The following is a 56,112-nucleotide window of genomic DNA, read 5'->3' as shown; positions in this document are numbered from 1 at the left end:
ACTTGACGGTTCACTGCTCTGTGGGTGAGCTCATCATCAGTTACGATTTTAACACTTTTATGGTCAGAATGCCGAGTGCATGTGTGCAGTGGTTTGTGTGTTTAGGAAGTGTGCAGTTCACTCTCTCTACATAAGCTTCCGGGTAAAAATACAACAGCTAATTTATATCTGTGGTTATCAGTTGTGAAAAGCTTATAATGTGAGTCAGGGGAAAGGTTCCAAACCCACAATATCTTCCCCTATCTATGTAATTTTTCTTTATCTGCATTCGGTAATGACACACTTTTGCTCATGTGATATAAATTCCAAGAAGTCATACAACTATGTGCCAAGTTCGATCCCCTCCCATTGTCTTTTGTCAAGGGATCATGTGATTTAACTGAGCATATTCAAAAACATTGTCCTTGTCTACACATAGCCCAGAGAGTGTGACAATATGAATGTTTTATAATAGAAGCGAACTGCCAGCTGTGAAGGAATTTCATGAACTTGACGTCTATTTGGGATTCCAGAAATGACTGTGGCTTGTTTAAAAAGGTTATGGCACATCAGCACCATGTGGTTTTGATTTAGCTGTAATTTTGAACTTAGCATATAAAATAATATGTGCAATGGGATTTCTAATCATATTTGAGGGTAATTCTGAGTGGAAATAAACCTTAGAAGGGATGAACAATGAAAAATAGTGAAAGCAAATAAAATACATCATTACAGGATTAAAAAGTCAGGCTTAAGAAAGTATGACTTAGGAGTGGTATTGCCGATTCATCACAGAGAGTATTTTCTCCTCTGAATGACAGCAGAGTGTCAGAAAGAGTATGCATTAAAGTCCAAAGGCTAAGTTCTGTCCAGATGACTGACGGACTCCATGGAGTATTGAGACTGTGTTAGCAAAGGACATTCACTTGATCTGCAGAGGGCTGTTCCAAGGAGCGCTCAGCCAAGACCCCGGGCTCAACACCCTGCTGTACTTTGAAATGGGATCTTTATTGTCCATAAAGTTTAAGCCAAGTATGAAGAATTGCTCCTCCCAAACAAAACACATGCAGACACACACGCACAGACACACGCATATGACAGATATGTAGGGAGAGAGATAGAGGTGGGCCTGAGTAAAACTATGTTTCAACTACTTCTAAGTTAAATGTAGTTGTTTTGTGATAAGGTATCTTGTGTTATTCCTCTTTGATTCTACAGATTGCTTTACGTGTCGCTGTAGGGATTCCCTGGCTGACACAGCACTCAGTCAGTGCTCTCCTCCTTCTTCTTCTTCTCCTCCTTCTTCTTCCTCTTTAAATCTGACTTAAACATTGAACATATATCAGCTTTACAGGGCTCTTATTCACTGAATGTGAATTGAACTGATTACCCTTACATACTGTATCCTCTGTTTTTGGTTTTTTGGGTTTGTTTTGGGTTTTTCTTTGGTCTGTTTGTTTGTCTTTGTTTTGTTTTGTTTTTTGTTGTTGTTGTTGTTGTTGTTGTGATGATGATAAACTATAGTTTCACGATTGTAACTCACCTGCAGATTAGATAAAAACTGTTTTGTTCCTCCTTTGAAGCAGGAGAGTGTACAAAGGGAGAGAATGAAAGGGACTGGAGTGTATGATACCAAAGGGATTACTTACCTGGGTGCATGCCTGCTACAGGGGCATGACATGTATGATACCAGATGGATTGCTTACCTGGGTGCATGCCTGCTACAGGGGCATGACATGTATGATACCAGATGGATTGCTTACCTGGGTGCATGCCTGCTACAGGAGCATGACATGTATGATACCAGAGGGATTACTTACCTGGGTGCATGCCTGCTACAGGGGCATGACATGTATGATACCAGAGGGATTACTTACCTGGGTGCATGCCTGCTACAGGGGCATGACATGTATGATACCAGAGGGATTGCTTACCTGGGTGCATGCCTGCTACAGGAGCATGACATGTATGATACCAGAGGGATTGCTTACCTGGGTGCATGCCTGCTACAGGGGCATGACATGTATGATACCAGAGGGATTGCTTACCTGGGTGCATGCCTGCTACAGGAGCATGACATGTATGATACCAGAGGGATTGCTTACCTGGGTGCATGCCTGCTACAGGAGCATGACATGTATGATACCAGAGGGATTGCTTACCTGGGTGCATGCCTGCTACAGGAGCATGACATGTATGATACCAGAGGGATTGCTTACCTGGGTGCATGCCTGCTACAGGAGCATGACATGTATGATACCAGAGGGATTGCTTACCTGGGTGCATGCCTGCTACAGGGCTTTATTTTTGCTCAGATGATGATGGTTGTATTGGCATACAATTCTGAACTGGTGACTTATATAAAGCAGGGGTTGTGCTTGAACCCTCTGAACATCTCCAAGGGATTATCTGTATTTGAGTTGCAACATATGTTTGAAGTGAAGGGGTTTTTGTTGTTGTGGTCATTTTTGCTTTTTATTTGTTTGTTTGTTTACTCATAAATGATTGATGCTTTATGGTGGTGTAAACTGATACTTGTTAATATCAATCTATACATGTAAGCAGCTCTTAGAGCATGAATTATATAATATCTACATAACATTATATCCAACATGAGTCCATATGCTGTGCTGGGTTAGTTAATCAGTTAATGATTTCTAAAATAAGGAGATTTAGGAGAGCCCTCACCTAACTGGTGAATGAAGAACTCTCAGAACACTCCACTGTCTCTCATGTTCCATTCTGTGTATCAGGGAACATTATGTTTTCCCACTTTCATATCACACAACAAAGAATAAAACACATGGCTTTGGGAAATTATTATAAGACATTGTTCTGATAACTGTTTAACTCATGTACATGTTTAGGTATGATAAATCTCATATTCAGATGTTCTGGATAAGTCCTGACTGTCGAGCAGTCAACATAAAATATAACTGTTTTATTTCCAGTGTGTGCAGTGAAATGCTTCAGAAATGTACAGTGTGAGATACACAATGGAACTTCGGTATGCTGTGGTTAATTTTCCATGATAATTTTCTTATCATGGAAAAATCTTGTAAAAAAAAAAACCAAAAAAAACTCCACTTGTGTACCAGGCTGATAGAAACCTTATTTTAAATTTGTGTCAGGTGGGTGCCGTGGGCCAGGTTTATTTTAACAAAATCAGTTTAGTCTTTTGCTCAACATCGTCTAATTATTTCATTGCATGTTGCTTCTTCGCTAAAAACAAGCGATTTTTTTAATTAAAAAAAAAAAGAAAAGAAAAGAAAAAACCTCTTCTGCCTGAAGCGACGTCACACCAAGTGGATGATGAACGCATTTCTTCGTGAAGGAAAGTAAGTCCCCAGATGAAGGCTGAGGGGAAAAGCCGAGGAGCATGTACGCATTGAGTTGGATTGTTCTTGACATTTACCTGTGTCTGGTAGAACCTTTTTTACCACTCATTTCTCGTGCCTGAAAGTAGTGAATAAGAGAGAGCGGTTGCGATTATGCAGTGGTGTTTATATATTCTGTAATAATTTGAAAGTGTTACGTTGAATTTCCTTGCAGTATCTGCAGTGTGTGTTTTTTGTAAATCTTGACCGTAGTCTGGCAACATTCCTCCGCTTCGGGCTGTTCGGCTCTGCAGGACAGAAATCGCCGTGCTATTGGAATTTGAAAGTTTTTCGTAAGGACTTGCTGTGTAATCCCTTGAACATTTCATCCGGTCATGTCGGTTTGAAATTGCTCGCCAAAGAAAAAGCACTGAACAGGCTGACAAATCTACATACGGATGCTGCAACTACCCAAATTGGATAACCGGAATACAGTGATGTTCTGAGGAGTTCAAAGGATTGTCTACGCATTTGGTGGAGGTGCTGAATCTATTCACAGAACATTACATTTATGCAAAGACACGCTTTTATCAGGTTTAGACAGGAAGTTTTCATTACCGCTCTTTCTGCTTAGTGTTGAACATAACCACTCTCATCAGGATGATTCCACTGTCTCGACCGCAACTTGCTGTCTTCTTTATTCTTCTTTGTCCGGTCAACATTATCGGACTATGGTGGTAAGTTAACCGCACGGCAACTGGTAATTGTAGTAACGACAAAGATTTGTGTTCTCTGAAGACAACTTTCAAGCTGATTAATTTACGTACTCTGTACTCTAAGCTGCAGACGTGAAACAGCTGAAAATATGACACATTCATTTTCATATCATGATAGCATTATTCGCGTGCTTGGAGTTAGCCTCTGGTCACACAAATTGTCTATTGCCATGACAGTCATTTTACGGAAATCCCTTGGTGAACTATCTCAAGGTTGATTTCTAAATTAAAAATAACCGATGGCGTTAGTTTAACTGTGATTTCATAGCCAAACTCTAAACAAAAACGTCGTGAAGATATTCTAAGAATTTAATGCACTACAATGCTAATTTATGACAATATAGAGTTACACAGCTAAACAAGACCATAATTGTTCAGATGTAAATAAAAGGGCCTACTGAATTAATTTGATCATTCAGCCTGTGATTTTACAATGGTTATCAAGATTTGAACATATGGGTGTTATCATCAGTAGTTATCTTTCATATAGCGGATTCTCTAAGGCTTTGGGAAAACCGCCGAGGGTTAAGTTAGCGGCTCCTTTAGATGTACTCACTGCAGGGTCAGAGTTGGAATTTTAGGTGGACCTTGAGGCAGAGGATGTTCTCAGGTCAGGTCTTTGACTTGTTTTAAACTGACAAACTCTAGATTGCTTGATAAACAGCAAGAGACTCCCAGCAACACGCAGTTAAAAATAATGACATCAAACTAGTATACATTTTCACCTCATTCATTTCTAGATCATGGTCAACACACGACTGGGCTTTAAATCTGTCCTCTGAGGTGCGGGCACACACACACGCACACACCTCAGGGCCATACAGTTGGAAGGACAAAGATGCTTTCTCATGGGAGTTGAGCAAACCTATTCTGTCTTCATATTCTTTGGTGAATCTGGCTCTGACAGACAAAATGCCTTTGGTGTGACTTAGAGATGAAATGGTGAGAGATAACTCTGTTCTCTGAGCCCTGAGCAGACTCTGCCGGGGGGACTCTCCTCCCCCTAGTCTCTCTGGGGTCAGTGACTGGCTGACAGCCAAGAGTCTGCCCACAGGTGTGCCTGTGCACGTGTTTGACTGACTCCCAGCTGGACAGTGGATGTTTGCCCCTTTGGCAGACGAGTCACTAAAACCACCATGCTATCTAGTCACTAAAAGCACCATGCTATCTAGTCACTAAAAGCACCATGCTATCTAGTCACTAAAAGCACCATGCTATCTGCATCAGCCACTACAGTGTTCTGCTGATTTTACAGCAATATGTCTCCCATGGAGAACAGAGAAGTTTCCAACCAGGGACCCAGAGAGATCAGATCAGATGAAGATTAGATGACACGGCTTGGCAGTGGCTTGGCCTTACAGTGTTTCAGCACAGGGATCATGGCCTTCGTTACTTGGACAGCTTTCAATATTCGGTATGACTCTGTGTCTTTGCTTATTCTGTGAAGAGCATGTAATGGACAGCAGTGATGCATTGGGTCCATGCAGCACAGAGGTTTGGGTGGTGTAATTTAGTGTTGCATTCACAGGGAAGAGTCTGTTGTGATTCTAAGCCATGGAGCATAAACATGAGCCCAGGCCCCTCTGCTGTGTTCCAGCCTTGTTGACCGACGACAGAAAGTATACTGTTGAGGATGAAATTCACTATTTTTTTAAAACTTAGAAAAAAGGGACTTTTAGTTCATGACCATGTCATTCATAGTGTAACCTGAGGTCTGCAGCAGATAGAGGCAGCTCATCTAAAGCAGATCAGATACGTTCTCTTAATCACTGAGAAGTTCTCTTAATCACTGTTTCATTCTCCATTTTTGTCTCTCTTATCTTTATGATGAATTGGGTTTGCCTTTGTTTTGTTTTTTTCGGTTCCTGATTACAGAGAGATGGTAAATCCTTGTTAATGTTATGATTAGACTCAGTCTTTGTTTCATCTCATCCAGGAACCTTGTCCAAGATGATAAATGGACGAGAAGAATAGACTTTGAGTAGAGATGGAGTGATAGTTTATCCGGGGCTTATGGTTCTTTTCTTTAGGCCAGAAACAGAACCTCATTCTGTGTAGGCACATCCACACTGATAGCATTTCGTATTCAGAATCAGAGCTGCTTCAAATAAGAGCTGAAAACAATACAGCCACTTATCTTTGTCTACATATTATGCAAGTCATATTCTAATCATTGCTTTGTTCCTAGGCAGCCTTCTAGCTCGTACAGTGTTGCGGCTGCTCTGTAAAACAAGGCTATGCCTCTCCCTCTGACAATGATACAACACTTGGGAAGGAGTAACAGTCCAACATGGTCGGCTTTTTTACGAGCCTACACCTCCCGATGTAAAAACGTGAGTCCATTATCTGAGAGAGGCTTTCGGAGCCGATGTCAAAGCTGGGATTTTGGCAGGGAGAATTGCCTGGGTTTGGAGCCTTTGGCACTCCAGGTAATCAGTCGCTGTCATAAGGAGATGAGCAGTTACTAATCTCTGTATCTGCACATTGGAAACATGAGTGTGCGCTGGAGTAGGACCTATACAAGGGCTCTGTAATGCCTGCCTATGAGGTGGTCCTCCTCTCCTTGTCTCTATGGAAACCTTGTCAATATATTGTCAATAAGTGGCAGAAGGCAGTTAATATCCACAAGTCATAAGTTATACAGCTGCACGGACTCATTGTGTAGACACAGCACTTAAATCCCGCACAAAGTGACCAAAAGTGTGATTTGGAACAATATACCTGTACTTTCCATGTAGAAAAGACTCATTTTTATAAATCCTACTGAGACCTCTCATATTGTCACCCTTAGTTATGCAGAATGTCTTGCCATTTATATCTTTTCTGCTCTTTAGTGCTCCATTAAGTGTGTGTTCAAATGAAATATTTTTCTAATCAAGATGTGATGCATCACTTCTGAAGCCAAGACATGTTACATCTCTTATCAGGCCGCCATGGTAGGGCTTGGCAAGAGTGTTTGGTTGACTTCTTAAAACAAACTCACAGAGCAGATGAATGTTATTAGTGCTGAAGATTAGCCTTGACAGAGGTGAATGGAAGGCAATGAGGTATTGTTTCAAAGCTCTGCTCCTATACACGACTTCATAATGATAAAAACTGACTTAAGCTACGTGGTTCAGTTCAGCTCCAGTCAGATACACTCACTTATTAAATGGGAAGAAGTGGAGAGCAGGATCCTTCTGCTATTACATCATAGTAACTGTCACAAGAAGAGCTGGCAACAGACCTGAGGCCTTTACTCCCATTAGGAGATGAAATAAACAATTTACTCAAGTATAAACATCCATCTGCCAACACTTCTAAAGAAACCCCACGGTTATGATGCTCCTCTTCTGTCTTTATAAATGATCTGTTTACATTTAGTGGGTTAATGCGATTACCAATGACATTTTTGTGTTTCTTTTGCTAGTAATTGTCTTTTTTCTGTATATTTTCCCAATTAATAAATGACAAAATATTCCAAATTAGGAAAGTCACACCCAGTCCCATGTCAGTCATACCAAAGAGTTAACCTTAGAGCTGGTTAATCAAACCTAGTCCTGTACCTAACTTGACCTTAGACCTGGATAACAAAATGTGAGCTTTGTAAGTATGCCAAACTGCATGTAGGTGTTTGGTGTGCTGTTATTGTGTTCAGAGAGACAGTTGTAGTAGTTCAGAGAGACAGTTGTAGTAGTTCAGAGAGACTAGTTGTGTATGAAGCTGTGTGCTGTTGCAGGTGATTCATGTTGTGCAGAGACACTGTGAGCCATGTGAGGAATATTCTGTGGTTTTGTGTGCAGGGCTGTGGGGAGCCCTCTGGTCGTGGACCCGAACAGTATCTGTAGGAAGACGAAGCGTCTGGCGGGGAAGCAGGCAGAACTCTGCCAGACACAGCCAGAGACCGTCAGTGAGGTCGCCAAAGGCGCCAGGCTGGGCGTACGGGAATGCCAGTACCAGTTTCGCTTTCGCCGCTGGAACTGCACCAGCCAGAACAAGTCCTTTGGCAAAATCCTGCAACAAGGTTAGTGTGTTTCTACAAAGACATGGGAATCTTTTTTTCCACTGTGGCTACAAGAGTTACAGTGATCTCAGTATCTTGATTTTGACTTCATGTTGTCTCACCACGGCCTTGATCTCCTCACTTTAAGTTCACACACCAGTGCCCTCGTTTCAACTCCAAGTTTGAACCTGACTGCACAGAGCAGCTGTTTTCTCTGACAGAGACGGATTCTCACTTGAGTGGTCCTCTCCTGCATCAAATTGCTCCCTCAAAATTATCCTCCACATTACGTGGCATAATCTCTGGTCTCCCTCAACTCCTAGCCCTTTGAACTGCACAATAAAATGAATGTAGACCTACAGTTCTGAGCAATTATTCAGCTGTTTTCAGGGCTGTCCCCTCCTGTTCCTTCATCTTTATTACTGCCTCTACAGAGACATTACTGGGTGTGTTTAGTCAGCCCTGGGTGTGTACTGGGTCAGTACTGGGTCTGTTTAGACAGTACTGGGTGTGTAATGTGTCTGTAGACATATTAGTGTGTCTGTAGAGACATTAGTGTGTCTGTAGACATATTAGTGTGTCTGTAAACATATTACTGTGTATGTAGAGACATTAGTGTGTCTGTAGACATATTAGTGTGTCTGTAGAGACATTAGTGTGTCTGTAGAGACATTAGTGTGTCTGTAGAGACATATTAGTGTGTCTGTAGAGACATTAGTGTGTCTGTAAACATATTAGTGTGTATGTAGAGACATTAGTGTGTCTGTAGAGACATTAGTGTGTCTGTAAACATATTAGTGTGTATGTAGAGACATTAGTGTGTCTGTAGACATATTAGTGTGTATGTAGAGACATTAGTGTGTCTGTAGAGACATTAGTGTGTCTGTAAACATATTAGTGTGTATGTAGAGACATTAGTGTGTCTGTAGACATATTAGTGTGTATGTAGAGACATTAGTGTGTCTGTAGACATATTAGTGTGTATGTAGAGACATTAGTGTGTCTGTAGAGACATTAGTGTGTCTGTAGACATATTAGTGTGTCTGTAGAGACATTAGTGTGTCTGTAGAGACATTAGTGTGTCTGTAAACATATTAGTGTGTATGTAGAGACATTAGTGTGTCTGTAGACATATTAGTGTGTATGTAGAGACATTAGTGTGTCTGTAGACATATTAGTGTGTATGTAGAGACATTAGTGTGTCTGTAGAGACATTAGTGTGTCTGTAGACATATTAGTGTGTCTGTAGAGACATTAGTGTGTCTGTAGAGACATTAGTGTGTATGTAGAGACATTAGTGTGTCTGTAGACATATTAGTGTGTATGTAGAGACATTAGTGTGTCTGTAGAGACATTAGTGTGTCTGTAAACATATTAGTATGTCTGTAGAGACATTAGTGTGTCTGTAGACATATTAGTGTGTATGTAGAGACATTAGTGTGTCTGTAGACATATTAGTATGTCTGTAGAGACATTAGTGTGTCTGTAAACATATTAGTGTGTCTGTAGACATATTAGTGTGTCTGTAGACATATTAGTGTGTCTGTAGAGACATTAGTGTGTCTGTAGACATATTAGTGTGTCTGTAGAGACATTAGTGTGTCTGTAGAGACATTAGTGTGTATGTAGAGACATTAGTGTGTCTGTAGACATATTAGTGTGTCTGTAGAGACATTAGTGTGTCTGTAAACATATTAGCGTGTCTGTAGACATATTAGTGTGTCTGTAGACACATTAGTGTGTCTGTAGACATATTAGTGTGTCTGTAGAGACATTAGTGTGTCTGTAAACATATTAGTGTGTCTGTAGACATATTAGTGTGTCTGTAGAGACATTAGTGTGTCTGTAAACATATTAGTGTGTCTGTAGAGACATTAGTGTTTCTGTAGAGACATTAGTGTGTCTGTACACATATTAGTATGTCTGTAGACATATTAGTGTGTCTAGTTAGACAGTACTGGGTCTGGCTTTATTTGAGCACTGGTCAACTGTAGTTTGGTCAGAGAAGGGTCAGGTATACCCAATATCTGTCTAATCATGTCTGAGAAAGTGCCTCCGAAATTCATCAAGAGCACAGTGAATAAGATGAACAACCAAAAGAAAAAAAGAAACAGAATAATCAAACAGTCAGTTGGCAGTAAAAGTCTCTTTACATGGTTGGCAGTAAAAGTCTCTTTACATGGTTGGCAGTAAATGTCTCTTTGCATGGTTGGCAGTAAAAGTCTCTTTGCATGGTTGGCAGTAAAAGTCTCTTTACATGGTTGGCAGTAAAAGTCTCTTTACATGGTTGGCAGTAAAAGTCTCTTTACATGGTTGGCAGTAAAAGTCTCTTTACATGGTTGGCAGTAAAAGTCTCTTTACATGGTTGGCAGTAAAAGTCTCTTTACATGGTTGGCAGTAAAAGTCTCTTTACATGGTTGGCAGTAAAAGTCTCTTTACATGGTTGGCAGTAAAAGTCTCTTTACATGGTTGGCAGTAAAAGTCTCTTTACATGGTTGGTAGTAAATGTCTCTTTACATGGCAATGAAATGATTAAAGGTAGTTGGATGTATTGTACTGCTTTAATGTGGAAGTTTGGACGGACAGGTAAAAGACATTTGAACAACATTAGGAGGTGTAATGTAGGTGACTGTTCATTGGCTAGACACTGGCATTGGACTGTTTTTTGTTTGTTTGTTTTTATTATTATTATGATTATTATTATTATTATTATGATTATGATTATTATTATTGTCACCAGCAGAGGGCAGAGTTTCTGTTTGCTCCAGTCAGTGCTCCTCCACATTGCTATAACTAAGATATGACCATCAGTTTAGTCTTCTCTGGCCTTTGGTAATATTATTGCTGTGTTACTGCTCGTGAAAACAGGTTTGTGAGTGAAGTGGTGCAGGGATGGAGTTGCATTCATTATTTGGCTTCCTGTGGAGACGTGTTTCCACATGGATTGCAACATGATTGCTCTCAGTGTCTGCACCAGGCAGCACAGACAGAATAGGAGGAGACTGCCTCACAAACTGAAAATTCATCACAAATTCCTCTCTGTCTATAAGTGAGACTTAAGTGCTCCTCTGGTCTGAAGGATTTGCAACAATTACCCCAGTGTCGTTTTAATGACCGTGTATCAGTAAGGAGATCTCTGTAAAGACAGGTTCACTTCCGCCTCTGCATAACGGCTGCACAAAGTGGCTCACATATTTTTCCCCTGTGAAAAAATAACTGGGGGCTATTTTCTCCCTCTGTTTAAACATATAAACCAATGCTGTTGTTGTCTTGGCCCAAGGAGGGGCCCAAGGAGGAGGGGCTCTTAATGACAGAGTTCTCTGGTTACCCTGTCTGCTGCTTAAACACGTTGTCTCTGAGTTGTAATGAAGTAATTAGATTTGTTTAGAGACAACATGTGGTTCCAGTGAGAAAATTATGATAATAATTTCACATATCTGTAATTTCTTGTGTTGCGTCAAGTACATGTCTCTTTGTTGCTGGGTCTGAGCTGCCTGTCAGTCATAGTTTACTGGTCTAGTGTTGTCAGTCATAGTTTACTGGTCTAGTATTGTCAGTCATAGTTTACTTGTCTAGTGTCGTCAGTCATAATGTACTGGTCTAGTGTTGTCAGTCATAGTGTACTGGTCTAGTGTTGTCAGTCATGGTGTACTGGTCTAGTTTTATTAGTCATAGTTTACTGGTCTAGTGTCGTCAGTCATAGTTTACTTGTCTAGTGTCGTCAGTCATAATGTACTGGTCTAGTGTTGTCAGTCATAGTGTACTGGTCTAGTGTTGTCAGTCATGGTGTACTGGTCTAGTTTTATTAGTCATAGTTTACTGGTCTAGTGTCGTCAGTCATAGTTTACTGGTCTAGTGTCGTCAGTCATAATGTACTGGTCTAGTGTTGTCAGTCATAGTTTACTGGTCTAGTGTTGTCAGTCATAGTTTACTGGTCTAGTGTCGTCAGTCATAATGTACTGGTCTAGTGTTGTCAGTCATAGTTTACTGGTCTAGTGTTGTCAGTCATAGTTTACTGGTCTAGTGTTGTCAGTCATAGTTTACTGGTCTAGTGTCGTCAGTCATAGTTTACTGGTCTAGTGTCGTCAGTCATAGTTTACTGGTCTAGTGTCGTCAGCCATAGTTTACTGGTCTAGTGTTGTCAGTCATAGTTTACTGGTCTAGTGTTGTCAGTCATAGTTTACTGGTCTAGTGTTGTCAGTCATGGTGTACTGGTCTAGTGTCGTCAGTCATAGTGTACTGGTCTAGTGTTATCAGTCATAGTGTACTGGTCTAGTGTCGTCAGTCATAGTGTACTGGTCTAGTGTCATCAGTCATAGTGTACTGGTCTAGTGTTGTCAGTCATAGTTTACTGGTCTAGTGTCGTCAGTCATAATGTACTGGTCTAGTGTTGTCAGTCATAGTTTACTGGTCTAGTGTTGTCAGTCATAGTTTACTGGTATAGTGTTGTCAGTCATAGTTTACTGGTCTAGTGTCGTCAGTCATAGTTTACTGGTCTAGTGTTGTCAGTCATAGTTTACTGGTCTAGTGTCGTCAGTCATAGTGTACTGGTCTAGTGTTATCAGTCATAGTTTACTGGTCTAGTGTCGTCAGTCATAATGTACTGGTCTAGTGTTATCAGTCATAGTTTACTGGTCTAGTGTCGTCAGTCATAGTTTACTGGTCTAGTGTCGTCAGTCATAGTTTACTGGTCTAGTGTCGTCAGTCATAATGTACTGGTCTAGTGTTGTCAGTCATAGTTTACTGGTCTAGTGTTGTCAGTCATAGTTTACTGGTCTAGTGTCGTCAGTCATAGTGTACTGGTCTAGTGTTATCAGTCATAGTTTACTGGTCTAGTGTTGTCAGTCATAGTTTACTGGTCTAGTGTCGTCAGTCATAGTTTACTTGTCTAGTGTCGTCAGTCATAATGTACTGGTCTAGTGTCGTCAGTCATAGTGTACTGGTCTAGTGTCGTCAGTCATAGTTTACTGGTCTAGTGTCGTCAGTCATAGTGTACTGGTCTAGTGTTATCAGTCATAGTTTACTGGTCTAGTGTTGTCAGTCATAGTTTACTGGTCTAGTGTCGTCAGTCATAGTTTACTTGTCTAGTGTCGTCAGTCATAATGTACTGGTCTAGTGTCGTCAGTCATAGTGTACTGGTCTAGTGTTGTCAGGAGCCTTTAGGAATTAAGGTTTGTGCCAAACTGAAGCATTTTGTAAACAACTGTGAACTCGCATATCATGATTTTATCATAATTTTGATCCCTTACATTCATATTCAGATATATGTGATTCCTGTTTGAGTCTGTACAGTTTTGAGCTGTATGGTCATGAATATTGATAGCATTACTCGCTGTTTGCTTTCAGAGTTTTGCTAATATAAACTATCCCAGTTCCTATCTGACCAGCTCAGAGTACATGATTTATACTCCTACTACAGGTCATACATTTGCACAGCAGATGTGTTTGGTATCTGACCTTACAGCAGTTATTACTAGGCTTGTCTGTGCTGAGCTAAAAGGAGTGTGTGTGTGTGTGTGTGTGTGTGTGTAAGTCACTATGGAGCTGTTGGAGGGCAGAAAAACTGTTGTCCCAGACACTAAGTTGATCGTGTGTCTTGTTTTCCCTGTGTATATGTCACCTGCAGATTTTGTCCGTGTGAACTGGGGAAACTTTGTATGTGGTGTGTGCCGTATGTGTTATTTCCAACCTCACTACTGGGAGACATTATGGTTCACTGCCCACAGGTGTGTGTGTGTGTGCGCGCGTGTGTGTGTGTCTGTGTGTTTGGGGGTTCAACAGTTTAACTGTGGTAAAGCTATTAAGATGTCAGCATGCAGAGACTGTAACCTGGAATGTGTATTTACTGGAGCAAAAGTGTGATGAGTATTTGAGGATTACTCATACTCCCCTAGTGTGGCTCAGCTTGATTCAATTGGATCTCAGGTATGTAACAAGAAATGCACAATGAACGAGCTCAGCCTTTCCCGTGTGATAGCAACACATGGAGGCAAAATCAATCAATCAAAATGATTCACGCCCCTCTGCGTGTGTGTGTCTCTCTCTCTAACATGTGGTAGAGAGGACCAGCATTCACCCCTTCCCTCATGCATCATTTGCTTAAAGATTGAGTATTAAAAAAATATTTGCTAATTCGGGCAGAAGCCCCCTCTGGCAGAAGTTCTCTAACAGACAGGCCCGGGCACAGGCAGCTGCTGAAATTTGTTTGGAATTTGTATCTCAGAGGAAAGTGTAACAGTGACTCTCAGGGCTCTCTCATGATCCCCTGTCTCTGTGAGTTCTATCACAAAGACTTTGTGTGTACGCTAATTAAGGATTATTCATGGCGACACTGTCCCTGTGCGAGACGTCAGGTGTTTTTGCAAAATGTTTCTTTGGCATTTTTATCTCAGGAGAGGAACACGACCTCTTACCTCTGTAAACAACAGTAAAAAAAATGTAAAAAGCCACAGCTTTGAAGCCAACTGACTTGTAAAGGCTATTCACTGGGTTGGCCCTGGGTTATACCCCCCTCTCTCTTTCTCCTTGTCTCACACACATACACACACACGCACACAGACACACACACGCACACAGACACACACACATGCACACAGTCACACACGCACACAGACGCACACACATGCACACAGACACACACACACACACACAGACACACACACACATAGATGCACATAGGCGCACATACACTCACACACATACACTCACACACACACATGCACGCCCGCAGACATACACACATGCACACAGACACAAACACTCTCACACACACACACACACACACACACAGATACATGCTACCCAGCATGGAGACATCAGTGGGTGTGCGGACACACAGCTGGGATTAATATCAGAGTGCTGGTGTGCAGCCCCTCGCACGGCACCAATTCCATTTCACTAAACTTTAATGAATCCCATTCACTGAATCATGTGATACAGAATTGGCAAAGGTTTGAGTAGTGACTGCACGCTCTTGTCTTCCAGCTCCAGAAAATAAAAGTCATTCATTTTAACTTCATCACAATGAGCTGTTTAGTGCCTCCTCTCTCCTCTCCTCTCCTCTCCTCTCCACTCCTTCCCTCTCCTCTCCTCTCCACTCTTCTCCTCTCCACTCTTCTCCTCTCCTCTCCTCTCCACTCTTCTCCTCTCCACTCCACTCCTCTCCACTCCACTCCTCTCTTCTCCTCTCCTCTCCACTCTTCTCCTCTCCTCTCCTCTCCTCTCCACTCCACTCCTCTCCACTCTTCTCCTCTCCACTCTTCTCCACTCCTCTCCTCTCCACTCCACTCCTCTCCACTCCTTCCCTCTCCTCTCCTCTCCACTCTTCTCCTCTCCTCTCCTCTCCACTCCACTCCACTCCTCTCCTCTCCTCTCCACTCCACTCCTCTCCACTCCTCTCCTTTCCTCTCCTCTCCTCTCCTCTCCACTCTTCTCCTCTCCTCTCCACTCTTCTCCACTCCACTCTCTCCTCTCCTCTCCACTCCACTCCTCTCCACTCCACTCTTCTCCACTCCACTCTTCTCCTCTCCTCTCCACTCCTCTCCTTTCCTCTCCACTCTTCTCCACTCCACTCTTCTCCTCTCCTCTCCACTCTTCTCCACTCCACTCTCTCCTCTCCACTCCTCTCCACTCCACTCTTCTCCACTCCTCTCCTTTCCTCTCCTCTCCTCTCCTCTCCACTCTTCTCCTCTCCTCTCCACTCTTCTCCACTCCACTCTCTCCTCTCCTCTCCTCTCCACTCCACTCCTCTCCACTCCTCTCCTTTCCTCTCCTCTCCTCTCCTCTCCACTCTTCTCCTCTCCTCTCCACTCTTCTCCACTCCACTCTCTCCTCTCCTCTCCACTCCACTCCTCTCCACTCCACTCTTCTCCACTCCACTCTTCTCCTCTCCTCTCCACTCCTCTCCTTTCCTCTCCACTCTTCTCCACTCCACTCTTCTCCTCTCCTCTCCTCTCCTCTCCTCTCCACTCTTCTCCACTCTTCTCCTCTCCTCTCCACTCCTCTTCTTCTTTCTCTGTGTTGACTGTAACGAAACAGTTTTGTTTAGATGTACTGTAAAAAGACTGCTGTTGTGTCTTAGGTCAGGGGGTCGTCCAAATCCAAGCTGAATGTAATGTTGGATGTCTGCCGGCTGTAGAGCCTGGTCTGAGAGCCTCTCTACACCGACAGCCCCTCAACTGTGGAATATGTGAAACACCAGGGTCTCAGTGCCTAGAGTGCCCCCTCCCCACTGTTAGCACAAGTTACACAGTGGCCTCCTCTCACATGTCTGCTTTCTTTCTCTCTGTATGTATGTGTTTGTGTACACTCTTAATCTGCTATGTGTATGTGTACACTTTTAATCTGCCAGATATTCGAAAGACTCGTTTGTGTACGCTTTTAATCTGCTGTATGTATGTGTTTGTGTACACTTTTAATCTGCTGTGTGTATGTGTGTGTTTGTGTACACTTTTAATCTGCCAGATATTCGAGAGACCGCGTTTGTGTACGCCATCACAGCGGCAGGTGTGACTCACGCAGTTACACAGGCCTGCAGTATGGGAGAGCTCCTCCAGTGCGGCTGTGAGGCCACTCGTAGTCGAGCACCTCCACGTCCTCCCGCTGCCTCCCCTGGTGAAGGTGTGAAGTGGGAGTGGGGCGGCTGTGGAGACGATGTGGAGTTTGGGTACGAGAAGTCCAAGCAGTTCATGGACGCCAAGAGGAAGAAGGGGAAAAGCGACATTAGAACACTGATCGACCTCCATAACAACGAAGCTGGCAGACTGGTACAGCCACGAAACTCATTTGTGTTCTAGCTCTCCAAACCCACTCAATCATTCTCTGTTACCCTCATGTTCTAATGGCGAACATGGCAGATTTGGACAAGAGATGGAAACATTGCTGCAGGTTGTTTTTGCATGCCCAGTGAATGCTTGAGATGACTGGTTTTTGTATTTAAACAGAGGCGTTACATGCACAGCCATGTTTTGTGTTGCCAGCTCAGATCTTCAAAGATAGTGAAGCCTAAATGAAGAGATAAAAGTCTGTGTATGGGCTGCCTACGAACCGTTCAGCCTCAGTTCAACTTGGCATAGACTGAAAATTATACAGCAGATTGAGATAAAGATGGTTAAGCACCCTGATTACTTAAAGTATTCCTTCCTGGCTCTCAAATACAAGAAGAAACATTATTAAATTACAAGTAAAACATCAACAAATAGAAAAAGTAATGTAGGCTACATTGTCTTATGTATTGTGATAGGCAAGAGTGACTGAAGCAGCACTGTAACTATTAGTTAATTACATTCATTATGATGAAACAAGAAATCAAGTGAATGCCACACATTTTGTTTTTAACTTTTTTAACTCTTAAAGCTGAGAACCTTAAGTCTCATAAAAAGTCAGTTTTGTGGATCTCTGTCTTGTCTGGCTTTTAAGGAGCATGGTTAATTTGGTCAATAAGGTAAGTGCCTAAGAATCACATTTAGCAAAGCCAGTATTTCAGTGCTGGACTCGTCAGATTAGGGTCAGGATGGAGCGACAGGGTTAGGGGTGGAAAGAGGTAGGGAAATTTGGCTCTCTTTTTAAAGGACAGTTTTTACAGTTTTGTAATTCTTTACAGGATTTACGGGGTGTAAATTCCCTCTGGATAACATCTGCTTTCATCTCACCAATCTCTCTCTCTCTTGTGTCTGAACTCCAGGCAGTGAAGAACCATATGAGAACTGAGTGCAAATGTCATGGACTATCTGGCTCCTGCACTCTGAGAACCTGCTGGAAAAAGATGCCACACTTCCGCGAGGTGGGCGACCGGCTGCTCGAGAGGTTTAACGGAGCATCCAAAGTGATGGGCGGTAACGACGGCAAGACGCTCGTTCCTGTCGGTCAGAACATCAAACCGCCAGACAAAGAAGATCTGATCTACTCGGCCGAGTCTCCAGATTTCTGTCTGCCAAACAGGAAGACGGGCTCTCTGGGGACGCGCGGCCGCGTGTGCAACAGTACCGCCATGGACGTGAGCGGCTGCGACCTGCTTTGTTGTGAACGCGGTTACAGAGATGAAACCGTGGTCTTTGAGGAGAACTGCCTGTGTCGCTTCCATTGGTGCTGTGTGGTGCAGTGCAAGAAGTGCTCTGTCCGGAGAGAGTTAAGCCTCTGTCTTTAGGCCTGACCTGAACCACTGGAGCACTCATGCTGAAACCAAACCTCCAGAGGAGGCCTGTGACATTTCCTCTGCGGAGAGACTCTGGACCATCTGGAAACATGGGAGAATGTGCAGCATTCTGGCACAGGATGGGCATTGCTCAAATACAAAGCCTCAAGCCTTAAAATAAGCCAGAATGAATAAAATACTGTAACTACCGAGGTTAGTCTTACAGGTCCCATACTTATGCAAACTGTAAGAGGGATACCTGAAGAGGACCTCACTTACTTTATCTTCAAACTGTAAGAGAGATACCTGAAGAGGACCTCACTTTCTTTATCTTCAAACTGTAAGAGAGATACCTGAAGAGGACCTCATTTACTTTATCTTCAAAGTGAAGAGGTGATAGATTTGAGTTTTGATAGATATTTGCTGATTCAGCATAATCATATGTGAAGTAGCCATGATCAGTGGATGAGTTAGTGACGTCTTCAGTTAAGGGAATAGACTCATTCAGAACAAACGCACAGGAGCTCGGCAGCCGGGCCCAACAGTGACAGTCTATGGACGTGACTTTGCTGTTGTGCATATGCAGAGGGTGAGCACTGTAACATACTGTCTTCTGTTATAACTGGATAGCTCTTTCTCTGCCGTGCATGTGGACTGGCTGACAGAGATGAGACACATGATAAAAAAGGGATGTTCTACGTTCAGGGCAGCTTGTGCATCCTGACAATGAGGAAAGAAAACTCTTTATTTATATGCATTCAGTTCTCTGACTACTCAGAGTGATGAGGAACATGTCTTTCTTGTCAAAAGCACTTTGAATAGAGGAGTTTTGTAGAATGTGTGTATACATTTCATTTTCTTTTTTTTTTCCTCTTACTTTTTTTTCAGTGAATCATATAATTGTACTGGAGAAAGGTCATGTCAAGCAACAAACAGAGACATTTCCTCAGATTACTTATTTTCACACATTTTGTCCTTTTTTGTCTTTGGTAATTTAATATATGGGGCTTTCAGTCATTGTGTGTATGTGTGTGTGTGTGTGTGTGTGTGTGTGTGTGTGTGTGTAAGTAGGCCAGTCTTTTCCATGGCTTTCGAGGAGAGCAGCTATTTTCAGACACATGTTATCTTCCACAGGCTGTAGGATTGGGACATGAGGAGAACAGAAGTACAGCTTGCCTGTTTGTTAGTTAGAAATAAAGTTCGATTTCTGCTTGTATTACACTGAAATAAGACCCGTACATAAAGATACCATTTGATTTTCAATGACTTTTTCAAGCTGCTTTGCTAAGTTAGTGTTGGTGATGCCTAACTTTCACAGACCTACTGGACAAGCAGCAAACTGGTTAGAACTGCATGGGAGGGCGTGATTAAAGTGCATGGGAACTGCATGGGAAGGCGTGATTAAACTGCATGGGAACTGCATGGGAAGGCGTGATTACAGAATGACGTTTGTCAGAATTTATTTCCACTTCATTGCATTTTATGACTAGCTGGTTTCTTGCTTGGGGCTTTGTGAACATGATAGTTGCTATGGCATTGGCTCCAAAGTGCATTAATATTAGCCCTCATTTTAGAGCACTCATCTTCTCTCTTTCTCTGTGAGTCAGCTGACAGATTGTCACGTTTTCCCCTCTGACATTCTGCACCAAAAGGAAGCAGGTCAATTTCAAATTAAAACCTTAATCAGTAACATTCTTTACTGGAATCGCGGGAGGCGGATTGTCACAACATGTGTAAAATTCCTTTATTTCATTGAGATGTGTGGTGAAACTGAAGCTGTTTCCAGAAAGATTTTTCTTGTTCACGAGCATGTCCTGTGGTTGTTGTTCAAGTGCCTTTTATCCGTTTGTGTGCACTATATGTGATCTATCAGATCCAGCCAAATCAGTGCCAGTCAAGCAAACATGTGGTGAGATGTTTGAACTGTCAGGTTTATTTAATGGTACTTCAAGACAAACAAATGTTTTCACAGAAAACTATAATAAAATGCCACACTGTGTATTTTTATATTTGAGTTCACTCCTGTCTGACAATTCACTTTGCCGTTGTCACTTTTTGACTTTTCATTTGATTTTTGAAAGATTTTGAGGTCCTTTTTTTGGCTCTGGGAAGGGAAGACTAAAGAGATCAGTGAACTAATGGTAAGGACATACTGTCAGTTTCATTCCTTATGTATCTCAGTTATGTATGTAGAAAACTGGGGCTACACTGACAATGTGAGTTTCTATACTTACTGTAGAAGTCCAAATAAAAGTCAATTGTTTTATACTCATACTGTCTGCTGTCTAGTTTTGGTTTTGCTTTATGTGCACTTTTAAGATATTGGCTTTAATGTTTAGGATAATAATGAACATACATGATATTACTTAAGGCATAAAATAGTCTTTCAGATACAGGAGTGTCTTTAAGATATTGAACAGGAGGAGGCCGTGTGTTCACGAGGAGGTTGTGTGTTCAGCAGTAGTTCAACCAAATGTAAAGACTAACCAATGTTACAGTAATTGGGATTTTTAAAAAGAATACTTAATTAAACTACTGTCATTTTCCTATTCCTTGGTCAATGCTGTCATTCTGACAGTAGACTGGCTAAGCTTAAGAAATGGTCTTACTTTGACTTGCAAATCAGGAAAATAATGTATTTTTTAAACTTCTGCCACAAGTACATCCGTGTGCCACTCAGGAGGAACAGGGTGTTGTTTTGAGTTATTTATACTGCTGGAAAAGACTCTCTCTGTATTAGTTTGAGCCCTGCAAGTCGGCACAAGTTCATATTTTTCCAGGAATTCGGTCGGCCGAGCCAACAATGTAGAAGGCAGAGGTAGAGCTTACAGACAGAAAGCGCTAGAAGCAGCATGCAGGGAGGCTGCCACAGTTCACTGTGGGCAAAGCCAAGAAAGCTGCACAGACAGTGGATAGATTTAGGGGAGCAGTGCTTTTCATGTGAATGGAGAGGAGTACTTTTCCGCCCAATGCCTGAGGACTGGGCTGGAACTGAAGAGTGGCTGTGTGTTTGCCTGCTGATTGTAAAACCCACAGAGAGCAGTAATGAGAACCTGTCATTGTTAACTGGATACATGTCGTGAGCTACACACTGATCTCATATCAGTCAGGGCCTTCATGTGAAGCCTGCTAAACAGAAAGGGACAATGAGAATTCTTCAAAAAAAAAAAAAAAACAGACTTAGAGATCAACTCTTATCTAGGTTTGTAAAAGTACTACAGACCTGGTTTAACTTTATAACTGTACATAGATTCACGTACGTTTACACTTGTGTATTACAGATGTATTCAGTTCAGTGCACTGATAAAGCATAGCTTTTAAAATGAAACATGTTTTGGTATTGACATACATTTAAAGATTTCGAAAATTTAAATTCATTTAACTTATGACAGCAACGCAAATATGGATGGGGGGGGGCGCTAAAGTAATTCCACCTTGTTCCATCTGCTGTGACGGCTGCTGTTTGTCTAAACAGAGTTTCGTACCTGGGTTTCATACATTTCACCCTGTGAAGAAAAGCCCAAACCTACCATTAGATTTTACCTGTAGGTAATCATTCCAATTACAACCTGCACCATGTCAGCTCCCCATTCTCTCCATACACGGCAGGTTTGGATGACACAGAGACATTTATGAGACATGCCACAGGGACTGTAAGTTCAGCAGTTGCTTTTAGGGTCAAATAAGGCCTCTAGTTTCATGGCGCTCTTATAGTAAACAGTACAATCACTGGCACTGGTTCATTTTGTGGAGAAACATATACTGTAGTGCTCTTTGCACTCATTAAGTTCTCCTGTTCTGATTGATTCTACTGATCTGTCCGGCTGGTCTACAGAACAAATGGGTGTAGGGATGTTTTTCAGCTCTCACTGGAGTGCCCTCTTTTGTAACGGCCATAAAACAAAGACTCCAGAAATACTCCAAGTTCAGTGTCAGTAAACAGTGTCAGTAAACAGTGCTGTTTGTGTGCACTCAACACTGGAATTCCCAAATGTAAATGGAGGCTCTGTCATAAATCAAATGTGTGTTGGGTTGTCTGGAAGCAGCTATCTGGAGCACAGTGTTTATGATATGTGGTTGACGTTATGAAGTCTCTCAGGTCCATACCAGCTGTGCAACCTGCTGTTCAGCTTACAAAACACTAGATGGAGCTATATGAAAAGGGAGGCTGCATGCCCTAGGGTCACTACAAAGAGGCTTGTCTTTGTTAGAGGTCTTTATGCTCCACGGCTTTTTCTCCTGCATGCAAAAAGGCCAGTTTAATAGTGAACTCTGAGCATACCTGTATTTATGGAGTTATGATCTTTGCGTTTTGACACACATACACTTCCCTGTCTCTCAGTGTCAGGCCTGTCTCCAGAACTCACAGAACTCCCTGTTACTGCCTAATTTTCATAGCTGCCCAAGTTTCCCAGAAGTACGAAAATATGGAAGTCTGGTCCGCCACATGCATGCATACCAAGAAAAGTTTGCCACAATTAATAAGTTATTAATTCTTGTCTCAGCAGAGATGTTGTCATTGTTGCTAATTAAATGACCCTATCAAGACGCAGACATCAGTTTTGCATTCTATCAAGGTATTGCATGCTAAATTTTTGCTGAACAAAGAGAAATAGATAGATAGATAGATAGATAGATAGATAGATAGATAGATAGATAGATAGATAGATAGATACTTTATTGACAAAGGGAGATTAACTGCGTTACATAGGAAGGGTTGTTTTTTTATGGCTGACTGTGTTAGGGAGGATGGCTTATTTATTCCTCCTAATTTTAAATATGTGCATCTCTCCATTTGTGTTCTTTCTTTTCTGTACCTGTTGATCTGTTAAAGCCATATCCATCCTATCTCTGTCGTGTTCTGTGTTCATATCCACTTTGTATATTTTGTTTTATTTTTTATCTGTCATTTTATGTATATTATGCTGTTCTATTTCAATTTTAAAAAATGAAAGAAACTTTAGTCACTTTCAGTGTTTAGTCACTGTAATGTTATCACAAATAGAAAACTAAATTTATATGAACCATTTACTATTACTACAACTGCTGTATTCTACTTTACTATTACTAAAATATTGTTTACAATATATGGAAATATGATGGCTCAGCAAAAATAAAGGTTATCAATCATAATTATCTTGTAAACCTAAAAGTGTCGAGAGCAAATCCTATGTAAAGATTAACAACACTACTTGAGCTTGTGGTTTTCAAACCACAACTAAACTATGCGTTCTTGTTGATAAACAGTTTTATTACAGATTAATGGTAAAGTGCATAACCAGTGTAATCAAATAGTGAAGGCTATGCTTAGCCAACGGAGAATCTTTGCAAAAAAAAAAAACAGTACTTCAACAACATTGTCAAACGCATAGGCTAACACTTCGGCTGTGTCCGAAATGGCATACTAGCGTACTGCATACTACATACTAGCCTAGTATACACTGCGTACTGCACACTACTCCCCACGCTAGTATGCAGTATGGTACAATTATGAGACGTTTCGTGTAGTGCACTACACTACATTGCCATTGTCGCTGTCCGCCATGTTTTTTGAAAATTTTCGGAAAGTTAAAGGTTACCGCATTGCATCATGGGATGCAGTAGTCAGCGAAGTGAGCTCGGGATGTATACTAGAAATTTTCGCCAGAGTAGTACATCATCCGGGTAACTGTAGTGTACTGCAAAATTTTTATTTGTCACATACTGCATACTACTTACTACTTTTACGTCACAATTAGTATGCGAGTAGTATGTAGTATGCCATTTCGGACACAGTTCGTCTCTCAATGAAAACACTACACTTCGTTTGGTTCTTATACTACGCATGGGTAATGCAGACCGGACTTCCGGATTTTCATACTTCGAGGGAAATCGGGCGGTACACAAAATCAACTGCGCATGTGTACTACAGTCCGGACTTCCGTACTTCCGGGGAAAATGGGCAGCTAGACCCCCTGCCAGTGATTAGCCCTACACCCGCCGGAAAATCATCAGTTAACGTACGTTTTGATCAAGCAGTAAAACCATAAGTTTACAGACGCTTTAATCAAACAGTAGCCTAAAACTAAGGTTATTAAAACCAATGCAATGTATATGCCTGACAACTGAGTAGCAAATGCATTAAGAAAAAAATTGCCTGCGCCCATGCTGTTCCTTTTTTTTCATTACTTTTTTATTTTACAAAATAACAAAGTAAACCTTCTTGTAAAGCTCTGGTAGCACGTGTCTGATGTAGTGTTGAGAGGGTAAGGCATACTGCGGGAGTTATACCAGAAAATACATAAGTGTTTATTTAATCTTACAATAATTCAAGTGGTTAAGTTGTCTAACTGTCAGTTACGCTGATACTATTTCTGAAAGCCTCTTTTTTGTATGCTATCCTTATCAATCCTTAACGTTAGTTAAGCGACTGTATTGCTCTCTGTGGTCGTTAGTTTATGCTAACTCGCATACATCACATAAAGTAAAAGCGTTAGGTGTTTCAATTTTGAAATCATACCTTGGTTGTTATAAGTAGCCTTGAGGTTTAATGTCTTCGGAGTATGCTGGCCTCAAAAACGGTCAAATTTAAAAGCCTGTTCGCCTCAATTTGCTGAATTTGAACGCACTTCTGTATTCGCTACCACATGGGCCGGTCATCCAAAGCGATTAATTCAGTTACCCCCTTGGTAATCTTTTTGGCCTTGACGCTGTCTCGAGGAACGAGCCTAAAACCATAGGTTTACATTCGTTTTGATCAAGCAGTAAAACCATACATTTACAGACGTTTTGATCAAGCATTAAAAATGTTAATTATGTTTGAGTCCGATCCCTAACAGCATATTTTGAAATGTTTGGCAGGGGCTAATCTTTTCCTGATCTATTTCTCATTATAAGAGGGAATCTCCAAGCAGCTAGCTCTCACAGAACACTGAGAGATCCAATTCAAACAGACGAGAACTTAGCAATTATCAGATGTAAGACTGAGTAGTAACCAATAGGAAGGAGAAATTGCAAAATGAGTTGTTAGAACTGGATTAACATAGTGTGCATGTGTGTATCTGCTGGTGTGTGTGTGTGTCTGTGCTTGAACTGTGTTCTTGTGAGGGACTACTGTGTGAGCATGTGGGGGTGTTTGGTGTGTGACTGCATGCGTGCGTGGATTTGTGTGGGTGCATGCACAAATGCTTATAAATGTGTGTGTGTGTGTGTGTGTAAACCTACATGATATAAGAAGTTTACCCTCATTGTGCGCATTTCTGCCATACACCAAAGGTCTTAATCACATACACTGTAATGCCTTGCATACTTCCAGTGTCATGACAGCTAGATCCAAATATTTTCACACAGTAAGAAAAGCAAGCAAACAGAGTAATTCTGCCCAATTAGTGATACCCCAGAGTAATCCAAGTGGAAAAGAAAACAACCAATGCTCTGATTTCTTTCAAAAGACTGGGCAGAGCAAGAGGCAGCTGGTAGGCAGGCAGAAAGTACCTAACGGAAGGATTCCCTGGATATTCACTCAAAGGAACTGATGACAAACTCAAAGCTTTGTTAAAACCACAAGCATCCCTGGGGTCAGATGTGTTCTCCTGCTGCCACACTGTCCAGCAGGGGGAGCCTCTAAATGCACTTTGGTTCTTGAACTGTTTGTCCTATTGCTCAACTTACTTTATTTCAATGCTTCATACTCATGCAACTGCACAAGTATCTTTCAGTGTCTAATACTGACACTTTCCACCTTACAAATGTTGTCAGTCGGATGTAGTGCATGGATCAAAATTCATTCATTCGTTTCCAAAGCCGCTTATCCTAATTAGGGTTGCAGGGTGCTGATCTCAGTGTTCATTGGGCGAAAGGCAGGGAAACACCCTGGACAGGTTGTCAGTCCATCACAGGCAGACACACAGAGGGCAATTAAGTGTCTCCAATTTGTCTAATTTACATCTCTTTGGATTGTGGCAGGAAACCGGAGCTCCCGGAGGAAACCCATGCAGACACCGAGGAGAGGACATGTACCTCAGTCCCTTTCACTAAACCTAAGAGTCAGTTTTGTCATGTGGCAATATTTTTGCATGCTGTTTTTGCTGGAACTGTTGTAAAGCCCTGAAATTAGGTGAAGATGGTTATGGGCCCTGAGAACCCAGACGCACGGTGTGTTTGGTGGGAAAGGTCAGGTATGCTGTCTTTATTTCCGACCTGCTATATACTGCTCATTAACACAGATATAAACTACAGCCTACTGATGCCACGGTCCACCTCATTTTGAAATGGTTTGTCAGTCTCTCATAAAGACGCTGCCTAATCTCAGAGCCCATATATACACTTTGACATGCAAGGTGCATTTTACTTTTCACAGAAAAAAAACAAAACAAAACGGAAACCTCATTATCATCATTGGCAGCTTAACTGATTACAACCCTGACATCTTCTGTCCCAAGAATTAGGAAAGACATCAGAACAACAAAGCACTGATGAATCAGGAGTTGTTCAGAATCAGGAGTGATGATTGGATTCCATAAACATGTTTTCTTCTTTCTCAGAAAGCAAAGTTTCTGTTGGTTCTCTCTTTGCCTTCGTACCTCTCCCTGCTGTAAAGCCCTCAGAGGAAAAGGGCAGACTCAGGGTCAGGGTTGGGGTTAGACGCGACCTTTTTCTTGCTCTTGTGTGAGTCGTATCTCTCTCTCGTCCTCCACTCTGAGTTTCACACAGTTTTGCAGCACATTCCTACCTGTAAGAGGAACATCCCAGCCTGAAACAGAGGAAACAAAGAAAGAAAGGAAAGCTCTACTGGTTCTGCTTTCTTTTAATACAGTGCAAAGAATTGATGATACTCTCTGTGCAATGAAGAGTGTCACTTATGACAAATCAGAAATATGTAATTTAATTAGTGTAGTGTTTTAATTTGCTCCAAAAAACAGAAAGAAACCAAAGCTTAATTGATTATGCACCTTTTGTCCCACCCTTCTAGGTCGATTGTACAGTAAATGTAAAGATGTCAAATGGTAAACGGACATGTGTGAGATGCGGGGCAGCTGGACATCTTTACACAAATTACGACTGCCATTGTCGTCGAAATGGGCCTTCAAATTTGACCGAAACAAACAAGCAAACAAACAAACAAAATACCCAGTGTACCTTTGTGTGTTCAAAAATCCATAGCTGCTAGTATCTCTTCACACCTTTGTATTTATCGTTTTCAGGAAACTGACCACAGGAGGAACTGAGAGATCATAACAAATTTGAATGTCTTTTGGATCAGTATACACATGGATAATGACAAGACAAGGACATTTAACACCAACGACAAAATGATCTAAGGAACTATATGTTTAACAAAATATCCTGGGGAATTCCTGTCAAATAACCACACCCTCAGGACCCAAACAGGGGACTAATGTAGTCCCCTCTCCTGAATCCCCAGTGACATCACAGGGCTTAAATACTTGAAATTATTGCTCTACTACAGGTAGAGACTCTACTTACAACTTAGTTTTGTAGGCTGTGCAATTTCGCTAAGTTCACTTTATAAAACTAACACTTTGGGAAGTACTACAAAGAAACACACAATTATTCCTTAAACACTTTGAGGGTAACTTCATATAGGCTAACTGAAAGGGATTCTCTGGAGAAGCTTGAGAAAAGATTAACATCAGCCTGTGTTAGAGTCCCGACCGCAGATTTCTGGCAATGTCACACCCCAGATGGGAGGAGTGGTTTTGTTTTTTGAAGGCTAGTAACAGTTTGCAAGCAAATAAACGTAGTGTCATTTTTTGATTGGTTAGTAATAAAAGCAGAACTGTGCTTTGCACATAGTAATTATTATCCAATCAAGTGTGCTTATCAAACGTTCTCTACCCTCATTCATGTGCAAAGTTTTCAACCTTACAACAGACTTGTTTGGTGGGTTTGCTTTGACTGACTATTATCCATAACAGTGACATTAAATGTAATGGTTTACTTTATTTTCATGTCGAGGATTTCAGTATCAAAAGATTTGTGGGTAGCTCTCAACACATTGGTCGCTGGTTCTCAGGTCTTTTGTAAGTGAATGCGTATTAACCATACTTCCTATTTGAGGAAGTTCAGGTTCCTACTTTCTGACTGACTCTCCAGGACACAAATCCAGCTTGAGTGATATAGCCAAGCAAACAAGGGAAGCAGAAGAAGTAGATTTTATGACACAAAGGAAAAAAGGGAAAGTATTATTCTTTTTCTTTTGATAAAGCAAATGGTCTGAAACTTTTTATGCACTTTTGTGATTATTATGATATGCAAGTTTCTAAATGTTTGACAATATTTCTCTTTCAAAATTACTGCAAATCCTTCGTGGGAAACACGTATATACAGTGACTTGAAGGTAGGTAATATGTTTTACTGGTACTTTTAACAAAATGCAAATTACAGGCGCGCGAAGCGTTTCTTTTGCTTAAATCTGACGTTCGTTAGCAATGACTTATCTGAAAGACTGGCAGTTGACATGCTTGTCACTTTTAAATGCTATTCTTACAATCGCTGGCGCCGCAGGTGTTTGAGGAGATAGTAGAAGACTTGGAAAAACTTCTTCCAGATTTTCTTGAGAATCTCAGTTTGTTTCAGCAGGGCACTTGTCCTTCTCTGTCGCAAGTTTACTGTCGTGTGACGTAGAAGTGGGCTGGCAGAGAGCTAAGTGGTGTAGTTTAGAAAGCTTTCAGGTTAAACCAAACATCACAAGTGAAGGGGAGTCCAGATAGCGCGTTCTCTAAGTAGTGATGTACGGAATAGCTTGTCGGATGACGATTCCTTATCAATTCTGAAGTGAGACGTAACACTGAACGATTCAAGAGTTCATTCATTCACATCAATTCAAACAGTTCCCAAAACTTCTAAAAACAAAAGGAGAAAGGAATCTTTGTACCTGACTGAAACTTCACGTCTCATGAATGCAGTTTCACGAACTCGTAGCTCCCACTTCATTTTTATCAGATCTGCAAACAAATCTGAACTCGTGCTGGACCTTACCTGTCAAACTGTCCGCAAACCGGGGAAACTTCTCCTATTGGAGAAGCGTGTTTATTGACATTCTGTCAGTTCAAAAGAAGGACAGGTAACTTTTTTCAGGTTCACTTTGGTGAAAAACAATCTATACAATGGATTTCTTATTTCTTCGACTGTGTTCTTTGATGGTCGTGTCTGTCCTCGTTCAAAGGTAAGCTGACCTGTGGACCATTTAATGTTAATAATTTCTGACTGTCAAGCACATTTAAAAACTATGATTTTTTGTAATCTGCCCGCCTTTTCGGTGTACTACTTTCCTATTATGAAAACATTGCCACAAACTTGACGCACGAGTGCAAATACAGCTGGAGATGCACGGAAGAGAGTATCTGACATACATTCGTGTTGTCATCGCGTCTTTAACCTGGTCATTTTATTGCTGTTCCACGTGAAAATTTTCAACATACCTGAGCTTGAGAAACAGCTTTTTAATTTACACATTTGGATTATGATGTAGTTTATGTTTTTCTGAAGAAATATTTTGTTTCCTCTGTCTAAATAGGGACAATTACTGCGTTTGTATGTCTGATGTTCACCATCTCATACGTGTCTCTTCGTTGCTACTTGACCATGTTGTTAAAAAGATCGTATGTGTAATGTTAAGATTTTTAACGTGATTCCTTAAATTGTTTCAATTTTCTGTTCTGTCCTATCATTTCTGAGCGTCACAACAATTAGGTTGTGACACTCAGGTGAGGTAAGGAATTAGAGCAATTCTAACTTTTTCATAAACTCTAAATGCCCCCCCCCCCCCCCCCCCCCCCACCACCCCGTCTCCATTTCTGTAGATTTGATGCATTCCATAATTGTTAACATTTTATTTTATTTATTGGTTTTTATACAAGTTGCTATTTCCTATCCTGGTCAGTCATGCCTGTAAATAATGGTGTGTATGTGTGTGGGGGGGCGGGGGGGAGTGTTGTTTTTCAAAACTCTGTAGTTCTCAGATCTGCTGTGTTAGCCAGATGTGTAACAAGATCAGCAAATGCGACCTGATGATCCACTGATAAAGACTTTCTCACTGACTTATGCATGTACAGTTCCCTAAACATAACAGTGTGGTATAGTTTAAAACTGACAAACTGCTGTAATGTCCAAACCATTCTCTTTATCACATATTCTCCAGTGTTGGCCAAGCGTTTTAATCAGCTCATTACTGCCTTTCAGGATAGAGCCAAATGAGATACTGGGTCTGAAAATACCCTTTGACCCCATTCTCAATGCCAATACGGTGTGTCTGACCCTGCCTGGACTGAGTCGGCGGCAGCTGGAGGTGTGCATGCGTTACCCGGACGTCACAGCCTCTGCCATTCAAGGGATCCAGATCGCCATCCATGAGTGCCAGCATCAGTTTCGCGGTCACAGGTGGAACTGCTCTAGTCTGGAGACCCGTAATAAGATTCCCTACGACAGTGTGGTTTTCAGCAGAGGTAAGCAAAAGTACTTATGCTGGAAAGAAATGCTCTCTTTCCTGGTGATCTTCATCATTTAACAGTCGTCATCTTTGCTGCAGAATGTATCGTTTGGGTTCAGGAGAGCTAGAATTACTAAAGAATGTTAGAGATGTTGTCTATAGAAAGTCATAGAAAATACATAACGTGAAAACAATTGAAATGACACAAACATCAAACTGCACAGAGCAGATTCAGAGGTGCTGTAGTGACATTTCCCACTGATGGTAAAAGTCAAAGCTGATTTAAAACACCACATGTCTATATTTGACTGAAAATTGCTGTTAATTTTTTACTGTTAGTTGTTTGTTTTCTGCTGTTAGTTTAGCTTCTTTATTTTATTTTGGTGCTAACTTGTGAATAGTCTGAAAGCTATCCTTTTCAGTAGAGGTATCAGTTAGAGAGTGTTTGAGAGAATGCAGTGAGGACACAGAGACTAATGAAGTGGCCTCCTCTCTTCCTGCACAGACTTTCGCAAATGCTGTGAATTTGCTTTCAGCACTTTCCCATCTCTCAGTGGCAAAAGCATAAACCTGTTTAGTTGGTTTCTGTAACCCAAAGTGACAGTTTCCTTCAATCTTTAATTCCTTTTCCCACTTCCTCTGCCATCAGCTCAGCCAGGCGGGCCTCTCACTTTAAATTATTTCTTAGATTGATTTGTTCCAGGTCTCTCGTTGGCTTGGAAGGAAAGTCTAAAACAGCATTTTCATGTCCATGTCTCCTTTAGCTGCACCTAAGTGCCATGTTGTTTGCCCCCCCCCCCCCCCCCCCCCCATGGAATCATGGGAGGATAGCACAAAAAAGCCATGAGGTGTGTAAGTGTGTGTGTGTGTGTGTATGTATGTGTATGTGTGTCTGTGTCTGTGTGTATGTCTTTAACACTTTCTGTGTGTGTGTGTGCGTGTGTGTAGATACAAATTAGCACATGGATGTTTGGGTACTTATGTGTTTTGAAATGATCAGTTGAATGTTGTTCAACTATTTCTGATCTTTGTTCCAAACCCAGGGGCCACTTTGCCTTGAGAAATGGATAACGGAGTTTTTTTTTTTTCTAAATACAGCAAATTCCAAACAGTGGCTGGTCCACACCTGATTTAAGTGTGAAAGGATCATTAGTCATTTACATTAGTTAAACTGGACAAAGCAGGAGACAGTAGTGAAGTGAGGCAGCATTCATAAGTCTAATAGGGCAAGTCCCAAACTGTATGCAGCATGCTTTCTCCGCGGCCGACAAGGGTTCATGGCCAGTTTAGGACTTGCTCAAACTTAACACTTTCTAAAACTCCTACAGAAAGTTCTCTTGGATGAATGAATGAAAATATGTCCTACTGTGACAGTTCAAACAATAACCATCAGGATTTGCAAACAATTCAAAGTCACAAGCTTGATCAACTGTTTTTTATTCAAATGACAAAATTTGTTTTTTTGCTGTGTGCATGTGTGTCTGCGTGCGTGTGCATGTGTGTTTTCTTAGAGAGCCCTTTCCTTGTTAAAAATAATGTCCTTTGATTGTAGCAGTCATGAGGAACTGTAAACTGTTTATTCTTAAGTGGGCTCTTTTATGTTCTGTGAGCATGGCTGTCTTTAATTCTCCATCTGTCCTTGAAAGTGATGCTTGGGAGGCTGCCTTTATGAGACCTCGGTTTATTACAGTTGGGGGCCAATAGTGCTGAACAGTGCTGTAGAGTATGCAGACACCTGTGGTGAAAAACTCCCTTTTATTCTGGTATTTTTTTTACTCCATTTTTATAAGACAACGGGAGTAGAATCAAAGACAATAAACTGCCTCTTCCATGTTTGAGTCATTGTTTAAAGAATTTCTGTGTTAAGAATCTCACTATGTGCTAAACGTAAACAACTATAAAATTCTCAGTATGGTTGGAACTAAGGTGCAGACAACTGGAGTTAACAAGACATTACTTTACTTTATTACATTATCAGAGCAAGACACATCCTTTCCAACAGTAGCCAGGTTAACTGTAAACATGTTTCAAAGTTTTATAAAGAGACTAAATAAAAGAACCATGACTACTAGCTGGCCAAACATTAGAAAGAATTAGACGGGATTATGCTTACTGACACACGGCAGGGATCAAGGCGGTCCCCGCCACACGAGGTTGCAGTTTGTTTTCCACTGATTTCTATTGTCCTCTTGATGTCTGTGTTCTATTGTGGTGATGGGGAACATATTGTTTTCCACTGATTTCTATTGTCCTCTTGATTTCTGTGTTCTATTGTGGTGATGGGGAACATACTGGTACTGCTGCTGATCTCCTGAAAACATCAGGGTCCATGTGATATCTACTCTTCTCTTACAGATAGCCATCAACACAGAGCTCAGAGAGAGGAGGTGGCAGGTTAAATTGGCGAACAGTATCAGAGAGTATCAGGCAGCTTGGCTTGACTGACACTTGTCTGCTTGCAGGTTTCAGGGAAAGCGCGTTTGCTTACGCCATTGCGGCAGCAGGTGTGGTGCATGCAGTGTCCAACGCCTGCTCCATGGGGAAGCTGAAAGCATGTGGCTGTGATGAGAAGCGCCGTGGGGATGAAGAGGCTTTCAGGGCCAAACTGAACCGCCTGCAGCTTGAGGCCATCAACCGTGGCAAGGGCATGGTCCACGGGGTGATGGAGCACTTTCCCGCTGATGCTTTGGGACCGCAGGACTCCTGGGAATGGGGCGGCTGCAGCCCCAACGTGGAATTCGGAGAGAAGTTCTCCCGGGATTTCCTGGATTCCCGAGAGACTTACCGGGATATTCACGCCAGGATGAGGCTCCACAACAATAAAGTCGGCCGGCAGGTGAGAAGCTCCACAATCATAAAGTCAGCCGCCAGGTGAGAGGCAGCAACAATAAAGTCGGCCGGCAGGTGAGAAGCTCCACAATCATAAAGTCGGCCGGCAGGTGAGAGGCAGCAACAATAAAGTCGGCCGCCAGGTGAGAGGCAGCAATCATAAAGTCGGCCGGCAGGTGAGAGGCAGCAATCATAAAGTCGGCCGGTGGGTGAGAGGCAGCAATCATAAAGTCGGCCGCCAGGTGAGAGGCAGCAATCATAAAGTCGGCCGGCAGGTGAGAAGCTCCACAATCATAAAGTCGGCCGGCAGGTGAGAGGCAGCAATCATAAAGTCGGCCGGCAGGTGAGAGGCAGCAATCATAAAGTCGGCCGGCAGGTGAGAGGCAGCCGTGTTGGGGTGCAGTAGTCATGAGCGCTGTGCTTTGACAGCGTGACTTGGAACCTGGGTGAAACAGCAAAGTGTTGTGTTCCTTTGATAATAAGTGGAATGATGATGGTTTACTCTTACTGCTCAGAGCCCAATCAGCCGCGTTTCAGTCACGACCTCCTCTTTCCTTGTGAGCAGCTATAAGTGTGCACAGCGGGGACTGTGTTGGTCAAGCCTCCCCTATATATGTCACTTCAGTCTGCATATGTTCTACAAATTCACCTCTAAACTCTGAATACTTGTACTGCTGTAATTGCGTTCTGAGTGACCTTTATTTTGAGTGATATTTTCCAGGGCTTATAGCAGCCTTTAATATTTTTCTTGTACCACTCTCACAGTCTCTATATTTGTATCATTCTCAAGTTTCAAAGCAGAGGGCCTCATCGTCACCTTTGAGCCATACCTGCTGCCTGCTCAGGCAAATACATGCACTCTCCACTTATCCCTGCTTAAATACTTTCACTCCTGAGTTCCAAGGAACTTCCCAAGTTCCCTGTTAGGGCTTCAGTCTTCAGTCTTCAGTCTTCTGTCTTCTGTCTTCTGTCTTCAGTCTTCAGTCTTCTGTCTTCAGTCTTCAGTCTTCAGTCTTCTGAACCACCTGCCAGCAACAGTCACCTGCTGTGCAAGACTCTTCACATAAAAAACATTTGTCTCTTACATTCATGTTCTCATCAGATAAAGGATTTTTAAAAGTCTCTACCACTAAAACAGCTACCGCTCTAAGGAGGCTTTTTTATGGTATTTTGACTATTAGGCCACATTGTCAGCATTACTGTGAAACTGAGAGGTCATTGTCACTGTGCTGGTGACCTGACTGACTGATATTAGGCAGATCTGAGGGCTTCCAGGACTATAGGGTAAATATTTTGAGCTGGTGAAGTAACTGAGTAATATTAGACCTCATCGTCTTTCAGAGGCACTCCTCCACGTTGACAGAGGAATAAACACTTTATACCTGTCAGTACTGCAGTGAGAGGAATAAACACTTTATACCTGTCAGTACTGCAGTGAGAGGAATAAACACTATACCTGTCAGTACTGCAGTGAGAGAAATAAACACTTTATACCTGTCAGTACTGCAGTGAGAGGAATAAACACTTTATACCTGTCAGTACTGCAGTGAGAGAAATAAACACTATACCTGTCAGTACTGCAGTGAGAGAAATAAACACTTTATACCTGTCAGTACTGCAGTGAGAGGAATAAACACTTTATACCTGTCAGTACTGCAGTGAGAGAAATAAACACCATACCTGTCAGTACTGCAGTGAGAGAAATAAACACTTTATACCTGTCAGTACTGCAGTGAGAGAAATAAACACTTTATACCTGTCAGTACTGCAGTTAGAGGAATAAACACTTTATACCTGTCAGTACCGCAGTGAGAGAAATAAACACTTTATACCTGTCAGTACTGCAGTGAGAGAAATAAACACTTTATACCTGTCAATACTGCAGTGAGAGAAATAAACACTTTATACCTGTCAGTACTGCAGTGAGAGAAATAAACACTTTATACCTGTCAGTACTGCAGTGAGAGAAATAAACACTTTATACCTGTCAGTACTGCAGTGAGAGAAATAAACACTTTATACCTGTCAATACTGCAGTGAGAGAAATAAACACTATACCTGTCAGTACTGCAGTGAGAGGAATAATCACTTTATACCTGTCAGTACTGCAGTGAGAGGAATAAACACTTTATACCTGTCAGTACTGCAGTGAGAGGAATAATCACTTTATACCTGTCAGTACTGCAGTGAGAGGAATAAACACTTTATACCTGTCAGTACTGCAGTGAGAGAAATAAATACTTTATACCTGTCAGTACTGCAGTGAGAGGAATAAACACTTTATACCTGTCAGTACTGCAGTGAGAGGAATAAACACTTTATACCTGTCAATACTGCAGTGAGAGAAACTGTGAACAGCAGTAAAAGAAAAAAAAAAAAAGCACCCACATTGGCCTTGAGCAATTTGTGCAGAAATTACAGAGAAATTTAACTGAGTATTGAGTCAAGCTAAAACTGGAAGAGACTGTTCATTGTATGTTAATAATACATCTCATTTAAATTGAGATTAAATTAAATTTTGCCTTTGCTTTTAGTTTCTTAGTGGGTGGAGGTCCCCATACATCCACATGTTTGATATGTCATATTTTATCAGGATACAAACTGCTGATATGTAAAATACAGCGATAAGCTCTGATTACCCAACTCTGATTGGTCCATTCAAAACTATGACAACTAAACTGCTCATTGTTTGCCACTTCCTCCTGTGTAATTTGTCCTTGTATCATTTCATCAGTTTATTTCGAGTTTCCTTGATTATTCAGACAAAACACAAATTCGGAGTTACCGAGCCAACACAGAGAGAAAGTTCCAGATAATGACCCTGCTTTTCATCTGAAGTGGCTCTGATAACAGTGTGTTCTAGGCAACACTGTGTCCGGTGCTACTGAAGACACAATGAGGCATGAAGTCATTCGCTTGCACCAGTGAAAAAGGCTAACAAGACAAACACACATATAGCTAGACTGCTTTTTGATCTACAGCACTGGTGACTTTGACTCCCAAGCCCTGAAGAGCAGTAGATTAATTATAGGTATACATATCTTATAATAAGATTGAATTACAGCATCTGTTCTCCTCAGTCCATTTTATGAGTATCATAATTCATGGATGCTATTTGTTTTGGAATACTCCTAAGGATGTTGGAAGTTACAGATGGTTGTATAAAAGCAGGATTATGGGGTGTGGCATTTGATCAGATTGTCAGACTGGGCGTGAGGAGAGAGGACGCATTGTTAAGGAACACCGAGTACCAGTGTCTGCTTGGAAACATTGTTGGCATTCAGAGCTGATTGTCAGAAAAACACACCAGCTACTGAAAACCCTCAAACTGCTGGCAGCCATACAAAAATATAAAGTATTAGAAACAAAGTAAAAACACATGCCAGTCCCTGTATCTTTAATAAGACAGTTTAGTGAGCCAGGGGGTATTCAATCCAGTAATTAATTTCTTTGAGGCAGTATAATCTACATGCGTGCCTGTCTTTGGAGTCTCATTTTGATTCATTAAGACAACAGGAAAATGCCTTTTGACACAAGGCGCTTTACTTTTACACAGGACTGATGAGTCTGACATTGTATCACAGCTGTTCTGAAGGTCTTCAGTGATCATAGCTCATTCCATGAGACCGGGGAGGGGGGGGGGGGGGTTCAGAACCGACACGGGGAAGGTGTACGTGGGATCAGTTGTGTGCCATAGGGGTGCTTTCTAAGGGAGGAAGCTCTGAAGCCTGATGACTTCAAACAGAGCAAAAAGACCCCCAATTCAAATACAAAACAGTTACAGGTGAGGTCTGGAATAACACCTCCCATCGTAATGAAAAACCAGTCTTTTGTGCAGGAATGTGGCGGTTTTAGTGGGCTTTACATGTCATCTCATGCCCACCCTCTGCCTCTCACGACGTTGAGTCTTGTTCAAAGCTCTAATTAGTGACTGCTGGCTGTTTGGAAACAGATGTTTAACCCAGCAAAAGATTTTCGACATCAAACACGGCGGAAAGTAGAAAGAAATTCGCCCTTCCTTCCCTAAATTCAACTTTAGGGAGAAATCTGTCTCAGGGAGAGGTGGCATTACTGAAACACGGAAACTTTTACATTTATAAAAAAAAAAGGGGGGGGGGTGGATACCTTTGTATTGTTTCTCTGTGATTGATTTGAGTGTCACCTTTCGGAGTAGTAGGCTTGGAGGGCTTGTAAATTCTTTTTTGCATATTTTCATTGGATTGATGCCTTGGGATTGCTGCTGGCTAAAAAGACTCGGGGCTTTAGAAAAATGCCAGACCAGAGCAGGGCCCAGAGAGATCCAGAGTAGTAAAGCAACTGTCTCTGAGTAAAAATATTAAAACCCCACGCTACTACAGCCCAATCTGGGATTTTTTTTATGAGAGGAAGAGGAAGGGTTTGATATAGACCCTTATGTGGACACTGAGGTTTTTATGAAGGAGCTTCATCATCAGAGGAAGAACAGGTGAAAGCACCACCCTCTGAGAACTGATGGTGGAGCATGTTCTCAAACATTCCTGTTAACACGGCACCTTAGGGACCATTATCAAAACTGACTGAATGTCATACGGTTTGTCTAGTTATTTAGAATACATTCTCATTTGGAGATTATTGGACTTTTGCAGCTGACATATTAGCATGGAGATTATTTTTTCTGTCTTTGGGCAAATTAGAAATATCTTTTATACTCATCTGTAAGTAGGATAAAGACTATCATGACACTCAGTGTTTTTCTGAACATGAATGTAGCCATTGATATTATTACATTTCATCTTAATAAAGTTAATAAATAACTAACAAATAAATAACACAAGAACAGGAAGTTTCTTGAATGAAGAAAAGCCATGAAAAATGCACAGAAACAGTTTGCTGCTGTTGTTGTTGTTGTTGTTGTTGTTGTTGTTTATTTTTCAAGGGGAGAACATACATTGAGTAGCTTTTTTTTACTCTATATTGCCTGTGGTCCAAATGTGTTACCAATATATCCTATTTGATCTCAGTGTGGAGCCTGTGTATACGGGGTCTGTCTCACTCCCTGCCAATTAAAATAAGCCAGATGTGCCTCTCTAGCACGTCTTAACAGTGAATATGCTGGACCTCCACTCTGCGTGTTTAAAACATGTGTGCACTTATACTGATACCGTGTTTTTTGCAGCTAGTCCTAGAGACTCTGAAACAGCTACAATTTCTTTTACAAAGTCACTGTGACTGTTTGCCTGGCATGTGCTGTGCCCTGCAAAGCACTCTCCCTCTCCTTTGCCAGTCTTCTTTTAAAAATAATAAAAAAATATATATATATGCACAGATATTTACAGAAAATCTCATTTGATTCAAGGAAAATAAAACACAAAGGTTGGCTCCATCTTGGAAGTTTTCTTTTTAAACAGTGGTCTGTTTCTCGCAGCTTTTCCTGATTTCATGTTGCGGCATATACCTGACATTGATATTAAGTATAAAATAGTCTAATGAAATATTTTCAGCAGACCTAATCCTATAGAATGGAATGATGTATTAATATGGCCTAATTTTGAGATGAACTTGTGGCAACAGGCAGCACATGGGTAATCTTTATAGGGAATGAACAGTTCCTGCACACTGCTCTTAGTCCTTGGGCTGATAATCCCCTCAGGCTTGCTGGGATTTTTATAAACCCAGTTCCACCTCTGAACAGGTCCAATATTTCACCCTCACTATCAGTCCTCCTGAGTGGATCCTTCCAGAAGCGCTCTGCTTTGATTTCTCGTCCTCCCGGTTGCAGTTGTGCTCCTGGCCTTTGTGGCCCTAGGCGCTGCTGGAGTCAGCCAAAGAGGAAACAGATCAATCAGGCCTTGCAATCTTCTATCTGATCCCATGATTACTGTCGAACTGGACCGCCATTTACAGGAGTGGACAGGTCCACTTCCTAACTGCTGGAGGTCAAATCTTTATATGTCTGTCTGGTCCTCACCTTTCAAAGCCCAGGATTTGAATATCCCTTATTTGTCTGCAGCCATATTGCCTCTGGCCCCTGGGTTGGGAACTGACTGCAGCATTTCCTCTTGGAACGTTCTTCTTTCCTGAACTGATTTGTTCTGAATGGAAAAATGTACAGTAGAATTGAGCTTCCAGTTCAGTTCCCACGTGGGATCCAGAGGGAGTCAAACATGGAGAACAGGACGGTGAGAATAGGGAGAAGAGATATTGAACTTATTCTCTATAATTCTCTTGTGCAAAAGCAACACTTTATAAAACTGATCTGATTTTGGATGCTGGTTTCTTTTCTTTGATAAATGTTAGTCTTTGCTTCTGCAAATGTGCAATATCTTTTTTTTTATCCAACATTTAAAGTAATTGGTCCCCATGCAAAACATGCATTTCACACTTTCAGGCTATAACTTCTGAATGATGAATTTGTTAAAAGGAATGCTTTCCTGATTCTTAGTTACTCTTAGGAACAGTCCTCAAAATAATTCAGAGGTTTTAACTTGCTTTATTCAGTACAAAAAAAAGTTCAGATATTCTTTTCACGACATCACAGAAGAAGGAAGAAAAAAGCGGTCAGGTTATGGTTGACTGGCATGAAATAGTGCAGTTTCATCTTGTTTAGCTCTCACCGTGCGTACATTGAAACTTAATCCTCGAGTTTTGACAGACAAAACTTGACTTATCTCCTGAGATGTTCAAATCTTGATTTGTCCCTGGGCAGCTTATTGGAGGGCTTGCAGACTGTAAAATGTGGGAGTGCTGGAGGTGGGTGTTTGTGCGTGTGGTGTTGATAGGGGTGGCTGCTGGAGCATCTGTCAGTGCCCAGGGTGGGCCCTTTTCCTGTCCGTAATTGGATCTAAAAGTTTATAACTCAGGCTGACAGATGAGTGCATTGTTGAGAGAATGGGAGGTCTTAGTTCAAGGGAGGGACATCCTCAGCAATGCGGATAACTTTGCTTTTGTAAAACAGCACATTACACAATGAAATACTTTGCCGTTTTCCAAGTTAAATTGCATTGAGCACTTATGAGTGCGGCAGGAGGATGTTAATCAAAAATCCCTCTTTCCCTGTGTGTGCAGGTTGTGGTCGACCACATGAGGCGGAAATGCAAATGCCACGGAACTTCGGGAAGCTGCCAGCTGAAGACCTGCTGGCAGGTTACTCCAGAGTTTCGAATGGTGGGATCTCTGCTCAAGGAACGCTTTAATTTGGCCACACTCATCAAAGCCCACAACAGAAACACAGGCCAAGTGGAGCATGCTCACCCCACGCATAGACGGCGGGCCAACCTCAACGATCTGGTTTACTTTGAGAAGTCTCCTGATTTCTGTGAGAGGGACCCAGGATCAGACTCGGCTGGAACACAAGGGCGGATCTGTAACAAGACCAGTCCAGACATGGACAACTGTGAGAGTCTATGCTGTGGGCGAGGTCATAACATCTTACAGCAGACACGCAGCGAACGCTGCAACTGCAAGTTCCACTGGTGCTGTTACGTGGTCTGTGAGGAATGCAGAATAACAGAGTGGGTCAGCGTCTGCAAATGAAAAATGCAAAAAAGAAAAAGGAAAAAAAGAAAAAAACTCTAAAATATATAAAAATTGAACATTTTAGGCGGGAGTACATTACAAAGAATCACCTTCCCTTTGTCAGTGGACTGCCATTTCCATTATTAGCATGGAAAGAACAGAAAAGACTGCAGAGTGTCCACTGTGAAAAACAGTGTACACAGTTCATTTGTACACTCCATGCGTCCAGTCACAGTAGTCCAGACTGAGCAGGGGCCTGCACTGCATAGCATTTCAGAGAGTCCAGACTGAGCAGGGGCCTGCACTGCATAGCATTTCAGAGAGTCCAGACTGAGCAGGGGCCCGCACTGCATAGCATTTCAGAGAGTGTTGCTGTTGTTGATGTTGTCATTGTCGTTGTTGTTGTTGTCATTGTTGTTTGGTTTGTTTTAAATTAAAATAAGTTAAGATTAAATATTAACTAAATATTAAGATGAAATATTGTGGAATATATCGATAACACAGCACTCGTTCACCTTCTTACCTATAGATTTGTAATTGGCTCCCACATGTAAAATCTGTCTTTTATATAGGACAGCTGCATGGACTCACGGTACTTAAAAAAGAAAAATATCTAAAGAATTGTCAAGGGAAAGAGAGAACAATTGTTAGAACATCCAACATGTTCATATCCCCCACCTTTGCACAGAGCGATTGGTGACTGACTTATTTTTCTGCTGTCATGTACCAGTTGAGATCCATTGAATAAGGTTAGCATAACTGCACACACTTCTGAGATCCATTGAATAAGGTTAGCATAACTGCACACACTTCTGAGATCCGTTGAATAAGGTTAGCATAACTGCACACACTTCCAGACCAATGTTAATGTTGATTCTCTCAAACAGAAACAAGCGAACCTTTTACAAGATGCATCTGTGTTTACTAGAAAAGTCATTTTTAAGCAAAGTTCTGTTAGATGTGTGATACAACTCAAACAAGCTCTTGGAACTCATCGTCAGGATGGGTGTAGGCCTTGTATGTCCTCGTGACCAACATGGAACTGTGGATCATATAAGAGAAATGAGCAGAAACTCAAAAAAAATGTAGACAGATGATGTAGAGCGGGAGTCTGAAAGTCTTTTGTGACCAAACACTCCGGAGGAGATAACTAGCAAAACTTTCGCCCTTTATGTTCTCTGTGTCTGTATCTTTGTATCACCATATCTTCATGGTGATATTCACTGTGCGGAAACAAAGCCACTCATACACAACCATTCAGAATGCCATAGTAATATTAAGCTACTCCGACCCATACTGTTCATTCAGTCCATTCACAATGCAACTGTGAGGATGTCATCATTTATTTCTCATCAAAACTCTTCCTCTTATCCTGATAGTCTTTTGGATAAGTGTAGACATATGTCACACACTTCATCACAAAACTATCAAGTTGGTTTCATAGCTACTCCTTTGGCCAAGTGAAAATGCTTGTGCCTCACTGTTCTAGACAGTCATTGTATGTGGTCTCAGGAAATTATGATACAGGCACTTGGCGGCTATGCTGAGGAGGTCAGAAATTGTGAATGTCCTCACTTAGTTATCTGAGCTTGAGTTGCTAGTAAGGGTTGGTACCACTGTTTTGCTCAGCATTACCTGAAATGAAGAAAAGGGTTGCATGCTGGGTAGAGCTCCTAAGAGATCACTGTTTTTGTAATGTAATAGTCTATTTGGCCTAGAATCTGTCCTCACATTAACAATCTAGTGTAGAGCAGCGCAGTCAAATCAGACTCTGAGAGCTGTCGTTGTGGTGCGCCTTGGCCTAATAGTATACAGGAAACTGTCCGGAGTCAGAGCGATCTTTAACTGTCCAGAGTCAGAGCGATATTTAACTGTCCGGAGTCAGAGCGATATTTAACTGTCCGGAGTCAGAGCGATATTTAACTGTCCGGAGTCAGAGTGATATTTAACTGTCCGGAGTCAGAGCGATATTTAACTGTCCAGAGTCAGAGTGATATTTAACTGTCCGGAGTCAGAGCGATCTTTAACTGTCCGGAGTCAGAGTGATATTTAACTGTCCGGAGTCAGAGTGATATTTAACTGTCCGGAGTCAGAGTGATATTTAACTGTCCAGAGTCAGAGTGATATTTAACTGTCCGGAGTCAGAGCGATATTTAACTGTCCGGAGTCAGAGCAATATTTAACTGCTAATTATTGAGTCAGAGTGACATTTAACTGCTAATTATTTTTTCTGTGCCTAGCTGCTTGTTGTCATTGGTTGTGCTATGGCAGAGATGAGTTGTTGTTGGAAGCTTATTTCGTCTTGAGGGAGAGCTTTTACTCCCTGTAGTTGGTTTGGATGAATGAACATCGTCCTTGTTCCTGCATCTTTTTAAATTGTCTTCGTTAAACTGTTAACTGTTAACTGTTAACTGGTTTTTTTTTTCTCTAAACTCACTCAAGACCAAGATTACATACACATCATTACTCAATATCGCAGAACAGAACCAATACACGGACCGGTTACGGTGATTGTTTAAAATGAATGATGCATGTTTGTAGAATTATTTCCATGGTAATTTTGATTGAATAGGGAAGAGTATTGCCTATTTTCAGATCTTGCCCTGAGGGGTGAGAGTTCAAAAGGGGAATTCCAACCAAAATATGATCCTTTCAATCACTGATATGAGTTGTCTTTTCTTTCACCTTCCATTAAGATAGATAACAGTAGCAGGTTCCTGTTCTATGCAGTCAGCTGAAAACCTCTGTCACTGAAGTCATTTGTCTGACTGTCCGGCATCATTTTCATCCATACTCTTCACTCCAGACAGTTCCATGAACACATCAGGTCAGAGTTAAGGAAGCTTACTAGAATTCCTTGGGTTGATGGTCAAAGATTCCCAAACGTGGTGTACACGGATTAAGACTAATAGTGAATGAAACTGCATTTTGAAAAGGCTTTTATTTGTTTTAGTGATCAACCTGATGACTTCTGCCTAAGCTCCTCTTGTTTCTGCATCTGAAAGAGAAATAACTTGTCTTTTGGCACAGAATTATCGGAATTTTTATAGTTTTTTGCACAATTAGGCCAATTTTTTTTTTTTTTTTGGAAAGAACGACTGACATAAATACTGTGTAGGGCAGGTGTGATAGTATGCTTTTTTATTCAAATGTAATTTTTTAAATTTTGAATTTATTATATAAGTTATTTTATTTTGTGGATAACTTAATATTTGTAAAAAAAAAAAAAAAAAAAAAAAAAAACAATAAAGAACTTAAGCGTAAAAGGGACTGATTGTTACAGATAAACATGAAAGAGAAACATGCTTTTTTAGAGAGAAAAAGAATAAAGAGTATGAAGTGATTTTCACCACTCAGGAGAAATGAAAGTGTGCCTCAAATCTAACTTTGATCTGTGTGATTTTCATGGCATGCTTAAAGGAAAGAGAACTACATTTTACATTATAGTCCACTGATGCATCTCATTCCCCAGTGCAAAACGTAATCAGCAAATCAGTGTGAGGGAGGAGATATGGTTTTAGAATAAACAGAGGGGTGCTATCAATGTAGCATCTCAAACAAATACTCTTTTTCAAACATGCTCACAGAGAGAGAGAAGGAGAGAGCGAGAGAAATAGAGCAAGTCCTTTCTGTGTGTCCACCTTCCAGTGGTGTTGATTTTTCACTGAGAGTTACCTGGACTGTGAGAACATGTCCCTTTTGTACAAGCAGCTTGATGTTTGACGTGTGCGTTTTGCAACCTGCACAGAGATATCCTCAAGGCTTCATTTACTCGACAGGCACTTTTACAAGCAGCCAAATTGCAGTGAGCAAATCAAATCTGCCTTTATATAAACATGCAGTGCCCTGATTTAACAAAAAGCACTACTGATGATTTTTGAGCCTCCACTAAGTTCATACATTGTCTTTCATCTTTAAAGAAGAATATCCATAATCATGCATTTAAATCCCCTTTCAACGATTCCTTTTTCTCACAGATTACTCACTTGGTGGTAATCAGTTACCATTCCAATTGTTCATATTTGGATGACTTGACAGATGGTAGGACTATAGGAACTAACTTTACTGAAAAGCATAACTTTGCCAATCATTATGTAGCAATTAGATTCCATGAACTGAAAACAAATTAAACAAAAATAATTTTTCAGTGTGTATCTTCAGGATTTTAAGAGGTAAATGGACAGTAAAGTCAGGTTTAAGCTGCAGTGACTTCAGCTCACAAATACAAAAAAGGTTCAGCTACAGTTTCTTTCTTTTGACATCGCAGATCACGCACAGTTATGAGTTGTGCTGCCTTCACTTACCAATTCAAATCTAAATCAAATGAATAGTGTTTAATCCAGGCACTGGCCAGCCTAAAGTAGGTTTTTATGGAGGCCACCCAACTACTTGATCAATATGGTGAATATTCTATATTCTTATCAACCTCAACAGCTAATGCAAATTTTCCTCGGTTTCTCAGAATGTTACTCGCTCTTGCTCTCTGTCTCTGTCTCTCTCTCTCTCTCTCTCTCTCACACACACACACACACATACCAACACACTGCTGAAAAAGAAAATATTGGTACTATCTTAATTTATGAGATGTAGACTGTGGTTGAAAAAGCCTGTGATGAAGCAGGGCGGAGCGGCAGATGGAAAACAGGCGAAGCACTGCCAAAGCCTGACGCTCTGCGTTTCCCCCTCAGGGTGGATCGTGTCAAGCACCTCTGAGGAACCAGTCTCTACAAGCACCGCTACCAAACAGACAAGGAGTATATGCAGTGACAAACAGTTTTTACTGGGCTGATAGATAAGACATTATTATGTTTATTTTGAATCTAATGCACGCGGTAATGCAGGGGCAGGAATCACTGAATGGTTTGCCTGATTCATCCATGCTTGCTTGACCATGCCAGAGGAATCACAACTGTCAGAAGTTTCCACTGACTCCTTTAATTAGTTATGTGCAAAGAAAGATGAACTTTAATGGCACTGAAGGCCCAGGGACCACACGTGAGTCTGCTTGTTTATAGAATACGGACTCTAGGCATACGCAGCGTCAGAAACGAGCACTTTTGAGCTCTTCCAGTAAAAATTTATCAAATGTATTTTTGCCATGTTTCTTTAAATTGTAAAAACTCATGTTATCACTCCAAAGAGGAATTTAGAGATTGATTTAAATATATTTTAGATTTAAAGCTATTTTTAAGAATGCAAAATGAAAGACAACTGCTCCCTGAGTCTATAAAGTTCACTGGCCAATTACATGTCAGGACAGGTTGGGTCAGGAAACAGCGTTCCAGCTCTGTTTTTCTGCAGTGTGTAGTTTCATTGGTTTAAAGGGCAAATTACAAGTCATCATGTGTCAGGCTACACTGTCAGTGGTATCGACGCTCACGGCAAAGAAGACAGAACTCAGGAACAAGTATAAACAAAATTATTTTACTCTAATTATTTGAGCTATCAGAGTACAAGTATAATTTCCAGAGGGATGAAGCAGACTTCATGAAGCGTACATTTGGTTGGACTGTGTTTGGTTTGATTGGTCTCAGTGTCCATCATTCGTGAGCTACTCTCTTAGGCTCAGTTTCATTAATGACAGTCAGTCTGTTATTGTCTTTTACGGTAAATATTGCAGTCTGTCACTGGTTTTTTTACCATGTACACTGGCCGGACACGTTTCAGCTTTTGTTGGTCTTTCGTGTTTAAGCTGAGTGTTAGCTGAACGGGCAGAGGGCAATGAGAGGCCCTGTATTCCAGCTTAGTCATGACATTTTCACAAGCCCTTTCCCAAAGAGTGTCACCACAGGTGCATGCAAATTTATTTTTATATCTCTCTACTCATCCATCTCATGAGCATAAGATTTCACAGACGGAATAGCACCACAGTGGCAGTCAGGGACCGACAGATAATCTGCTGCATGCCCTGCAGGTCAGTTTCGACTGGATTATCCCAACTGGATTATCAATAAACTAAATCCTACGCTAATTCAAATGCCAAATGTGCTTTCTGTAAATGGCAGAACTCACCAATACTCTGAAATGCTGCCCATGAAACATGGCCTGGGGTACAATAAACCAAAGCCCAAGCACAGAACCAAGACTCCCGAGGGAGAGCAGACACTGCATACAGACTGTAGCAGGAGAAAAGGGACAGGGTTATGCACTACATGAGACTGCAGATCATAAATCACAGTCATATCAGACATGCAGCAGTAAAGACTGCAGAGCTTAGACACCTCTCCTGTGGTGCAATAGGCACTGGTTCATATTATATTAAAACTCCCAATGATATGTTTAACGCTTCTAAGAAATCAGTTCATTTTCATTTTGAAACTGAATGATAAGGTCTTATTTTGTACTAGCTGTACGAATACATTCTAGGTAACCATGGCAACTTGGTTCTTTAAAAAAAATAAACCTCTGTTCAGTGTTTACTACATATAAAGTAATATGGGGCATTGTGTACCGTTGCAGTTGAGTTATCATTCAATTAAGTGTGATAAAGTGAAGTACATTTCAAGAAAATGACTTAGTTTGTTAACAGTGTCCCTGGGAGTGAATAAATATTGTTACTGTGCTGGCTCATAGCATTTTAGAAATTATTATTATATGAAATATAATGCAGTTACCCACAATACACGGCGCATCAGACAGGTTACTGTATGTGGATGTGACAAAACATGACAACGCCATCTGTGTGCTAGTAACACTCAGTTTGAGTGACCTACAGTGATACTGGGATGGACAGGTTGGGTAATCTTCACTGACATACAGAGCATCTGGGGTCCCTGTAAAGAAAAACCACCTGATTCATCTCACACTGATAGAAGGAGCACAGGTGGAGTACAGAGCAGGTCTCCAGCAGATGCCAGTCAATAAAGATGGAAGCTAGTAGACCTGATCACAGGGAAACTCACACAGAGACTCTTAATCGTATTAAGTTCTTACTTATACCCTAAGACTACACTGTTATAAGCCACTTTGATGATGACTGTCCACTTGATTTGTACTTTGTTCCATAGATAGGGATTATTATCTCTATGATTACTTAGATTTGGATGAAAATCTGACTAACATTTTTTTTTTCTTTTTTTGATACTTGATTCCTTGCCATGATACTTCTCAGAATTGTTTTTCCTCAGAATTTGTTTTTCTTTTGACCTTGAGCCCTTAAGAGTTACTGTGATCATTGTAAAGATGAAATATGAAGAGAAATGTCCACTGTTATTCCTAACATACATCTGTGCTGCATACACAGCTCATGTGTTCTCATTGCTCATTCTGTCAGCTTCTTTACAAATACTTGATCTGTGCTAACATTACAGTTTGATCCATATGATTTTTTAATGGTTTGCATCAGCACAGATGGTTCTGAGGCTAAAAAGAGGGTAATTTTTGTGCTGTATTCATAAAATATTGAGCCCAGGCCAGCAAGTACATGCTTTTAACACCATTTGCGACATGTCCTGGGTGATCAGAGCTGACACTAGGGATGGATTCTTTTCCATTTTCTCCTCACTCTCTGTGCTGGGAGAGTTGTGAAGCCTGCCCGCTCAAGTGACTGCTCCACTTTACTCCAGATTAGGGTCTGTAGCCTCGTCCTCACAAGCGCCAAGATGGGGATGACACTGGAGTTGCTGAAATATTGATTGGGGCGGGGGGTAAACATTTCGGCTTGGCCACTGCCGTAAATGGAGCACAGGCAGAAGGTGCTGGTCTGACTCAGGCCCCTTGTGTAAACCCTTTAGCTCTGAGTCGCCCACCGCTGCTCAGCTGCTCTCATGTCTGTCATTAGATCCAATCTGTTCTCCATTTAAGTGCGGCTTCTGTATTGTGACTCATTAAATTCTGCATGAGTCCTGGTTAAAATGGGCTCCTTAAGTCACTTGTTGCATCTTTCAAAGAACACTGTGTCCTTAGAGCTCTCGGCATGCTAGCTATGATCTAACAGAGATAAGTTTTAAAGTTTTATTTTTGCCTCGTAGAAGTTCTGGAAAGATTCTATGAAGTGATTTCATAGAGACCTGAATGTGGTGTTCATGCAAACAAATTAGAAGTTCTATATTTTTCATGTGTGAGTATCAGATAAATACGGAGCAGCTAAAACTTAGTAAAAGTTGGAGAAAGAGGAAATAAAGTCCATTTTATGTATTTATTTAAAAACATGCAATTATTATTCCTAAACTTAGACATGTGGAAAGGTGAATGGAGGCTGAATGTTTTTTCCTTGTTTTACTAAGCTGATGTCAACAGACATTACGACAGTTTTACTTGTGAGAAGTGGAGGAATGTGCTTCAAGAGCCAAATCCTGGAACCCAAGCCTGGAACCCAAATCCTGGAACCCAAGCCTGGAACCCAAATCCTGGAACCCAAGCCTGGAACCCAAGCCTGGAACCCAAAGCCTGGAACCCAAGCCTGGAACCCAAAGCCTGGAACCCAAGCCTGGAACCCAAGCCTGGAAACCAAAGCCTGGAACCCAAAGCCTGGAACCCAAGCCTGGAACCCAAAGCCTGGAACCCAAGCCTGGAACCCAAAGCCTGGAACCCAAAGCCTGGAACCCAAGCTTTATCATTACAAAGGAACTTAGTTCCAGCCGTCTACATCCCACCCCCATCCTAAGGTTAGCATGCAGCCCTCTCTGCCACCCACTGTCTCAACACTGTCACTCTCACAGATTTAAACATAGCCCTTCAAAATGTTTACACTCGCTCAGTGCGAAAATCAAATGCTCTTGTCTGTGCCCCCTAAGTTACCTCCTAACTGTGGTCCTTTCCCACCCCTGACCTCCAACACTACAGCTTTGATCAAAGTTATCTGCACGAAATGGCCTTCAATTGCTGCATCATCAACCAACCCTTCCAAACTTCTAAAGAGTATAATTAGCAATTCCAGCATTAATAACATAAAACGGAAAGCAACGATGCCCTTTAATCTTAAGATCCACATTTTTTTTAACTGGTATTTTTTTCCCTCTGCTCTTTTTTCAGATGCTGACCCAGAGTGGCCACAGACCACAGCTGGACAGTATTAAATCACAGAGCTTTACAGCAAAGTGGTTTTATTGATACAGCCCAGGGGCAAAGGTCAAAAGGTAACGGGGCCTGAAACCTCTGGAAGAGAATGAAAGAGCTGATGGATTTCTATTGACTTATTGACCTTTAACAAAAAACCATTTCTGTGTGTGTTGGAGAGTTGGGACTTCTATCGTATAAAAACTGTCATGTCAAATATGGGCTGTGGTAAAAAGATATTTGGCCTGCTTCCAGTTTTGTAAGTTGACAATTTACTTATAAGCGGTGTTGGATTTTCTTGTGATTTTACAAGTAAACGAACCAGGTTAAACAGTTCTCCTATCATGAACCATGTCTGTTCAGATGTCATTATAATCTTACAGCAGTCTTATCATGCATTTAACTTGAGGAAGGAAATTGTCACAAATACTGAGAGGTGCAGTGCGAACTGAAATTCAAATCCAGATCACAGAAAAAAGGCCAAGTGTAGTGTGCAGGTATTAGACTATTGTACACTAGACAACAAATCAGAAACTGAAGAACAGACTGAGTCACAGGAAAACAGGTATACAGACAAAGATGAATAACAAGTCTAAGGAACTCAATGGGAACTTCTACACTTGAATTACAGGGTTTAGTACACTAAATGGGGAATAAGAGACTTCTCCAGAGACACAAAGGGGTATATATACTGCAGACTAAATGAGTCTGTTAACAAGAAGCATGTGTGAGTGATCATTAGTTGATGAGCAGGTTAGGCCAATGGCCAGTAAATTGGAGAAGCCAATGCTCTTATAGGCCAAATCAGAGGACAGGATGGAATATTCAGCTATGTCCTAAAGCACAGGCTTCAATCTGTCTCAACTCCCTGCCCTGGACATTTTTGTGTCAGTCCAGCACTCACACACCTGATTTAGTCCAACACTCACACACCTGATTCAGTCCAGCACTCACACACCTGATTCAGTCCCAACACTCACACACCTGATTCAGTCCAACACTCACACACCTGGTTCAGTCCAACACTCACACACCTGATTCAGTCCAACACTCACACACCTGATTCAGTCCAGCACTCACACACCTGATTCAGTCCAACACTCACACACCTGATTCAGTCCAGCACTCACACACCTGATTCAGTCCAACACTCACACACCTGATTCAGTCCAACACTCACACACCTGATTCAGTCCAGCACTCACACACCTGATTCAGTCCAACACTCACACACCTGATTCAGTCCAGCACTCACACACCTGATTCAGTCCAACACTCACACACCTGATTCAGTCCAGCACTCACACACCTGATTCAGTCCAACACTCACACACCTGATTCAGTCCAACACTCACACACCTGATTCAGTCCAGCACTCACACACCTGATTCAGTCCAACACTCACACACCTGATTCAGTCCAACACTCACACACCTGATTCTAGGTGAAACAAAAATGTAAAAATGTGTCGGACAGGGGGTGCCTGAGGACCATATTGAAAACCAGTGTCCTAAAGTAAGGAATTGTCAAAATATGAATTGTTTTATACCCCTAAACAATTCCATGAGACAAAGTCCAAATTTTCCTGATGATTAGAAGTTCCTTTTCTTGTGGTCAACAGGACATGACACCAAATGAAAAGGAATGGTAAAAATTACACACACCAAGAAATGGCAAATCACTCACTCTGATTGCTCACAAATAGCCCTGAGCTATGTCTGACTGGAGAAATGACATAACATTTTGCCCAACATGCTCACCAGAATTAGCAGTGTGTGGTTTCACATTATAAGAAACTTTTTTTTATAAGCAATAGAAAGAGTGGTTTACATGCACTGAAAATCTATCAGAAGTTTTTTTGTGTGTTCCTGTACATGTGAAAAGTAGCTTTAATTTAGTACAGATTCAAATGTGTTAATTTTGTAGAAATCCAGGTGTGTTCATTTATGTGAATTTGGTGTGAGGTGTATTTACAATATGGGGCACAGAACTGAGCTAACTCATATGCAAAAATCATGTTAAATACACTTTGTATTCGTATCCATATTGTTATAACATCAGTACAAATGTGTTGTTTTGCTTCCCTTTGCAAGGTAATAAATTACAACTTGCAACTAATCAAAAATGTAAATTATTTTGTCAAGATATGAAAGTACTTGACTTTCATTTCTTATGAAGACTCCATGGCCAAGAGTGGATACAGAGGAGAGAGAGAGAGAGTGGGGGTGGCATATAGGCTAATCAGGTACAGTCGCCTCCCTTTGTTAAGAAAATGAGAGAGCCTCAGGCTAGTTCTCCTACCTTAAACAAAAGTTGAGGATGATGTGCACAGACCTGCAGGACCGAGCAGAGGGGGCATCATTCCAGGCATTTTTCCCCAGTTCCTCCCAACTGATGCCGCCTGCAAGGGTGTCTGTCACTTCTGCCACACTACAAACAAGTCCAATCAAATGTAGCACCTACATGTAGTTTTCAGGCTTTGGTTAATTTAGCACTGCTCTGTGTTTAGTGCAACGAGGGGTCTTAGTTCAGATTAAGACGGAGCTGAGTTTTTGCTACAGATTTTATCCTTGAGGCAAAATGAATGAAAGAAATGAAGATTTCTTGGTCAATGGTTCCAGAGGAATGTAGGTAACCCATACACACAGAAAAGAGTCTTTTCTGACGCCAGGATAATGGCAACAAATATAAGCCAGTCCCATCCCTCACTGAGTGTGGACCACACAGAAATGTGCCCCCTTCTCTAGCCATATCCAACCAATGCCCAGCTGTTCCCAGATCTGTGAGATATAGCAGCCTGCGTTGCCCCAGCCCTCCAGCTCCCACCCTCCCTGTTTGATTTGTCAGAATAATCCAACCAATGCCCAGCTGTTCCCAGATCTGTGAGATATAGCAGCCTGTGCTGCCTCAGCCCTCCACCTCCCACCCTCCTTGTTTGATTTGTCAGAATAAGATTTAGATAAGCCCGAGTTTAAAAAGAGAGAGAGAGAATAGGCGGTCGGATCAGAACATGTCTGAGGAGGAGAGGACGAGTGCCAAAACCTTCATGCTCCCAAATGTTAGGACCTGCACAGCAATTCACTTTGGAACCCATTCAGAAAACATTAAGAACCTTTAGATAACATCCAGGAAACATTTAGAACCTTTAGATAACACTCAGAAAACATTTAAAACCTTTTGATCACATTCAGAAAATATTTAGATCCTGTAGATAGCACTTTGAAAATATTTAGAACTTTTCAAAAAATATATATAGCTTTTGCTAATATATAGCTTTTATTTGCGCACAATCTTCCACAATTTAAAAAAAAAAGAGAGAACAAAAGAAAAGAAAAACACATGCACTCTGAAACAGTGTGTGAATACATTTGGACTAGCCAGCTTTTATAAGCACTATGACATCATAAACAGAGCACAGAGCGCAGAAAAACAAAACTAGCATGAAGGCTAGCATTACAAACATGCAGTGGCATAAGTACACATTTCATCTTCAGGTGTCAGGCAGAGCTCTCTGCTCCGAGGACTCGTGCGAGGGTTGACTGATGGAATATGCTTGGCTTTAATTGATGCTTTGCTCTGCCTGGAGGCTTCTGGAGTGAAGTCAGTTCTGGTATTTTGTTACATTGGTGGACTTTAAAAGAAAGCACCTCTACACTCATTGGTCCTGACTGTAGATAGGTTGGCAGTTTAGCACATGGAGTAACTGTATTATTCAGTGTAGATATGATGTAGTGAAAATGAAAATGTATTCCGCTCTAAACCATTACAGGGCAAGTATGTGCCAGAGATAGCTAATGATCCACTCCTCTGTGAGAGGGAATCTCTCTGTTCTCTCTCTCTCTTTTTTTCAGTGCCAGCTTCGTGGTTTGAAATGAAGACGAATGAGTCACTTTGCATTCTTTTTTGCTCTAGTATGACACAGACAGTAATCACATGTTGCCTGCATGAGACGGTAATAAAACCAAAACAAGAGAATTGGGGGTAAAGTCAGAGAGAAAGGGCTTTGGTGAGAAATGTGAAGATGAGGAGAGAGTGCTGTGAGCCTTTGAAGATTTCAATCAGCAGTAATATATTGTAAAAGCAGTTTTAAGGAAATTTAAACCAGCCCACAAGAAAGACACTCCACAGCATGCCTGTTTCTCTTTGGATGTTGTAGTTTATTCAGTCTACCACTAATGTTAGATGGGAAAACTGTTCTGAGAGCAGGACTGAACAGAATGAAGGCCCTCTGTGCTGGAGTAGTAGTGTTAACAGCAAAAATGTTTGGGTGATGGGGTGAGTCTCAGAGGAGGTTATCCTGTATTCTAGAGAGAGTGAATGTGAGTGAGTGAGTAAGAGAGTGAGTGAGTGTGAATGTGAGTAAGTGAGTGAGTGAGTGAGTGTGAATGTGAGTGAGTGAGTGGGTGGGTGAGCGAGTGAGTGTGAATGTGAGTGAGTGAGTGAGTGAGTGAGTGAGTGAGTGAGTGAGTGGGCGAGTGAGTGAGTGAGTGAGTGAGTGAGTGAGTGAGTGAGTGAGTGGGCAAGTGGGTTAGTGCGAATGTGAGTGTGTGAGTGAGTGAGTGGGTGAGTAAGTGAGTGGGTGGGTGAGTGAGTGAGTGAGTGAGTGAGTGTGAATGTGAGTGAGTGAGAATGTGAGTAAGTGAGTGAGTGAGAATGTGAGGGAGTGAGTGGGTGTGTGAGTGAGTGAGTGAGTGAGTGAGTGAGAATGTGAGTGAATGAGTGATTGAGTGAGTGAGTGAGAATGTGAGTGAGTGAGTGAGTGAGTGAGTGAGTGAGAATGTGAGTGAGTGAGTGAGTGAGTGAGTGAGTGGGTGGGTGGGTGAGTGAGTGAGTGAGTGAGTGAGTGAGTGAGTGAGTGAGTGAGAAAGTGAGTGAGTGAGAAAGTGAGTGAGCGGGTGAGTGAGTGAGTGAGGGAGTGAGTGAGCGGGTGAGTGAGTGAGTGAGTGAGAGAGTGAGTGAGTGAGTGAGTGAGCAGGTGGGTGAGTGAGTGAGTGAGTGAGTGAGTGAGTGAGTGAGTGAGTGAGTGAGCGAGTGAGTGAGTGAGTGAGACAGTGAGTGAGTGAGTGAGTGAGTGAGTGGGTGAGTGAGCGGGTGAGTGAGTGAGTGAGTGAGCAAGTGAGTGAGCGAGTGAGTGAGTGAGACAGTGAGTGAGACAGTGAGTGAGTGAGCGGGTGAGTGAGTGAGTGAGTGAGTGAGTGAGAAAGTGAGTGAGTGAACGGGTGAGTGAGTGAGTGAGTGAGTGAGCCTGTGAGTGAGTGAGTGAGTGAGTGAGTGAGTGAGCGGGTGAGTGAGTGAGTGAGCGGGTGAGTGAGTGAGTGAGTGAGAAAGTGAGTGAGTGAGCACTGGGACACTGGGCAGCAGCATGCAGCACACACCATTTAGGCAAAGCAATAAAGACAGGTCTTTAATCTGAGTGCAGCAGCTGGCTGTGGCTGACAGCACAGAGACTCTCATTACCTCGTTACTCCTCCAGTCAGCTCTCTCATGTGGTCACGCAGCTGCGAGTGGCGTGCCTCTACCCCATAGCTCCAAAACAGAGGGGACTTTCCACCAGAGAGGGAGAGAGACAGAGTGACAGAGAGACAGACAGACAGAGAAAGACAGACAGAGAGACAGTTACAGTCTAACCCTTGATCAGATCTTAAACAAAAGGAAACTCCTTCCAGTTGTGTTTGCAGGGCTGAAGCCAGTGTTGACATGTTAATAGTACAGTAGCGACCTCAAACATTGCTTCCAAGAATTGTTTTGTATTTAACAAACCGACCATGTCTGATGCAAATAAATAAATGAAATATGTAAATTAATTTGTAGATTCATCGGTGAAGCACGATTCAGCAATGTTTGCCTGAGGCCAAATAGTTGGTATGCAGTTATGGGAATGCAGGAATTTAACTTTATGCAAAGTATACATGTGTGTGCAGAGGACAGTAAACACATTTATTTCCAACTAAGTGGAGAAACAATGCGTGACTCAAACAATACAGCCCCAGCAGAAAATGCCTTCAATATTTGGTGTTGGCAAGTTTCAGGTATTTATCATGACTAAGGAAATTTTCAGTCAATAAAACTGATACCTTTGTTCAAAAAAATCCCTTATACAAATAAAGGGAAACAGCTAGTCATGAATGAGCTGCATTCTGGCATCATCACTGAACCCTTTAACACTTTTAACAGTT

At 41.6% G+C, this 56,112-nt stretch overlaps 2 protein-coding genes across 2 annotated transcripts; both read left to right on the top strand.

The window, feature by feature from the left end:
- The first annotated feature begins 3,956 nt into the window (after positions 1–3,956).
- wnt6b (wingless-type MMTV integration site family, member 6b) lies at positions 3,957–18,198 on the top strand. Its single transcript, XM_030786364.1, has 4 exons — positions 3,957–4,033; positions 7,855–8,075; positions 16,518–16,819; positions 17,737–18,198. Exons 1-4 carry the CDS (start codon positions 3,957–3,959, stop codon positions 18,196–18,198), a joined length of 1,062 nt encoding a protein of 353 aa, XP_030642224.1.
- Positions 18,199–29,294: 11,096 nt separating this feature from the next.
- wnt10a (wingless-type MMTV integration site family, member 10a) lies at positions 29,295–40,957 on the top strand. The gene is made up of 4 exons (XM_030786308.1): positions 29,295–29,353; positions 30,370–30,632; positions 33,079–33,452; positions 40,490–40,957. The coding sequence occupies exons 1-4, from the start codon at positions 29,295–29,297 to the stop codon at positions 40,955–40,957; spliced, it is 1,164 nt and encodes a 387-aa protein (XP_030642168.1).
- Positions 40,958–56,112: the final 15,155 nt, after the last annotated feature.

The sequence above is a fragment of the Chanos chanos genome, chromosome 10 (assembly GCF_902362185.1).
Source record: "Chanos chanos chromosome 10, fChaCha1.1, whole genome shotgun sequence".
In the NCBI taxonomy this organism is placed as follows: domain Eukaryota; kingdom Metazoa; phylum Chordata; class Actinopteri; order Gonorynchiformes; family Chanidae; genus Chanos; species Chanos chanos.
This window is presented reverse-complemented; position numbering and strand designations above follow the sequence as displayed.

What these genes read in the sequence shown, in the direction of transcription:
- wnt6b (XM_030786364.1), top strand. Translation starts at nt 3,957, where the DNA reads ATGATTCCACTGTCTCGACCGCAACTTGCTGTCTTCTTTATTCTTCTT. An exon ending in TGGCAAAATCCTGCAACAAG is followed by an intron (nt 8,076 to 16,517) that starts GTTAGTGTGTTT and finishes TTAATCTGCCAG; the next exon opens with ATATTCGAGAGACCGCGTTT. An exon ending in ACAACGAAGCTGGCAGACTG is followed by an intron (nt 16,820 to 17,736) that starts GTACAGCCACGA and finishes TCTGAACTCCAG; the next exon opens with GCAGTGAAGAACCATATGAG.
- wnt10a (XM_030786308.1), top strand. Translation starts at nt 29,295, where the DNA reads ATGGATTTCTTATTTCTTCGACTGTGTTCTTTGATGGTCGTGTCTGTC. An exon ending in GTGTCTGTCCTCGTTCAAAG is followed by an intron (nt 29,354 to 30,369) that starts GTAAGCTGACCT and finishes ACTGCCTTTCAG; the next exon opens with GATAGAGCCAAATGAGATAC. An exon ending in ACAATAAAGTCGGCCGGCAG is followed by an intron (nt 33,453 to 40,489) that starts GTGAGAAGCTCC and finishes CTGTGTGTGCAG; the next exon opens with GTTGTGGTCGACCACATGAG.